The sequence below is a fragment of the Myxocyprinus asiaticus genome, chromosome 4, assembly GCF_019703515.2.
Source record: "Myxocyprinus asiaticus isolate MX2 ecotype Aquarium Trade chromosome 4, UBuf_Myxa_2, whole genome shotgun sequence".
NCBI classification, from domain to species: Eukaryota; Metazoa; Chordata; class Actinopteri; order Cypriniformes; family Catostomidae; genus Myxocyprinus; species Myxocyprinus asiaticus.
In genome coordinates, this window is record NC_059347.1 from 15,376,137 (window position 1) to 15,447,500 (window position 71,364).

At 38.9% G+C, this 71,364-nt stretch overlaps 3 protein-coding genes across 8 annotated transcripts in view; 2 read left to right on the forward strand and 1 right to left on the reverse strand.

Annotated features, from left to right (window-relative positions):
* Positions 1–8,463, forward strand: part of LOC127439901 (derlin-2) — a 9,114-nt gene extending 651 nt beyond the window's left edge. Inside the window, exons 3-7 of the mRNA XM_051696199.1 lie at positions 1–65; positions 478–571; positions 4,551–4,746; positions 4,985–5,075; positions 6,993–8,463. The exon at positions 1–65 is cut by the window's left edge and continues 9 nt beyond it. Coding sequence (XP_051552159.1) covers positions 1–65; positions 478–571; positions 4,551–4,746; positions 4,985–5,075; positions 6,993–7,098 — 552 coding nt within the window. The 3' untranslated portion in view covers positions 7,099–8,463. The remainder of the gene's footprint in view (positions 66–477; positions 572–4,550; positions 4,747–4,984; positions 5,076–6,992) is intronic.
* A 20,348-nt stretch (positions 8,464–28,811) lies between these two features.
* LOC127439844 (rab GTPase-binding effector protein 1-like) lies at positions 28,812–59,866 on the forward strand. 6 transcript variants are annotated; one of them, XM_051696090.1, is made up of 18 exons: positions 28,812–28,951; positions 31,448–31,576; positions 34,120–34,323; positions 36,007–36,167; positions 40,247–40,366; positions 41,959–42,094; positions 42,309–42,487; positions 42,570–42,680; positions 43,434–43,892; positions 44,524–44,628; positions 44,847–44,963; positions 46,599–46,697; positions 47,841–47,981; positions 50,860–51,049; positions 52,942–52,997; positions 55,430–55,528; positions 55,698–55,814; positions 59,327–59,866. In XM_051696090.1, the coding sequence occupies exons 1-18, from the start codon at positions 28,906–28,908 to the stop codon at positions 59,426–59,428; spliced, it is 2,571 nt and encodes an 856-aa protein (XP_051552050.1). In that variant the 5' UTR covers positions 28,812–28,905; the 3' UTR covers positions 59,429–59,866. The 6 variants fall into 6 exon arrangements, 5 of the variants coding, with proteins under 5 accessions (XP_051552050.1, XP_051552052.1, XP_051552053.1 ...); XM_051696091.1 differs by having other exon boundaries at positions 28,931–28,951; positions 31,459–31,576; XM_051696092.1 differs by lacking the exons at positions 50,860–51,049; positions 52,942–52,997; positions 55,430–55,528; positions 55,698–55,814; positions 59,327–59,866 and adding an exon at positions 48,985–49,649.
* Positions 59,867–66,948: 7,082 nt separating this feature from the next.
* Positions 66,949–71,364, reverse strand: part of LOC127439852 (nucleoporin 88) — a 19,530-nt gene continuing 15,114 nt past the window's right edge. The window contains exons 15-17 of the mRNA XM_051696111.1: positions 70,272–70,398; positions 69,285–69,403; positions 66,949–67,991 (exon numbers count right to left, since the gene is read on the reverse strand). Coding sequence (XP_051552071.1) covers positions 67,928–67,991; positions 69,285–69,403; positions 70,272–70,398 — 310 coding nt within the window. The 3' untranslated portion in view covers positions 66,949–67,927. The remainder of the gene's footprint in view (positions 67,992–69,284; positions 69,404–70,271; positions 70,399–71,364) is intronic.

Here is a 71,364-nt window from a genome sequence, read left to right on the forward strand (position 1 = left end):
CTAATAACCAACTTTTTGTTTTTTGGTCCAGTGGGTTTCAACTTCTTATTCAACATGATATTTTTGTATCCTTACTATAATAGCAATTTAGTCACAGCAAGTCATTTGGTTCTAAAGGTAGCAGTTCATGGGACAGTGTCTCAAGTTCTTGAATGTTAAAGGGAGAGGTTTTCCAAAAAATGTCATTATTTACTCACCCTTATGTTGTTCCAAGCCTGTATGACTTTCATTCTTCTGTGGAACACAAAAGGAGATGTTATGTAGATGTGAGCCTCAGTCACCACTCACTTTCATCTCTTTTTTTACGATTCAGTGCAATTGAATGGTGACTGAGGCTCACATCTACATAGCATCTCCTTTTGTGTTCCACGGAAGCATGAAAGTCCTTTGGGTCTGGAACAACGTGATGACAGCATATTCATTTTTGGGGGAACTATCCCTTTAAGGTTTATTCAGTCCTTAACCTGAGTCTCACAGGTACCGGTACTGTCGGATGCTGGAGGAGGGCTCCTTCAGAGGCAGAACTGCTGATTTTGTCTTTATGTTCCTCTTCGGTGGCGTTCTCATGACTGTATCCTTCACATTTGTTTTTAGAAGAGAAGTGTCCTAGTTGTAGACATGAGCAATGCAAAATGCTATACAGAGTCATTTTCAAACTGGGGTCTGTGAAAACTACAAATATCTCACTGAAAAAGCATAGAAACAACACAGAGTTCAGCAGTGACCACCCACTTTTCTTGGTCCCTGAAGTATTTTCCCTGTTCATTTTTTTTCTTTTAAAAAAATTCTTGAGCAAATTGTTCTAAGGTTTGAACCCATCCATCCAGTACCAGGATAAATCAGGGCCTGAATAAAATTTGTAATGCTAAAACATCAGAAATTTTGCAACAATCTCACCTAGAACTTTAAGTATACTGTTTACATTATACCTCTTCTCTTGAATAAATTGTTGCTTAATTAACAGGGAGAGTGACAAAGCAAGACGTGATGCAATCATATGCTGACTTGCATTTATGTTGTTATTATACCTTTAACAAATAGGCAGTTAAAGAGCAGTTCATTCATAATTGAAATTTCTGACATTATTCACCCTCACCTTCAAGCCTGTAGGAATTCCTCTCTACTGTTGAACTTAAAAGGAGATGTTGGGCAGAATGTTAGTCTCAGTCACCATTCACTTTTACTGCATTTTTTTTTCTATACTATGAAAGTGAATGGTGACTGAAACAAACATTCTCCCTAACACCAGTTACATTAAAAATTGCCGTTTAATGTTGACATAATGCTTTGAAAATGTTAACAGATGAAGTCCTGAGAGAGAACGTTGCTTATATAATATGTACAGTATATTAAAGATTGCTAGATAATGTATTTTCATGTTATGTATATTATTAATATTGTAGTATTTACATTATATTTTATTATTGTTTATGTATATTATTAGGATAGTTCACCCAAAAATGAAAATCCTCATTTACTCACCTTTATTCCATCCCAGATGTGTTTGACTTTTTTCTTCAGGTGAACACAAGCAAATATTTTTAGAAGAATATTTTCGCTCTGTTGGGCCATTCAATGCAAGTGAATGGTGACCAGAACTCAGAAGTCCCAAAAATAACACAAAGACAGCATAAAAGTAATACGACTCCAGCTGTTAAACCCATGTTTTCAGAAGTGATATGATAGGTGTCGGTGAGAAACAGATCAATAATTAAGTCCTTTTTTAAATAGCAATCTTCAACTTTTGACAAATCCTAACCAGTACGTGGCTGAATGTGAAAGTTAGTCATTTCAACACCAGCATGTGGAAGTGAAAGTGTACACTGGCAGACAAAAGTTTGGCATAATGTACAGATTTTGCTCTTATGGAAAGAAATTGGTGCTTTTATTCACCAAAGTGTCATTCAGTTGATCACAATGTATAGTCAACACATTAATAACCTGAAAAATTACTAATACAATTTGAAAAAATGTTCAGAACTTCTTAAACTTCTTCAAAGAGTTCTCATCAAAAAATCCTCCACGTGCAGCTTTAGCTTTGCAGATCCTTGTTATTCTAGCTGTCAGTTTGTCCAGATACTCAGGTGACATTTCACCCCACACCTCCTGTAGCACTTGCCATAGATGTGGCTGTTTTGTCGGGCACTTCTCACTCACCTTACAGTCTAGCTGATCCCACAAAAGCTCAATGGGGTTAAGATCCATAACACTCTTTTCCAATTATCTGTTGTCCAATGTCTGTGTTTCTTTGCCCACTCTAACCTTTTCTTTTTGTTTTTCTGTTTCAAAAGTGGCTTTTTCTTTGCAATTCTTCCCATAAGGCCTGCACCCCTGAGTCTTCTCTTTACTGTTGTACATGAAACTGGTGTTGAGCGGGTAGAATTCAATGAAGCTGTCAGCTGAGGACATGTGAGGCGTCTATTTCTCAGACTAGAGACTCTGATGTACTTATCCTCTTGTTTAGTTGTTCATCTGGGCTTCCACATCTCTTTCTGTCCTTGTTAGAGTCAGTTGTCCTTTGTCTTTGAAGACTGTAGTGTATACCTTTGTATGAAATCTTCTGTTTTTTGGCAATTTCAAGCATTGTATAGCCTTCATTCCTCAAAACAATGAATGACTGATGAGTTTCTAGAGAAAGCTGTTTCTTTTTTGCCATTTTTGTCCTGATATTGACCTTAAGACATGCCAGTCTATTGCATACTGTGGCAGCTCAAAAACAAACGCAAAGACAATGTTAAGCTTCATTTAATGAACCAAATAGCTTTCAACTGTGTTTGATATAATGACAAGTGATTTTCTAGTAACAAATTAGCAATTTAGCATGAATACTCAAGGATAAGGTGTTGGAGTGATGGCTGCTAGATTTATCAAAAAGGAATTTTTTCTAATAGTGATGGTGCTGTTTTTTACATCAGTAATGTCCTGACTATACTTTGTGATCAGTTGAATTCCACTTTGGTGAATTAAAGTACCAATTTCCTTCCGAAACTGCAAAATCTGTACATTATTCCAAACTTTTGGCTGCCAGTGTAGATTTACAGTTAAAAAAGGATTTAAATATTGATCTGTTTCTCACCCACACCTATCATACCTCTTCAGAAGACATGGGTTTAACAACTGGAGTCTTATGGATTAATTTTATACTGCCTTTTGGGCCTTCAAAGGTCTGGTCACCATTCACTCGCATTGTATGGACCTACAGAGCGGAGATATTCTTCTAAAAATCTTAATTTGTGTTCTGCAGAAGAAAGTCATACACATCTGGGATGGCTTGAGGATGAGTAATTGATGAGAGAATTTACTGATTTACAAGACACAGAAAATATGATGGAGCTCTACAGAAATGAGAACAGGTGTGTAAGCGTTTTTCTTAATTCTGCTGCTGAGTAGTTCTGGTAGCATTATGTAAAGCATTTGTGCATTTCTTGGTGCTGTATTATCTTGAGGGAACGGCACGATATGAAAGGCGGCAAAACTAGATTGCGAACGTGTGACGTTAGAGCATTGTTGTCAGCACTGTTGATTATAAACAGGAGCAGAGCCGCAGTAAACCAGCATTTGCATGTGAAATTAACAGGTTTATAGATCTGTAACATCTTAAGTTCAGTAAATGTGCGCTGAACTCAACAAGCGTTCAAATAGCTGCTGAAAGCTGCATGAGAGAGAGGACTCGGAAGAGCTGATTTATTTGTGCAGATTCTGGAATTACAGTTTGAAACAAAGACAAGATTATTTATTTGATTTGTTCATCTGTATGGATCGGTTAACCAGTTCTGAGCTACATGTTAAAGTGAATAAAAGTGTGCGGGAATTTCCCACATAATAAAATTGGAAGATGCGTGAATTATTAAAATTGTGTGCATTACCCGCAATCCTATGCTGAATTTCATGCCCTGTAAATCACAACATTTGACTGAAGCAAGAAGTATTTGAAAAATCCAAACAGAAGTTTGAGAAACTCTGGTTTAGATCATTTGTAAAAAAAAAATAATAATATTTTTTTTAAAACGTTGGAAACGTAAGTTCAGGCATGTGCAAATACAGGTATTTTCCCTACCGCTGCTACTGAAACCTGCACTTAAAAGATGAGTGATTGGTGGGCAAATATGTGACTGTGGAGTATGTGGGGCAGTTACCATGGGTAAAGGGAATACATCATGACTTGGGATGTGTTAGATAAGGCTTCTGGAAGCTGATTTCAACATTTCTTTTGAGAACATCACATAATGTAATACAGTGATTAAGTCTTGCGGTAAGGTGAGTACCGTGGGAAAATACCATGGGATGTATTCTGCAGGTCAGTTGAAAATATGACAGCAAAATGAGTCATCCCTCAATGCAACCTCACGTAGACCAATATAAAAGTAGGTCAATGAGAAGATGGTCTGTTTGGCCTCATTCTACCTTTTGTAAAATCAGGGGAAATTTCCTCTAGAAAAATAGCCAAAATTCCATTGAGATTGTGTTTCATGTTTTCAAGGCATCCAGACCAAAAAACATTGCCTTTCTGTTTACATGAAATTTTTCTTAATGTATGTATGTATGTACAGATATTTGGCATGTTTGTCAATCTTGTATTCTTAGGTCAGGCTTTCACCATTATGCTGGTGTACATCTGGAGCAGACGAAACCCAAACGTGCGCATGAATTTTTTCGGCCTTTTGAATTTCCAGGCGCCCTTCCTGCCGTGGGTGCTCATGGGATTCTCTCTGCTGCTGGGAAACTCCATCATTGTTGATCTTTTAGGTAGATATTTAACTGTGTGGATTCATGATGCTTTGTCAAATTCATGCTTGCGTGTTCATTTGTCCAGACACTTGAAGTGATAAGCATGTTGTTACAGAAACATTTCACTAAATAAATTACATTATTTACTTAAAGCTTTATGGATTTACAACCACAGTTAACAGACTAAAACCCCCCAAGTGCATCTATTCCTAATTTATATGACTAAGTTCATGTTTTCTCTTTTTTTCAATACAAGGCATTGTCGTAGGACACGTGTACTTCTTTCTGGAGGATGTGTTTCCCAACCAACCAGGTGGTGGCAGATGGCTGAGGACTCCCTCCATTCTGTGAGTGATAGTTGCTTGCAATGTTAAAGGTGCACTCAGCGATTCCTGAGAAACACTGTTGATATTTGAACTCGGCTGCAAAAACAAACACACCCCTCCCTTCAGTGCTCTTTTGGAAGCTTCTCCCCCCAAATTCATGCACGCGAAACGGTTTTACACACACCAGCTCCAGACACTCACAACTCTCCTGCTATTAAATCTAACATCACAACAACAGCATATATGGGTTCTTTGAAACAACAAAATGTATGTTACCCACCTATCGAGAAGAAAAAGAGCAACTTCTGCATCCGTCTTCAAGCCTTTTACCTCTCGGAGGTCTCTCCGCTGAAAAGCCTCGCCGATGTTGACGCGGCTTCTAGCCCTCGACTTATCGTAATCCTGTTTTAGTTTATATTCGTCTGACCTTTTTCTCTTTGTCTGTTTCTCAGACGTTTGTCCTCCTTGGAGTTTAGAAAGTTCGCGTCAGCCAGATTTGCCGTCACTATTCTCCTCTCGCTCTGCCCCCACCCCCCATCCTGTGCACGTGCAAGAACCATCCCCTGTTGCTGATTGGCTGGAATAGTGTTGTGTGGATCGGTCTGTTCCACTTTGTTTTTGTCCCATTTACAGAGCCAGGGCTGTGTACAAATACTAGATTTTTTTTTTTTCCAGTCCACCCACAGAACAGACAGCTAGCAGACTGTAAGGAGATATTTGCAGAATTTGACAAAAGTGTATTGGATTAGAATTACTGAGTGCACCTTTTAAGGATCTTTTTTTTTTTTAGCAGGTTTATATATATATATATATATATATATATATATATATATATATATATATATATATATATATATATATATATATATATATATATATATATCTCACAGTATATACACACAGTATATACTGTATATATTTATGAAATTTTCTTAAGGGATCATATTAATGGAATACTTCACCCAAAATTGAAAATTCCCTAATTATTTACTCACCCTCATGCAATCCAAGATGTATGACTTTCTTCAGCCGAACACAAAATAAGATTTTTTTTGAAGAACATCTCATCTCTGTAGGTCCATACAATGCAAGTGAATGGTGACCAAAATCTTGAAGCTTCAAAAAGCACATAAAGGCAGCATCAAAATAATCCATATGAGTCTAGTGGTTAAATCCATATTTTCAGAAGCGATATGAGAGGTGTGGGTGAGAAACAGATCAATGTTTGAGTCTTTTACTATAAATCTCCACTTTCACATTCTTCTTTTGTTTTTGGCAATTTGCATTATTTGTGCATATTGCCACCTACTGGGCAGAGATTAGAATTTATAGTAAATAAGGACTTAAATATTTATCTGTTTCTCACTCACACCTATCATATAGCTTCAGTAGACATGGATATAACAACTGGAGTCATATGGATTACTTTTCTGCTGCCTTTGTGCTTTATGGAGCTTCAAAGTTCCGACCACCATTCACTTGCATTGTGTTGACCTACAGAGCTGAAATATTCTTCTTAAAATCTTTTTTTGTGATCTGTAGAAGAAAGTCATACACATCTAGAATGGCATGAGTGTGAGTAAAGGATGAAAGCATTTTCATTTTTAGGTGAACTATCCCTTTAATTGATGGATAACATGGATTAGTACATTTTTAAAAAGCTCAAATGTGACCAAAATGATGAAAAATGAATGACAAAATTAAAATGTGTAAAATTATTATTCACATAAAATACTTAGTTAGATGGTCCCGTTTAACTGCATTGGGTGAGAGAGAATTTTTTTCATATAAAAGTAAAATGGACATTTTAACTGAATTATACCCATATAAATCTGAATCGAATCAGGAAATCTATGTCACTACCCAGCCCTATAGGTAATCTATTTTGTTGTTTCTTAAGTAAACCCCCCTTTTTTTTTTATTTTTTACCCTTTCCAGAAAAATGCTCTTTGACACACCAGAGGAAGATGCCAACTACAACCCTCTCCCTGAGGAGCGCCCAGGAGGCTTTGCCTGGGGTGAGGGTCAGAGACTCGGAGGCTAGTCTCAACACTCTGGTGCCTGTTACCTCATGGACATCTCTGAGAGCAAGGACAAACTTGTTTCTCTTGTGCTGTACTAAAGTACAGGAGCTCCACTCATTGAACTGAAGGGAGACTTGCAGTTTGTGTGCACGGAAATCATATGCCTCAAAATAGTAGCAAGACACATACTGCTTCTCTGACTGTGGATTTAACAAAGTAAGGAACTGACTTTTGATATGTTGCTGTTGCCATTTTTGTCCTGCGCAACAGTGATTCCAAATGGAGCAGCCGTGAAAGGAAAAATATCTATTGATTATCACCAGGACAGGTGTGATTTTACTTTTTCTTGATTTTTTTTTTTTTTTTTTTTTTTTTTTGGAGAATAAATGTATGTTAAAAACTGTTTTTAGTGCTGATTTTTTTAAAAAAAAAATTTTTAAGTATTTTATTTACTTTGTGTCCACAAACAAACATACAGCGATCAGCCACAACATTAAAACCACCTGCCTAATATTATGTAGGTTCCAACCAACGCCAGCCCGCTTCTCAGAATAGCATTTTGAGATTATATTCTCCTCACCACAATTGTACAGACGGGCTGGTTTGAGTATTTCTGTAACTGCTGATCTCTTGGGATTTTCACACACAACAGTCTCTAGAATTTACTCCGAATGGTGCAAAAAACATCCAGTGAGTGGCAGTTCTGTGGATGAAAACACCTTGTTGATGAGAGAGGTCAACAGAGAATGGCCAGACTGGTTCAAACTGACAAAGTCTACGGTAACTCAGATAACCACTCTGTACAGTTGTGGTGAGAAGAATATCATCTCAGAATGCTATTCTGAGATGCGGGTTGGTGCTGTTTTGGTGGCACGAGGGGGACCTACACAATATTAGGCAGGTGGGTTTTAATGTTGTGGCTGATCAGTGTACTGTACATTGCTCAAGTATAAGGCAAAGCACTGTAGTACATGAAAATTATCAGTGCAAATGATTTTTTCTTAATATACACATCAGGATCCAGGAATAAGATGCTGCTCTTGATCTTACAGTGTCTGACAAACATCTTTTGAACTTACACAATCATCTTCCAATAACAGTTCTTATGATACTAATTTCAACAGAAAATTATATTTTCAGATGACGTTTTCAAAAGGCATATTGCAGTTCTAACAGAGGGAAGTGAAAGAATGATTTACTTCAATGACAGTAAACATGCCTGTATAAGGTTATGTATATTAATATATAGTTATAGCTCAACTTGCTGTGATAGTGGAAACCAAATGGGTTATATACTGTATATAATTCAAGTGCTAAATACTGTCAGCGGTCAGAGGTTAGTCCATGGCATTGTTCATTCCAATCAGATTTCTGTGTTCACTCAAGTGTCCAGCTGAAGCTGACGGAAAGCCACTGTTGATTTTGTATCTTTTAGCCTACATCATCATAATCCTCACTGTCACCATAGTTAGGGATTTCAACATCGTCATAATCAGGTGTGCTCTCTAGGTCTTGACTTTTAGTCTGAACTGTGGCATAGTGTGGGGGGAAGGATTGTTGGGGTGCAGGAGAGGTGGAGCCCTCAACCACTACGTAGTCTGGCGTAGACTCCAAATCCTCATAACTCTGATTCACTGCAAATACAGATGTGATCACAAACTGGTGACATTGCTGTTGCATAGAGCAGTGGTTCTCAACTGGTTTTGCACCCCAATATTACATTGAACGTCAAGTGGTAACTCAACAGTTCTGAAATTGTTCATACAAAGTTCCTTAAAATCAAACTTTGAAATGTATTAATATTAGCACAAACAGCATAGGCCAAACAATATGCTGAATAGGAAAAACATTTAAAAGCATGAACAGCAGAAGTGTGATTTACCAGTCTAGCAGATGAAGAAAAAACACTGGGCTAAGTATGTGATAGTGTTAGCCGTATTACCAAGTGTCAGATAAATTTGTGTCAAAATACTGTATGCCGAGTCTTCAACGTCAACATCAAAAGATGTTGTTGCTAAAGCTGGTAAGGTTTTTCTTGCTATCATAACTATACACTGTTATGATGGCAAAAGGAAAAAAGTTAATTATATGATGTTTTATTATTTGCATTAGGCATTCTCCAGTCAAAACAGATTTGCCACCCATTTTGGGGTTCTGATCCACCAGTTGAAATCCACGTGCATAGGGTGGTTGCTGGGAGCAAATGGTTGGAAAGTAAGAGGTGACAATCTGTCTCAAAGATACAGTATGTACTTTTGTAACAGGAAGGCTTATTTTTGTCTTGTGACATGTGACTTTCATGAATGGAAAAAAAGAGCAGCTCAGTGAAGAGAATGAACTCGTATGAATATAAAACCAAAACTGACCAGAATTTGTAGATGTGAATTGGTCTCTAGGAGGTAAGGGTGGTTTCTCATTCTTAAAGTCACTGTGACAAACTTGCTCGTCCCTGTCATGGAAAAAGTCATTTACTTTTAAAATGTAAGCACATTTTTAGTTTATAGTAAGGATCAGCTCTTATCTAAGCTTGAAAGACTTACTCATTTTTTAATTTGGGGACACTATAATGATTTGACTTTGTTTGTGGTTGGAACCGAGCAGCTAGAAAAAGACAAAACCAAGAGAAAAGGACTTTAAAAAAAATCATAGTTAATTAGTTAAAAATGTATTAAACAAACAAACAAAAAATAGTGCATAGAATGATCACAGTTATTGGGGCATGTTGTAACAAAAGGTGTGTTAAATAAACATTAAGTGTTTATAGTGGAGTTTATTTTTTTTAGCCAAGACTGTAAGAAATGTGCTTACAGAAACTGACTTTCAAAAATAAAACTACCCTGAGAAATATTAACTTCAGTAAAAAGTGTGACAACTAGCTCCTTGATATAATGCTGATCATGGTAGCCTATATATACAAATTTTCCAACAGTGAAAAACTGGTAGTCAAATATCAATTCAAGTTAAAGGTGCTCTCAGTAATTTTTTTCCCTCATTTAAATGTTTTACTTCTAAAGAAATGAATAGTAATATTGAAACACAAGTATGAAATCATGACCACTCATGTGAGACGAAGAGTTCAGTCATATCAGTAACCTTATAAAAGCTCTTTTATTCTGCAAGGAGAGGGTCCCTTCATGGGGGCAGCCATGTTAGTGTCACATGACCAGCTGAACACTACTCTCTTGATCTCAGTAACTGCCTTGTTATTGGACACTTTCATTCATGGATTAATCCTGGCTGACTTTGCATAGTGAATTTCTACAATGACATTAGTAACTGAAAACTACCGTGTTTGACTAATGCAGCATCCAGGCCACTAGGTGTCACTCTTAGCCAAAGTAAGTCACTTAGACATACTTCAAAAAATGACTGAGTGCACCTTTAACACACATATTGTTTATGTCTTGTGGCTATATTTTTGAAAAAGTGAGTATTTTAACATTTACAGATTGGCCCCATTCACTTCCATTGTAAGTGCATCATTGTAAACTCGATTTTTGCTTTTTTTTTTTTTTTTTGAATGGTAATCAATATTATGCCACAAATGCTGTCGATTGAGCTAAACTTGTATAGGTGTCAGTGTAAGCCATACTTCTGTAACTGGTCCTGCTCGACTCCTTCCAGGCGGGTTTCGAATCGGTGTCAGCCGGCATGGGTGGCAGGCACGCTAACGAGGAGGCTAAAGGCAACAGCCTCTAGCGTCAGTCACTAGTGCGCCTCTTAAGGCCAGGGGAGTGAGGTTTACACATACCGCACAGCTATGACATAACAGCTGGCTCCCTTTACATTTCGATATACTTCCAAAAATTACTGAGTGCACCTTTAAGCATTTAGAGGGATTATCACCCAATTCTTAATTCTGAACACTTTGTATAATGGACAGGCTAAACACTCATTCAAGGAGCTCTCATTAAGGTGCACTCAGTAATGATTTATGTTCGTTATCTTGGATTTACACTGACACCTTGCGGCGTGGAGGCAGCATCATTCAAACACAAAAGTTGTCAGTTCCCAATTTCGTAGTTAAAAATTCACTATCAACAGTCAGCCATGGTTTATTTAATCCATTAGTGAGTGTCAAATAATAGGGCGGTTACTGAGATTAAGTGAGTAATATTCAACTTGTCAAGTGATCATAACATGGCTGCCCCCATGAGGGGACCCCTCCCCCATGTAGAATAAAACAGCTTTTATAAGGTTTCTATGACTGGAGTGTTCATCTCGTGTGAGTGCTCATGATTTTATACTTCTGTTTAAAAATTACTATTCATTTCTTAAGGAGTAAAACTTTTTTTAATGAGGAAAATATTACTGCCTGCACCTTTAAATGCTCTGTTTTCCATAGTTGTTGTGTTACTAAATGCATAACAGAGTCTCAATAGCGTTGACCAATATAATTTACCTCTTTTACTGATGCAAACATTGATGATAATGAAAATGATGACAATCACCAGAGACACCAGAATCATGGCCAGCAGTAATGCGGTCCAGAAGTATGGATGTAATGACTCCATCTACAAAATCAAACAAAGAAAATGCTTTCTTCTCAGTGTTTCTGTCATCATCTTAACTGACATTTTGTTTAATTTCATTTTTCATTTATTCTCTTTTTCAGGTCAGGCACATTGCTTGAGGTTGCTTTTTTTCCAGTCAGCCGTATTTCCTGGGTAGAGAATATTACTAAGAAAGCCGTTTTCGTTTGCTTCCTAATACTTCTAAGAACCATGTTAAAATGACACATCACCCTGTATACGTTTTATACATGCAACAACTAGTAAGGGTAAACAATTAGTAAAAAATTCCCTGGATATGAAGATAGTAATTTCCATATGCAGTATTTCAGATATAACTCACAACTTTGCCCTATCATGCAAACTGCACTCATCCTGGTCTGGCAGAAGTTTTACAGATGATTAACTAACTTCCTGCATAATTTTTTTCCCATGGCACTTGCTTATTATATATGTGACCAAGTGCTTTTTACTGCACTAATTCTGAAATTACTGAACTGAACTGAACGCTACGTATTTGAGATTTTAATTATTAACATTATCTTCAAAGAGCACAATTAGAAAATAGACAATTATTCATAATTTCAATGGTTCCTAAATGGTTGAGCACAAATTAATTATTATTTTTGTTTGTTTGTGTATACATGCAATGGTTTACAAGTCAAATTTTGCTCAAGTATTATACCAGCTTTGGGTATTAGGAGGCATATCTCAATATGACAGAATGCACTGACATTCTACGATCCGTTGTTTAACTATTAAAGAGTAAAAGATAAACACAAACTAAAATAACCTATAAAATATTGCCATATTGAATTTGTAATGTCAGATCAGTCTGATAAAAAATGATAAAATACTGTATTTATTCAAATTGGACTTGAGACCCATAATGGCTATTTAAATGTCTGTGACGATGAAAATATTTAAAATGTAATTACCTTTATCCTCAGCATAGATCCCAATCAGAGTGTCACAAACAACTGGGTCCTTTCATGGATGTTTAAATAAACAAGGATAAGTTCCTCATAACTTCCAGCTTCTCTCCCCACCCACCCTACTTCCTTCCACTTAAGCTGAGGGTCTGAGTAACTCAGTAAGTGCTAGTCAATTCTGCATCTGCTGCAGTTTTTAGAGTGATGTAGGAAGTTCAACTTCAGAGAGTGAGAGAGACAGAGAGGGCTGATGTAAAACCAGAGCAGCACTTCTGCTATTGTGCAGAGAACTGAATCCAGGCATTTATTATGCTCTCAAATCAAAGTGGACTGTTCTGGATCGGTACAGTCAGTGCATACGGCCTCTGGTTAGCATGCAGGAACCAATAATCCAATTAATAAAAATCAGAGGTGGGTAGAGTAGCCAAAAACTGTACTCATAAATGAATTACTCATGTAGAAGTAAAAGTACTAATGTTAATAATTTCTTGAGTAAGAAAGTATCGAATTAAAAAGGACCCAGTTGTTTGTCATTACTCAAGGAACGAGTAACTAGTTACATTGCAAATTACACTGCAAAGATCTGATTATTAATTTTAACACCTGGCATGCATGAATCGTGTGCCTTTGTCAATCTTTAATAGGGCTGCCCCTGACCAAAGATTTTCCTAGTCGACTAGTAGTCGTTAATTTAAGTCATTAGTTGACTAGTCGCACATTTATGATATTAATTTAATTACTTATATATTTTTTGGGAGGGGCATCAGAAAATGGTTTGAGTTCCAGGGCTGAGAAAGAATGTTATAAGTAACATTGCTAACACTTCTACATTACAGAGAAATACTAAACTGTAATAATGAGCCTTTAAAATATAAAGTTTACAAGCGCACGCATGAAGCGAGCCGCAGTGACACCGGCAAAAGCGGTAATGATTCTGAATGTGTCGGAAAAACCAGCAGGGTGATTGTCTGAACATTTTGTTCATTTATAGAGAGAAATGCACATTAGGGTTGTGCCGACAGACGATGATCTCGGGAATCGACGATGGTCACAGTGATCACCAATAGCTGATGCCTTTGATGATGTCAAGATGATATTTTGCTCGTTTTCCCATGTATTATATTATTATTATTAGGCTATTATTATTATTATCAAATTAATATTACAAATAATTTGCCTGTAGACACACAGACACGTGCTTGAAGAAACACTTTATTATATTATTAAGAACAGATGACAGAAAAGCGTCTATGCGCATGTATGACACGCTGTTTGTTCAGAGGCGTGCAGTCTCTGGAACACGCACATGTAAAAGGTTCTCACTCTTTGTTTCTGTCTTCTGATTTTTATTTTATTTTATTTGTTTTGCTCTGTGTTTAGAAGCATGTTTAGGCTTATTTTAGTTCAGAGCCTGTTCTCTGTTGACCTGAAGAAAAACACATCGCACGCATGTTTAAAGGCCCAAACATACTTTGCCCAAGAACGTGAACGCAGACACACAAATCTGCTGGGTACAGAGGGGTCGCTGCCGGCCGGCGAGAGCCAGAGGAGCCGCAGCCTTCTGCCGAAGAGTGGTTCCGTCCACCAGGGGCCGGAGGACTCGCTGCTGTCTGCCAGGGGAGGAGCAAGCTGGCGTCCGCCAGAGGGTGGAGGAGCAGTTGAGGACCGGCCGCGTCCGGGAGCCGGCGAGCAAGTTTGGGCCGGAAGGGCAACGCCCCCCCCTCCAGGAAGGGAGGGGAGTGCATCATGCTGGGGGTTTTCCCGACCTGAGTCAGGTGATGGAGGAGTGTGACGAGGAGGAGGGCGGGGCCGGGCCGTGAAGACACACGGGAGTGGGATAAAGATGAGCCGGAGGTGCTAGTTCGATAGAGTGAGACGCACGTGTCCCCATTGCATGTGTGTCTGTGTTTATGTTTGTTTTAAGTTAAGTTTGACATTAAAACTTTGTATACTGTTCAACCGGTTCCCGCCTCATCCTTGCCCATCCTTAAACTGTTACATAGAGATAAAAAAAAATCTAACATTTTAGAGAATGAAACATCACATCATGGTTGTTATTGTTTTTTTAATTCGTTCAATGCCATACGAACAAGAGGTATTTATACATAGTCACCATAATAATTTAAGTTACATTGCCAGACACAATATTTACATACATTTTAGTTCTTTTAAAACTTCACGTTTTCAGTGCTTTTTTGTTATTTGTTTCTCATCACGGTTGTTTAGGCCAATGAGCTGTGTCTTATGTAAGTTGTTTCCCATCATGCTTTCAGTTTGCCCAGCTGGAAAAATCCAATTGGGCTGCCTGGTTCTTACAACTGCACGCGCATCACTCTTACAAGACTTTTTTGGCATACGTCACATCACAGCAAGTCAGACAGATTTCTAATCACCGATGATTTGTGATTAGAATTAGAATTTATGATTTGTTCTGCGCAGAGCTTGCTCATCTCAAACAAGCCTTACATCAGATGTGAGCGGGGCGGCACGATGCGACAAAAACAAATTGCTCCCATTGTAATCAATGACGCTGTCTACAGTGGATGGGTCCACATGGCATTGCGACACGACATCGCTTGCGTCTGTTGTAGACAGTTTGTAACATGAATTTATATGCATTGATGTATTGCAGCAGAAAATGTATAATTAAAAACGGAGTTCAAAAGAGCCCATAGGTACAGAATCACGCTGAAACTGACCATTACCATAACAAACAAGCCCGCGTTATCATTATCACCACAACTTACTGCAACATGTTCTCTTAGCTGAATCCGTAATTCTGTATGCTGAAATTCCCGCTTGTTTTGGTGTTGAATGAAGGCATCTCAGAAATGTATCTCTTAATTTTCACTATGTGAAATAAAAAAAAGGTGTTTGCCTCGTGCTGTTGCTGCAGTGATGAACTTGAGTCGAGTGACAGAGCGCCGCTGTAAAGTTCCAGTCATAAAAGTCCCATTCAAAAATCTCTCAATAATCACGCATTTATTAACACTTACTGAATTAAAATCAATAATGTAGAGTAACGTCCCCCATTGTAATGAAGAGTAAATTTTTTCACTTGAGTAAGAGTAAAAAGTACCCACCATTAAATCTACTCTTAAAAGAGTAAATGTAGTGCGTTACAACCCACCTCTGACAAAAATGTAGACAGAAAATCCACGTTCAAAACCATGTCCTTGTCTTATCCAGATTCACTACGGAAAGCCACATATAATTATTTTTATTCAGAGCTGTCGGGTCAGATTTGCCGCAAAATCGCAGGCTTATGTCATTCGCCCTTGCATGTTTACGTCATGTCCTTAAGCTCAGAAAGAAGGTCCGGCTGTGTCACGTGAGTGTCAGCTGTGGGAAAGCTATGGCAGTTCAGTCAGCAGCGGCGAAAAATCCTAATGGATTTGAACTGTTTATAACTGTTTGGTGAAATTGTTAGCTTGCTATGATGCTTGGATATGTTTTCTGGTAGGGATGATAAAGCTCACATTGGTTGTCATGCTTTAATGAATCATGCAAACATTACTCGTTTTTATAATCACAATGTGTTTATTAGTTTAGCTTTTTCTGGTGAAGTTACTGTAACATATTTAATAATATCCATGGACATCGTTTAGATATAGTAAGTGGTTCTCAACCTTTCTGACTCCGAGCCTCAACCATTAAATTAAGTTATTGTATTTCAATATAACTTATTTTACACCATTTTAAAGGTGCATATATTTTCCTCAATAAAAAAAGTTTTACTCTCAAGAAAATTAATGAAATGAAATGCAATTTTGAAACAAATGTTTAAAAACACGAGCACTCACATTAGATAAAGACCAAAAGCGAGTAAAACTGTGTCGTAATCAGATGACAGAAGAATCAGAAGCTGAATATTAGATGGACGTACCACCCTAGCCTAAAGATTTTACCTAAACCTAACCCTTCACTTCACTTCACTTTTATTGTCACACAGCCATATACACAAGTGCAATAGTGTGTGAAATTCTTGGCTGCAGTTCCGATCAACATAGCAGTCATGACAGTGATGAGACATATACCAATTTACAATAAACAGATTTACACATCACAATTTACATATCTAATATACACATAATTACACACAACACAAATAATAATATACAATATACAGTAGACAATACACACAATATAGAATATTGTACAGTATACAATACATACAATATAGAATACACATTATACAATAAAAATAGTATATAAAGTATATATAAAATATACAGTAGGTTGTATTGTACTGTATTGACATTCAGGCTGTCGGTTGATAGTCAGTTGCCAGTGTGTTGTTAAGAGAGAATATAATTTAAGACAGTCTGGTGTGAGATATAAGAGTAAGAGTAATAAAGTGCAGTGCTGATGTATTTGATCGTGAGAGATCAAGAGTTCAAAAGTCTGATTGCTTGGGGGAAGAATCTGTCATGAAGTCGGCTGGTGCGGGTCCTGATGCTGCGATACCGCCTGCCTGATGGTAGCAGTGAGAGCAGCCCATGGCTCGGGTGGCTGGAGCCTCTGATGATCCTCCGAGCTTTTTTCACACACCGCCTGGTGTATATGTCCTGGAGGGAGGGAAGCTCACCTCTGATGATGTGTCTGGCAGTTCGCACCACACTTTGCAGGGCTTTGCGGTTGTGGGCGGTGCTATTGCCGTACCAGGCGGAGATGCAGCCAGTTAGGATGCTCTCTACAGTGCTGGTGTAGAACCGTGTGAGGATGTGGCGGTTCATTCCAAACTTCCTCATCCGTCTCAGGAAGAAGAGGCGCTGATGAGCCTTCTTCACAACGGCTTCAGTGTGGATGGACCATGTGAGTTCCTCAGTGATGTGGATACCGAGGAACTTGAAGCTGCTGACTCTCTCCACCGGTGCTCCATTGATGGTGATGGGACTGTGTTCTCTGTCTTTTCTCCTGAAGTCCACCACAAGCTCCTTTGTCTTACTGACGTTGAGGGAGAGGTTGTGCTCCTGACACCAGCGTGTCAGAGTGAGCACCTCCTCTCTGTAGGCTGTTTCATCATTGTCAGTGACCAATGATGAAGTTAATACATTTTGACCAACCAAGAGTGATTTAAAATAAAATGAGAGGTAGACACAAAACAGACATTCTTACGCTTAACCAACACCTTTACCAAAATGATAGTGTCCAAAAACAAAATGAGAAATGGAAAGCACATTTTCTAAAGCAAACTTATCATCTCATGCCACTTCAATGACACATTTGTCTCACATGTCAGCTTGTGTGCTTGACTGGTATTGAACCGCATACTTCAGTGTCCAAAGTCCAACACACTATCAAGCAAGCTACCACGGAAGCTGATCACATTGTAATAAGTGTGTAAATGTACATGGGTCTGTAATTCAATGGTTAAAATGTATCGTTTTTCAAATGATGCGTTTAAAGTGATTTAATGTAATAACATAGCAGTGTGTTAGTAACAGGGTGAAAAATATGTGTTTATAAAGTCACAATCAATCCTTGTAGTTGTGATTTCTGTGAAAGTGAATAAAATGCACAGTTGTTGTAGTGCCTCTAGTGTTCATTTCACCAGGAAACTGTGGCGAAATGTTGAATTTGGCACGTAAAAGTCAGTTTGCAAATATGTAGTTATAGTTACATTCATTTTATGAGACTAGGTTGGTTTTATTCTGCATGGAGAGGGACCCATCATAGGGGCTGCCATGTTATGATTACATAACCTGCCAAATGCAACTTGCTTAGTCGCAGTAACTGCTCTGTTATTGGACACTTTCACTCATGGATTAAATTAATTGTGTCTTACAGTGAATGGTAAACTTCTATGGCATCGGTAACTGAAACCTATTGTGTTTGAATGATGCTGCATCCAGGCCCATAGGGATCAGTGTAATTCAAGAGGACATATTCAAAAAATTACTGGGTGCACCTTTAAGTCATCTTGAGGCCCCCTTGTTAGTTTGCTAATAGTCCCCACATGGCCCCAGCCCACTGGTTGAGAACCACTGGCTTAGACAAAATCCAGTATAGTGATACATTTATATGGGGTTTTCAAAGGCCAATTCTTAAATGTTTTCATTTACAACATTAGGTCACTCCACAATGAATATTTGGTTACACTGTATTTGCCCTGTAATATTTGTGTATTTTAATACTTTATATTAGGGCTGTGAATCGATTTTTTTTAACGAATTAATCACACATTTTTCTGTGATTAATCACGATTAATCAGAATTAATAATAGTGCATGATGCATTACAACAAACATTAAAAAATATATAATCATAAACATATGTACTTTATATTTATACTTTAACTTGCAAGAACTTTGTTAGTCATCATTTATTGTAATTATTTAAATATGTACATGTTAAAAAAAAACATTTGTAGACAGAGTTTACATTTTATAGGTATAAATCTTTGATACAAATAAATGTATAAAATCAGTGGGCATGTTGTAATTTGGGCAAAATCTTCTGGTGTTTTACAGTGGACTTTTTTAATAATAGGATCAAATGGGCAGATTCAATTCATATCAAACTTATAAACTTAAATGTGCATTGCCAATGCATTATTAGACACTATAAATACAGATATAAAACATATTGAATGCTGAAGGTTAATTAGCTAAATTTTAAAATCTCATAACTATTATTTTCTCTGTCTGCCGTTCAGTCTCTACAAGTATACCTGTCTGCAGCTTGCTGAACAGCCAGGTCCTTCTAATGGGATGGGTCCACTGACATGTGGTGAGCGAGGCAAAGTGGGTGTTTTCAGCTTATTCCAATGAATGCACCTTGCGTGTGTGGCACTCGGCTCCCATTTAAATGAATTGAAAATGCTCACCTTGCTAAGCTCACTTAGTGGTCTTCATGGACCTTAAAATGAAACCTGAACCCGACCCGTACCCGAGACTGTGTGACCCTACCTGGCCCGAATGATACCGTCAGATTTTAAGCCCGACCCGAACCCGAAATCGCTTACTATCTCATTTCTTCTCCTAGCAAGTACTGTTGCAATAGGCTATATTTTAAGTAAGCATAAAGGCAACATTCTTAAGAGTACTGAAACAGTAAACACACAGTTTTAATAAGGCACAGCAGCCCCTTAGTACACTAGAGCAGAAGGGGAAAAAGAATTGCCTTACCGTTTATGCGCTGAAACTTCACTTGGTGCAGAACAATCTGGAATAATATGAAACAATGCAACAGTCCCCTCTATGCAGCCTGAACTTGTTTAGAATGTTGAATCTTTGTGACACCTGCGCTAAAAACAATCTAGATGCAGTGCAAAGAATGAAACAGAGCGCAGGTGTCTCAACATGTGTTTTTGAAAATTTGAAGTTCTTTTTAACTTGACGTGTTTAAAATGTGCCGGTCCTGCGCAAGATGCTGAAGAAAAAGTGAGACACAGTGCAAATCCAGCATGTGTTTATATAGGAAAACAATGGGTAAACAGAACAGATGTGCACAAAAACACGTTCAGTGTGAAGGGCTCCTAACTCGTCCGTTTGCGCGAGTGAGAGCGCGTGCGCGAAACAACTTCAGTAAGCCTGTTTATTTTTCATTCATTACAAACCCGAACCCGACCCGAACGCGAAGTCCTAATTGAGAAACTGGGTTGTAGACCTCTAAGCTCACCATGCGCCAGTGGACACGTAGACTACCGTCAGTTTCTGTCACGCACACGCTGCATCTCTCTTTCGCGGTTTCGCTTCTGACAATAGACCAGATGAAAGTGAGAGTGTTTTCAGGCAAAATACAGCAGCAAATGCCCGTATATCTCCCACGGATGGTTCACCACTTGCGGGTGAAGTCTCCATTCTACAGAAAATCCGTTCCTGTGTTTTTTATACCCGTGACATGTGTCGTGTGTAATGAATACGCGTGTACTGCTCCACACAATCAATTTCTGTATTACGATGTGCAGCCGAGCGTGTACCTCCTGAATTTGTATATATGTTATATGTATGTATATAGTGAAGTATCAGGAAGTGAAAAAAATGGATACTGCACTAAAAGTGCTGTAAGTGATTTTTTTCATGGAAAACTGCAAAAAATATTTCTACTCCCTTAAAGATAATAAAGAAATAAGTGTCTTGAGATATCTCACCAGTCTCTGTGACAGCTGTAGACTATGTAAGCAGCAAACAAAAGTGTGTCCACGGACCGCAGACATTGGCGCTTTTCACCTGTCAATAATTTTCCTCGATCTCATTTGAAGCATATCATTGAGACAATGATTCATACTGTTTGTCAGTTGAAGGCGCTATTGTGCCACTGTTGACTTTGACAGGCACAGGAACAAACAATGCTGCTCTTTTGCTTGGTTTTCATCTCAAAATTATCTTTGGAGAGCGGGGTTTTGGAATGAGGGGGCGTGGCTAACTCGGCTCTGTCATGTGAAAGCTTCAGAATGCTAAAATCGCTTACAGCACCTTTAATTGCGTTACTTGTTTTTTGTTATTAAAATTTTTTATTGATTCCATGCAGCAAATCAAATAGACAGAAAATGCAGAATCAAACCACATGAAATCACAACTTTTCCCCCCAAACATTAACCCCCCCCACCCCCATCCGACACAAACGAGCACCCCAGTGGTCAAAAGCCAACTGACAAAGACACACATATAGACAATAAAACAGCAGAAAATTTTTAGAAACATAAAAAAAACCCAAAAAAACACTAGTATCTCTCCACTGCCCCTCCCCGAGAGCCTTCCAAAAAGGCTAAATAGCTGCCCCATTTCCTGATGTAAATATCCAGGTTGCCTAGCCTTCTACATGCCATCTCCTCAAATGCTGCTACCCTGCCCATCTCGGTAGACCACTCATGAAATGAGGGCGCATCAGTTGACTTCCATCCCCTGAGAATTACCTGTCTGCCAATCATCACATTGGTTAGGACCCAGCTTTTTATATATTTATCAACTATATTCAGGACCGCCCCATCACCCAAAATACACAGTCTGGGGCAAAACGAAAATTGAGTGTCCACAACATCACACACAAAGCTCTGAACCCTCAACCAAAACTCCTGGATCCCAACACATCTATCTAGAGGGGGTCCAATAAAATCGATGCAAAATCTTAAATTGCATCAGACACACCCTTGCATTTCTAGATGCAGACTTGACGTTTTTTAGGATCCTAGCCCACACCCCTTCCCCCAATGTCAAGTTTAGATCTTTCTCCCATAATCTTTTGAGAGAATTCAAAGTTCTGTCCCCCAGACTCTGAATTAGCAGGGTGTAATACACTGATGCCTCATGACTCTTCCCAAAAGCAGCAATCACCACTCCCAGAGTATCCGCTGCTTTAGGGGGGTGCGTGCCACTCCCAAAAACAGTGCAGAGTAGGTGGCGAAGCTGTAAATACTTCTAAAACTGAGATCTGGGAATGCCAAAATGTTGAACCAAATTTTCAAAAGGTCTCAATACTCCACCCTCATATAGGTCACCGAGTGCATTAACCCCCCCTCACAATCCAATCTGACCAACAAAAAGGGGACTTATTAATACATAGTTTAGGGTTCAGCCATATGCTCGAGGCTGCATTTAAATAAATATCCAAATTAAACACTCTGGACACTTTTGTCCATATCGAGTGCAAATGCAAAATAACAGGGTGCGACTTAACCTCTCCAGCTAGTTTGATCGAAAGGCTTTGCAATGGCAAGATAGGGGCAAGAACTTCCTTTTCAATACAAAACCAGGGAGGGGCTCTCTCAGGTGGAAGTGACCAATAAGCCAAATGTCTAAGACCGAACGCATAATAATAAAACAAAATCTTGGGTAGGCCTAACCCACCATTGTCAATCGGCCTATGTAACTTATTGAAATTTAACCTGGGGCGCTTACTATTCCAAATAAAGGACTTTGCTATGCTATCAAATTGCTTGAAATAAGAGAGGGGGACATCTACAGGGAGAGACTGTAGCAGGTAGTTGAATTTTGGAATACAATTCATTATAATAACATTAACCTTCCCAATCATCGATAAATGTAATGAAGCCTACCTGCCCACATCGCTCGAAAATCTTTTTATTAAAGGATCAAAATTAACACTAATTAAATCAGACAAATTTGCTGGGAATAAAATCCTCAAATACTTAATGCCCTGTTTGGGCCACTGGAAGGCACCCGGCTGGAAAGCCGTTACTGGACAGTACACTGTCAGAGCCAAAGCTTCGGATTTAGACCAGTTGACTTTGTATCCTGAGAACTTGGAAAAGGAATTAATAATTCTGTGGAGGCAAGGCATAGATCTAGTAGGGTCAGAGACAAATAATAAAATATCATCTGCGTAAAGCAGAAGCTTATGCGCCACACCTCCCACAACCACCCCTGGAAAATCATCCTCCTTTCTTATCACAGCTGATAATGGTTCCAGGGAAAGACAGAACAATAATGGGCAAAAGAGGGCAACCCTGCCGGGTGCCCCTATCCAGAGGAAGATAATCTGAAATTAATCCATTTGTTTGTACCACTGCAACAGGGTGTTTATAAAGTAACTTAATCCAAACAATAAATGTACCCCTGAACCCATACATTTCCAAAATCTTATAAAGATAATCCCATTCTACCATATCAAACGCCTTTTCAGCGTCAAGTGAGATGGCAGCGACAGGAGATTGATCATTCGCTACTGAACACATGATATTGATGAAACGCCTGATGTTATCAGAAGAGCTGCTGCCCCGAATAAACCCCACCTGATCTATATGTATAAGAGATGTCATAACCTTACTTAATCGGTTAGCCAAAATGTTTGACAATATTTTTACATCTAGTTGGACCAGGGAGATTGGATGGTAACTTTTACACTCGCTTGGATCTTTGTCCTTTTTAAGAATCAGACTGATCCGGGCTTGTGTCATGGTTGGAGGAAGCTTTCCATTCTTTAATGATTCAGTATAAACTTCTGACAAAAGTGGAGCCAGTTCTGTAGCATAAGATCTCACAAATTCTGCGGCAAAACCATCTGTCCCCGGGGCCTTGCCTGTAGGTAGGGACTTAAGTGAGTTTTTTTACTCAATCGTCAGTTTAGGAAGATCTAATGGTTCCACAAATTTCACCACCAGCAGATTTCACTGAGGGAATGGTAGAAAAAGACTCTCTCTGCTTTATATATCTAGCCAAAAGCTTCCCTGCTTTGTCACCTGACTCAAAGTATGACTGTCTTGCCCTGAATAACAAAAACTCCATTTTCCGCAACAAAATAGTATTATATCTGTATTTCAATCGGGTCAATTCTCTGAGGCCATCAGCTGACATACGGCGCTTCAGCTCTGTCTCTGCACTTTTAATATTTCCTTCCAACTCCACGAGTTCTCATGCTTTGGATTTTTTGATGAATGAGGCATACTGTATGATCTGACCCCTAAGAACCGCCTTAAGTGCCTCCCAAGCCACGCCCACAGAGGATACTGAGGACCAGTTGGTCTCCATATAACACTGATTTCAGTCTTTAACATTTGTTGGAAAATCAGGATTTTGCAAAATGGGCACATTAAGGCGTCAACTATATGATTTATTTTTCTCTATATATGGCATCACCTCTAAACTCACCAGGGCATGATCCGAGACTAAGATATTTCCAACTGAGCAATCAACAACAGATGAAATGAGGGATTTGGATATAAAAAAATAAATAATCTATTCTAGAATAAATCTTATGGACTGATGAAAAATATGTATAGTCCCTACCAGATGGGTTCAAAAGTCTCCAAATATCCAGAAGACCAAGATTTTTACACATCCTGTGAAGTGTCAATGTTGCTCTAGGGGGCTTACACACTTTTGCTTCACTGTGATCAAGGACTGAATCCATCAAAAGATTAAAGTCTCCTCCCAATATTATATCATGAGGGGTGCCAGCGGTTTGCAACATCCCTTCAAGATCTATAAAAAAGCCCTGATCATCAGCATTAGGTGCATAAATATTAGCCAAAATCAAACTTTGCCCTTGAATTTCAGCTAAAACAATAATAACTCTCCCTAATTTATCTTTAATCTGTTTGAGACATTTGAATTGTAGATGTTTATTAATCAATATAATGACTCCCTTGCTCCCTTGCACTTGAGCCAGCACTAAAAAAAAACATGTCCACCCCATATCTTCCCAAATTTTTCAGCTTCCTGCGGGGAGTGATGTGTTTCTTGAAGAAACACAATATCATATTTCTTACGTTTAAGAAAAGTAATAACCTTCCTTCTTTTTATGGGGTGCCCCAACCCATTTACATTCCATGTGGAGAGAGATAGTGCACTCATATTAACATCTGGCATTTTGATATAGTAGAAAAAATAAATTGTGTGTCAAAAACAAAATTATACAGACCACATTCTCCATTAGTGAAACAATCAAACCCTGAACTTCCCCCCGAACAAAACAAACAGAAAAAAGAAAAACATGCGCATTAACCCCGCGCACAAGAGCGCCAACCGGCGACAATCCCTCTAAACTCAAAAGGTCCATGAACGCCCATGAGCCCCCACGACAACTTTGCCATCGGATTGCATAATTTTGCCTTACAAATTTGTGAGGAAAAATTACATAACAGAAAATACTTTGTAAAATAAACCCAGTCAATAGGAAGAATGAACACAAAGAATGTGTAGATTCATTCACAGAACTGTCTCAAAGGTGTGATCTTCCACAAAACAAATTTCAGCTGATATAAAACGTTCAGATATGTTCAGTGAGCTGGCTGTTATGAGTTCAACGAATGACGTAATCATTCCAATGTCCCGTAAAAAAAACCTAAACAAAACAAACTACAGCCAGCAGGAGGAATAAGCACGAAGAACGAACAGATTAATCCACAGCTGTTCCAAAGGAATGTTATTCAATAGAACAAGCTCCAGCCGCTAGGTGGAACCAGTACAAAAAGAAACAAAACCGGCATCCCGGTTCCCCGGATGGTCGAGTCATTTCACTCGGAGGCCGCATAAACATATATACCATGACTTACACAATCCGTCAACTTTATACAAGACATCCTTTGTGTGAGCATGTAGATATTTTGCGGTCATTCGTAGTTTCCACTCTCAAACTGTCCGGGAACTTCAATGCAAAAGTAATCTTTCGTCAATGCAAAAGTTTCTTTAAGGAAAAGTGTTATTCACAAAACAAACTCGAGCCGCTCGGCGGAGCCAACGCAAAAAGAAAAAAGAAACCAAAATGACGCCTCAAAAGCCAGAGTAAGTATAGCGAGTCGACCCACTCACATGACAAACACCCAATGTTTTACTCACTCAATGATTCAATAAAATGTTTTGCCTGATTGGGACATGTAAATACTTTGCGACCGTCCTTTGTTTCTATTCTCAGTTTGGCCAGAAACATCAGAGCAAAAGTGATCTTTCGCTGATGTAAAAGTTTCTCACATTCCTTGAACCGATCGCGTTCCTCTTGTCGAACTCGCAAAGTACGGGAACAAAAAAATATTATGGTTCTTCCAAGAAAGCTTCCCTTTGCTCCTCGCCTGGCGCAACACAAGATCGGATGATCTTTATTTTTATCGGATGATCTCAGAAATCTGGCCAGAATCGATCGGGGCCTGTCTCCCTCAGCAAATCTGTGAGCTGGGACTCTGTGAGCTCGCTCGATTTCCAGCTTGTGGCCTGTTATGTCGAACAGACTCGGGAAAAGCTCATCTAGGAATTTCACCATATCTCTGCCCTCCTCATGCTCAGGAATTCCAACAATTCAAACGTTATTCCTGCGGCTTCTATTCTCAAGATCTTCAAGCTTTTCAAGGAGATGTTCCAAATCAACTTTAGTTGCGGGCGGATTAGCGGTTAATTCCCTCTCTGAAGATTCCAAAAAATTGATTCGTCTCTCAACATCAGTCACTCTTGTAACTAGCTCAGAGAATTTTGTTTCCATCGCCGTAATCGATCGACGTATTACAAGTCAGCAAGAGATCCTCCAAGTCAGCAAGAATCTTCGTCAACATCACCGACATGTTGGACAACTGATGCTGGATCTCCTCTAATGCCTCGCCATCCAAATCAAGTCTGTAGGCCTGTCGGGGCTTTCATCCTGAACACGTAAGTGTCTTATAATGTCTCCAAAGCCCAAGGATTTTGACTTCTTTGCCAAGTTTTGCCTCAAAGAGCAATTGTGTAACTGGGTGTATCAAAATTTACCAGATTATAACATGAAAATAATTGAAAATTTAGCAAAGTGCGCAGAGCTCCTCACTCACACGTCTGCTTCTTGCATGGCGTCACGTGACCCTCGCATTACTTGTTTTTAACGTGCTAAACAGAAATCTCAGAAATTAACGCATTAATTTCTCAGCTCTACTTTCTCCATTTCCAGTATGTTTAGTGATAGAAAAATGACAACATCCACAAAACTATATAAACTTTACATGTTTCTGTTTCAAAATGGAACAGTGGGCCTTATGCTGCGTTCCATTCAAGTCGGATGTGGGATATTCCTACTTGATATCTCCGATCTTCGACCATTAAGGCATTCCATTGCCAGATGCTCGAAAGATGACATTAAAGGAAACAAAACTGCAATGCTCCCATTGAGACTTATATCTCTGCAGAACAAAAATGTACTTTTCCCAATCAGTGGGCATTTTCAAACCATTGAGATTCACTACTTTCATTGGTTAGTTTAGAAACGCCCATCCCGGTTTGGAAACACCCACTGATTTCCACACTGAGATTCCCTACTTTCATTGGTTAGTTTAGAAACACCCATCCCGGTTTGGAAACGCCCACTGATTTCCACACTGAGATTGCCTACTTTCATTGGTTAGTTTAGAAACGCTCATCCCAGTTTGGAAATGCCCACTGATTTCCACACTGAGATTCACTACTTTCATTGGTTAGTTTAGAAACACCCATCCCGGTTTGGAAACGCCCACTGATTTCCACACTGAGATTGCCTACTTTCATTGGTTAGTTTAGAAATGCCCATCCCGGTTTAGAAACGCCCACTGATTTCTACGCTGAGATTCCATACTTTCACTGGTTAGTTTAGAAACGCCCATCCCGGTTTGGAAACGCCCACTGATTTCCACACTGAGATTCCCTACTTTCATCGATTAGTTTAGAAACGCCCATCCCGGTTTAGAAACGGCCACTGATTTCTACACTGAGATTCCATACTTTCATTGGTTAGTTTAGAAACGCCCATCCCGGTTTGAAAACGGCCACTGATTTCTACACTGAGATTCCCGGTTTGAAAACGCCCACTGATTTCCACACTGAGATTCCCAACTTTCATCGATTAGTTTAGAAACGCCCATCCCGGTTTAGAAACGCCCACTGATTTCTACACTGAGTTTCCATACTTTCATTGGTTAGTTTAGAAACGCCCATCCCGGTTTGAAAACGGCCACTGATTTCTACACTGAGATTCTCGGTTTGAAAACGGCCACTAATTTCTACACTGAGATTCCCGGTTTGAAAACGCCCACTGATTTCCACACTGAGATTCCCAACTTTCATTGATTAGTTTAGAAACGCCCATCCCGGTTTGAAAACACCCACTGATTTCCACACTGAGATTCTCAACTTTCATTGATTAGTTTAGAAACACCCATCCCAGTTTGGAAACGCCCACTGATTTCCACACTGAGGTTCCCTACTTTCATTGGTTAGATTAGAAATGCCCATCCCGGTTTGGAAACGCCCACTTATTTCTACACTGAGATTCCGTACTTTCATTGGTTAGTTTAGAAACGCCCATCCCAGTTTGGAAACGCCCACTTATTTCTACACTGAGATTCCGTACTTTCATTGGTTAGTTTAGAAACGCCCATCCCAGTTTGGAAACGCCCACTGATTTCTACACTGAGATTCCCTGTTTGAAAACACCCTCTGATTTCCACACTGAGATTCCCAACTTTCATTGATTAGTTTAGAAACGCCCATCCCAGTTTGGAAACGCCCACTGATTTCTACACTGAGATTCCGTACTTTCATTGGTTAGATTAGAAACGCCCATCCCGGTTTGAAAACGCCCACTGATGTCCACACTGAGATTCCCTACTTTCATTGGTTAGTTTAGAAACACCCATCCCGGTTTGAAAACGCCCACTGATGTCCACACTGAGATTCCCTACTTTCATTGGTTAGTTTAGAAACACCCATCCCGGTTTGAAAACGCCCACTGATTTCTACACTGAGAATCCCTACTTTCACCTTTCATTGTTTCTCTGTCATTATAATGACTGATAACAGTTTATAGTCCCATTTTTATCCATGTAATAATTAATCTATCAGTTAAAGAATACGGCTCCGCCCATTCGGTCCGCGCATGCGCAGTGCGTATTATTCCTGCAATGACGTTGCTCAGCCTGTAGTAAGCAGTTCTGCAGGGCGCTCCTCGGTTACCTACAGAGAGCCTCTTTTCTAAACTCTGCCCGGGAAACCATGGCCGAGCAGGCCTCGGGACCCTCCCGGCCGCCTCAACATGACGGTAAGGGTCTGTCTGCAGCATGCGAGGGTTCTTGTGTGAATGTAACTGTGCTGCGGCCTGCGGCCTGTGCGTCCACGGATTAGCCAGCAAACAGTCACCCAGCTGTCCGAGACACCTCTATCTATCTATCGATCTATCTGTCTGTTTATAAAACACGCGCTCATATTAGGCTTTAATGCAAAAGCTATGTCATTAAGATTCTGCTAATTCTTCAAATGCACAAAGCGTCGGTTATGTTAATCTGTAGGAACTGCTAAATGGGTGTTTATATGGTCAATATGATGATGCATCCAGTGTGTGGTCGGCATATGACAGCTGGATTGACAGTTAGCCTCAGAAAGAGTGACTCTTATCACTATTGTGTGCCTGTTTATTTGTGAATCCTTTTGCATCGTTTGTAATAAAGTGTTCTAAGACTATCGAAAGCCCTAACAGGGGATATTTGTGTTGTGGGTTCTGTGACCAAGATCTTATTTCAAGTGATTCATAGATTATTATGTCTTCAGGTACTTGCATGTTATGACTGCTCAGATGAGGGCATGTTTTGCATGCATATGCTTCCTTAAAATGCTTTTCTTTTGATTGTTATTGGTTGTGTATTGAGACAAATGCCACATATGCATGACTTTTGGTCATGTACCACAGTATTACCATCTAATACCATCGCTGCACCTTGGTACAGCCTCAGTACTTTTTTGTAAGGGTGGTCTTCCCCATACATTTGGCCTATTTTATTATGTTGTACCTTTTATAACAACACACTGATAATGCAGTAGACTTGGTTTAATAAATCAAATTTGAAAGCATGACAATTCTTGCCCAAACAAAATCAGATACCCAGTCCATGATTAGATAGATTGATGTATAATAGCCCTGTGATGTCATTTATTTATAACATATGACCTCACCTTTTTGTTTTTAGTGTACTGTATGCTCCTGGCCACAGACACTTTGGCACTTTAATAAATTTAATGTCTTGCATGATTTCAACGTGTGATTCAAATGGGATTTCAATTTATTTTATTTTGTCTATGACATTAAAATGAATTACATAATGTTTTCATGTCTATAGTTGCAGGCTATGCATGTTTTATGGCACTGGTTTCATCCCGTTGAGCTACATTTTTGGTGAAGCCTTAGTGCAGATAACACAGCCGTCTTGAATCCCTGAAGGTTCATGGTTGCTTTGGGCTTAGTCAAGTTTTGCATCTCTGACAAAGACTTTTGCTGCATTTTACTGGTGTGCATTTGTAGGAATACTCGTATTGAGGCCTAATCAGCAGAAAAACCAAGACTAGAGATAAATGATCCTTTGGATATGGCTTTGCTAGACATGGCACTAGCTTCTATGCTGTGTTTCCTCTAGAATGATTGGTTGATTGATAATGGTTCAAATGAATTGGTCAACTTGCATAATGGCTAGTATTCAGACTAAAGCTACGTCCACATCTTCTGTGACTCTGATTCAATCAAACATTGGTAGAAGTCACACAACTGTGCTACTGCAATAAAGATCAGGCAGCATGCTGAATATTTATTTTAATTACAGTAATCGGCCTGGCGGAAATATCAGTCTTTTTTTACCAGGCTCTCTGGAATACTCGATTCTGATTGGTCAATGGCGCCATCCGATCTGATATTTCTGAGTAACAACCGCACACCCAGGGATGAATCGTCATGTCACAATTAACGTAATTCCGAGATACTGACTTGTAAAACGCATTCACATCTTCGTAGGACACGTAATTACAAGTTGTAACTCGGAATTCTATGAAACCTCCTATTTGATGGTCGTGACATCATGTAAAAGAGCCAATATGATAGCGGTCTCAACAGTTGAAGGTAGTGGACATTTAAATTTAAACGCAAATCATTCTTTATGTCCATTTATTTACTTATTTGGTTAGTAGCTGTGTAATAAGCAGGATAATGTACAGTCAGTCTGATGTTATCGCAAAATAAACCCTGACGCGTCAGGGACCCGATCACCCTGTCGGTGTTTATTTTGCAATAACAACTGGCTGACTGTACATTATTCCTTACATATTAGTTGAACAACTTTCTGTACTTAACTATTTAATTGCTAAATGATTTCATCATTAGGAGTTTATACCCTGTTTCAAACAAGAAATTGAGTCCATCACTTTTAAAGCCCTGTTGTCACTCAAAATCAAAGCAGTATGTGTGGAAAAGTCCAAAGATCAAAAGACGGCTGTGAGGTGATGTTTGAGTTGTGAAAGTGTTTGAGACTCAAAGATCTTTAAAATAAATCTCCATGTCAAATCCAAAGAAGTTCAACACTCTTTTCTCTCTTAAAACTTTGTTGCCTCATTCTCTTTGTTGTTGGAATATCCAGTCTCAGTTCGTTCATTATTTACTCACATTGTGCCCGCATGAGTAAAGAGCTGAAGTGCTCTTCAGGAGTTGTAGTCAATGATGTGGTGTAGATGTGGGTGAATGACTGTGTGACGCTGATGTGATGTGATCTTCCGTCAGGGGTTCTACAGCAGCGTGAGTTCGAGCAGGAGCAGGACCGAGCCGACTTCCTGAAGCTTAAACAGCAGCTGGAGATGGAGTTCAACCAGAAGAGGGCCAAGTTTAAGGAGCTCTATCTGTCTAAAGAAGGTGACATGTCATACACAGTGTGTTGATAGACCAGTTACGATTTCTTTACCAATGTCACAAGCTATGTCAATATATAGCCTGTTTCTAGAAAGTCATTTCTGCTTAGTGTGTGGGTTTAAAGTGAAAATAAATACTTGGTGTTTGTTATGCCTGGATGTGCAGATACAGAATACTGAACAACAATCGATGCAGCCACATCGCATTTGTTATTTCAACGTTTGTGACCTGATGCACCTTGGACAGTATTGGAGGACCACCTATTCACATAACACATTATAATTGCCTAAGGGCTGTCAACAAGGTTGAGAAACTAAATTCCATTTTTCTTTTTGACCTTAAATATTACCAGAATTCTAAATAAATTTGGATTTTAAATGGAGGTGATTTTTAAATCGATGTTGTTTCCTTAATCCAAACAAGAAGGGCCAGCAAAGACAAATAAACTGTGACAGCACCATGTTATTTATTACAAAGAACATTCCTGGCTGTCAGTAAAGAGCATTCCATTTTAAATTTAAGTGCATAAAATTAATGAATAAATTAAAAGATTTAGTCGTTTACATTCTCAAATGTTAAGTCAAAAGTTAAAGGAATGGGGGAAAACGCTTCAATAAGCAGTTCATTAACATGCTGTTGCACTGGTGCCACAGTACTATCTCAGACTCAAGCTTCATAATTACCGCGATTCCACAGTGTTTTTTATTCATTACAGTTGTATGTACTGTAGCACTATTCCCAGATAGCAGTGCGATTCGTCTGAACTCTGTGGTGAAGCGGCTCAGCCTATGAGCGCAGGGACCATTCAAACAGACGTAGCACAACAGAATGAAATAGAACGGATCTCGAGACACACATTTCCCAATTGAACCCCTTTCCTGACAAAGCGTTTTAAAATCCGTTGATTTATCTGAGAAACGCTGATAAGAGAGCAAGACACAACGGCCAAAGACCTCCACCTAAGGGGCTGTTCACACCGAACACTTTTGCAACCATCCAGTCTACCATTTGTTTTTCAATGTAAACGTGCCTTAGATGAACGTCTTTGATTGTTTCGTTGCGTATCATTGTTTATTCAGCATCACATGCAGAAGGGCTGTATTTTTCTAGATGCTGTGTCAAGTTTATAAGAACTTCAGCCTTTATAAACACGTCTTGAGACAGCTGCGTTCTGTTCAGTTCTATTTGTTGCACTGCATTTAGCCTTTTTTAGCGTAAGAATGGGCTAAAGTCATTGTCAGTGTTTGGCACACATCCAAAATTCGAAAGCACAGTTTTAGCGTTCGAATGTACATTTTAATCTAAAATTCGAATTTAGAATTTTAATTTGACAGTCTTAAATTGCATCAAAACATGGGTTATAAACTTTGCTGGCCTGGAATGGCTTCAATAGAAGACAATCATCAACAAATGCTAAATATATGTAAAAACTTTGGAATCACGAAGACATTAAATTGATCAAAAATTCTGCTAAAATGTAATATTAATATTTAATAAGTAATACTGCAAATGTAAAAAAAATAAAAAAATACATTTGGCAATTTGGCAAAGCTCCATTTTAAGCAGTCATACTGCAGCCTAATAAGAAAACACTGTGCCACCTAAAGCTTAAGGAATTATTCTAATGTGCTAATTTGGCACTTAAGAATCTTCTCTAATGATTAGAACATCAGAGTCTCTAGTTTCAGAAACAGACCCCTCGCAGGTCATAAATTGGCATTTTCAATGACCAGTACATACACGCTAAACACCAGTTTAATCTGCAATAGTGAAGAGAAGACTAAGACGTTGGCATTTTGCGCAGACTTCCAAAGAAAAGGCCACCTTTGACCCTTGCAAATAAGGGAAAAAGGGTAGAATGGGCAAAAGAACTTAAAGATTGGATGGTAAAGGGTTAGAGATGAGTATCATGGATGGATGAGTCTATGTTTGAGGTGTTGAGTTGTCTTGGAGAAAAAAGAAAAAAAAAACAACAACAAGCCAAGTGCACTTTTGGGAAGTGCTACAGATAGCATGGGATGAAACTTCACCTGAACGTGTTAATAAACTGACTAATAGAATGCCCAAAGGCATCATTGCTGCAAGTAGAGGATTGCTGATGAATCAGTATTTCTTTTTAACAGAAATAGTCATTTGTACATTATAAATGGCTTTACTGTAATTCTTGATCAATTTAAAGCATTGTTAGTGAATAAAAGTATAATTTTACCAGTCAAAAGAATAGACACACCTTTTAATCTAAAGGCTTGTACTATGATTTAAAATTAGTTTTGTAGACAAACATAAATAGTCTATGAAATACTGTATTTCTTTACAAAACTAATATTTAAATGAGGTTTTTAATGGATGAGAACTCCTTCAATATTGTTTAAAAAGCATTTCAGGTGTATACTTTAACCAAACTGAAATATAAGGTACTTTTGAATTTTTTGTCACTACATAATTCACAAACTTTACTATTATTCTAAAATGTAGAAAAAGAGTAATAATTCAGACCTGAACCTCTCAATTACTTCACATCAACATCTGTACTTGTGTTCTCTCAGAGGAGCTGAAGAAGCAGGCCGCTACTCTGGAGAAGGCCCAGGCAGAGCTGAGCAGGGTGCAGGCCCAGTTGGACGAGGCTAAAGCCGAGATGGAGACCATCAAAGCGGTGGCCACTGTCTCTGAGAACACCAAGCAGGAGGCCATTGACCAGGTCAAACAACAATGGCAGGAGGAGGTGGCGTCACTGCAGGCTATAATGAAAGGTAGAATAATTTCTCCATGCATACTGTGCATGCTAAGTGTTAGAAGGTAAATAAAGTTTTTTTCAAGAGGCAGGGTTGTGTATATCTTCATAATGATGAGGGCATTTAATTCTCTTAGTTATGAGTAGGGATGTGCGAGACTAGTCGACTAAACGGTTCTGATGCTGCTAGTCAACACTGGAATTACTAGTCGGTTAATATTTTTCCCCATTAAACTATTCCAAATTTTTACACATTTACGTTTGGCTTTATATTTTTACAGAGGCTGCACTTAAATTACTGTCATATTAATGTTACACATTTGAAATTTAGTTAATTATAAAATATTATTGAAAAAAGAGGATACCTGGAGCAGATACAAAGTTTCATTTCACCTCAGGCTGCGCATGCTGCTTCCCTCTCTCACTCGCGGCACACGCAGGAAAATGTCCTCTCGCTAGACAAGCAAACTCAGCAAAGAAGCTATATAAATCACTTCGGTAGTGGTGCATGAAGTGGATTTCCGAAACGTTGGCTTGAAAGTGGGATGTTTTCACATTTGTGTCTTCTTTAAATCTGTGCATGCTTGTAAGTTTTTTTTTTCCTGCCATGCAGGATAGCCGCCTCAGGTGAGTCAAGTCCCGTCTTTCACCGGACCATGTCGATGTGTTAATTTTGCTCATCAAAAAACTATGCTTTTGAGTAAGTAGCCTAGAAAATGACTGTTTTAGGCAAGGAATGCCATTTTTTTTAAGGAAGTTATTTTCAACGAGGTGCCAACTGCTTAACGTGTTAAACTATCTTTTATTCTGTGTGCACGTCATGTTTAGAATACATTAGGTTTATTGTAGGCTACATCACAGGCATATTTTTTTCTGTCCTATAGCTATTTTATTTTATTTTTTTACATTGTAACTGTCATTGGTTAACGTTCTTTACAGAACAGCTGTCATATTAGATCAGTGGCTAATGCACGACTGCACATCTCTTAGATTTGACTTAGCCTACCTGTTAATTATTTTCAACAATGTCCTGTCTGTTTTAATATGTTAAGTAACTTTTGCTTGGTTAATTCAGTTTAGAACAGGCTATTAGGATTGCTCTATTGGTCCTGCACTATTCATTCAATTGTTTTGAATAAATCTGTTTTCGCTAAAGTTGAATGCGTGTCACGTCCTGTATTTAATGTACAATGAAGATAATGCAAGGCGAGGGCGTCGCAAATAAATGCCCTTTTTCAGCGGAATTTAGTGTCAGATGTAGAATAGATTAAGCATTTTAAATGGGTAACATAACACAATTGTTTTGACTGTTTTCCGAAGATAGTTTTTTTTTAGACTAGTCACGTCAGTGAAATTAGTCATTCCACACATTCCTGTATTTCATTTTCACGTCATTAACCGTATTTAGAATGGACCCTTTTCATAGCAGTGTCAATCTAACAAACATTTTTAACTATAAGTGGAGTAACAGTAAATTTGGCATCTTTCTCTTGACTTCTGTAATCCACCTTTTGTATTTTTTCCTCTTTTTTTGCAAGTCGTGGAAGCGTAATAGTGGAAAAAATTATATTTGCTTTGCTTACCTATTCGCTGCTTTAGAGGTTTATTGCACTAAAGTTTACTTGCATGTTCTAAAACCAGAAATGTGGAAAGGGTCCATAGTATGCTTTAGCAAATTGTTTATCCTGGGTTGCATTATCAGATGCAGACCGTGAGGTGAAGGTGCAGTTCCATCAGAAGTTGGAGCAGGAGCGTGCTCAGTGGGCTCAGTACCGTGAGGCGATGGAGCGAGAGGTGGCCGAACTCCGCCGCCGTCTCTCTGAGGGACAGGAGGAGGAGAATTTAGAGAACGAGATGAAAAAAGTATGGGTTTTTTTTTCATTGTGATACATACAACCCATTTCTTAGTCCTAGGTTTGGCCCGCTCAGACCAACATTAAGTCCTGACCTAAATTCAGATGCATTTAAATGAAAGAGTCAACCTCTGTCGTTTAATTTCTTTTAAGGTTTTATTTTATGTTTTTCTTTTTCATATCATTTTAGTTAATGTTTCTAGCACCATAACAGTCATAACTGAGTTTTTCATGACCCTTTATCGTCCTCTCTGACCCTTAGAATTAAATGAGCTGGTTTTTGCCAATTTATCATGTGTTGTTTTATATGGATTGGCACGATTATAACAACATATACATTGTAATTAACAGCAATATGTATCTACATTATATTTTACTAAAACATTTTAATATATGCCAAAAAATGCCACACGGACAGCTTTTTTAACAGTTTTTGTCACTCATTGAACCAGAGTTTTGAATAGAATTATTGAAACTTAAATCCCGGAAATGAACTGAACTTAACAGCAGGGTTTCTGCGGGTCCTTAAAAAGTCTTAAGTTTACTTTTTAAAATTTAAGGCCATAAAAAGTCTTAAATAAATTACAAGACATCTTAAATTTTGTTTGCTGAGGTCTTAAATTTTGGGGCGTGAATAGAGGAGACGCTTAAAACAGCAGAACCAAAAAAATCTCTCTCTCGTGCATCCGTTATTTAGCAGCTGACGCTTGAGTTTAGTGTGAGCATGCACAGGGAAGCGCATTTTCACTGAACTTACGATGTTACACATGTGTAAACCTCTATAAACCCGTTAATCAGAAATGCAAATGCCGTTATTTTGTATCTCTGTAAGCGAGCGATGCGCTAACACTGTCATTCCTGTTTATAATCGACAAAGCTGTCAACATTGCAGTTTGCAAGCACTCAAGGTTGGAGCGTCTTTTGATGCCTTTCAAATCGTGGCGCTTCCTTATTTCACATTACCTTTGACAAGAATTGTAAAGCTAATAGAACTACTCCGCTGCAGAGTTACACCTGTTATATCTCTCATCCCCATCTCTAGATCTGACATATACAGGTATTTTCTCTGCCATCTGAATCAGTCAATTAAAAAAAAAAAAAAAGTAATAATATACAAAACAATAATAATATAATTATATAAATATTATAATATTAATAATATACATAATATGAAAATATATTTAATATTTAGTATATAATCAATATACATCATAACTAATTATGCAGCACAGTTCTCTTTCATAATTTAATCTGTTAATTTTTTCAGTACATATTGTCAACTTTAAACAGCCATTTTTAAGGTAACTGACGAGTTTTTACTTGAGACATTTCACACAAAAATGAAAATTGTCATCACTTATCTTCATGCTGTTGCAAACCTGTATGACTTTCTTATTTCAGTGGATATCAAAAGGAGATATTAGGGAGTTTCAGTCACCATTCACTAACATTGAATGATAAAAAGATGTAGTGACAGTGAATGAGAATAAACGTTTTGCTTAACATCTCCTTTTTTGTTCCACGGCAGAGAAACATTCAGACAGACTCGAGGGTGAGCAGTGATGACAGATTTTTAAATGAACTGCCCTTTAACTACCTGTTAAAGTATTTATTAATGGTATCTGCCAAGAAAAAAATATATAACACATGCTACACATTATTCACAGCAGCGCCATATTTAATTTGACGAGAATGACAACGAGGCTGTGAGGGATACACGTACAGTCTCTTCAATGGGCTGTAGTTTAAAGTGTTTTTGGATCGTTCCACAGACAAAACATTGGAAAAATATCTTTTCAAGGACACTCCATAGACAACAAACTCCAGACAACATGAGTTGTGGAAAATCAGATGGGATATTGGAGTTTTTTACAGATTTATACCATTCGTGCCATTGAAGAGACTGTAAGTCTATCCTTCACAGCTTCATTTTCATTCCCATTAAAAATCAAACATGGCGCTACTGTGCATAAGGTCTATAGACCAGTCCTCTTGTTTACAAAAATGTCAGCGCATGCGCAGTAAGTGGTGGCAGAAAGCCCACTGACCGTTGCATTAGATTTGACCGATTAGGCGATTAAACGAAAGTATGACACACAACCATCATAAATACAAACATATTCTTAGCGATACAATTACTATAATGAAATGAGCTCATAACAAACATGTAATCATGTTCGCTATACATTTTTGCTGCAAAGTTGTGAGTTGAAATGATCTCAGTCCAGTCAGCTCTGTTGATGGCTTGAAGCCACAGCAGTCAACGAGAGCCCTCGGAATCATTTTTCAACAACGTAATCTGATAAAAGTTTACTATTTACGCATGTTTTGCCACTACTTCCGTGTTTTACTTAAGCGGTGACGTTGCCAAAGCATTGGTCTATTGGCAAGTGACTAAAGAGAAGGGTCACAATATAGGCTACTTACTTTAGGCTACATGCATTCTTAATGAATTCATTTAGAGTTTTAATGTTGTATTAACTTATTTAAAAAAAGGAAACACATAAATGCAATAAAATATATAAAAACATGTCCAGAGACATCCAAGTAGTCTCAGTGGTTTTGTATTTACCAGCTAAAGAATTATTGAATGTGTTTTTTTTATTTGTATTATTATTGCAAAAGGGGTCTTAAATTTTTCTTTTATTTGGACTTAAAAAGTCTTACATTTCATTCCTTCGAACCTGCAGAAACCCTGTACCAACTTTAACACCGTTTTTGCTATTTCAGTTAAAATCATAGAAACTTTTAAAATATCACTTTCTCATACTCATCAGTTGGGCTGTCACAATTATGACATTTTGGCTGACGATTAATTGTCAAAGCAATAATTGTGATTATGACTATTAATTGTCTGTTTTAGGGCTGTGATGATTAAGTTTCTCTTTTAGGGCTTTAACGATTAACTGTCATAAATTGTCATATTTCTTAAGGTGCATGTGTGCTTCATACACCTTAAAAAGTCATTTTTACATATTTAACTTTAAATATATAAATCAAATAATAGAGATATATGATTTCCTTTTAAGCCTTTAAAAACTTATGAATGACATGAAAAATAATGTTTTAAATATCAAAATATTTCTAAATACTTATATGATGCCTTTTTTTGGTCAACTTTAGTGTTGTTGTTTTGGAACTGATATATTTTATTTTATTTTTTTTAAATAAAAAATAACAATATATATATATATTTTTTTTTTGTAAAATATTAAGTAAAATATTTCTGTCCTAATTTCTCCACTTTCACATGTTATTGTGAACATGTGTTTAATGCTCTTTGATTAAACCCACCAGCCCGATATTCCCATGAAGCAAAACCTGAGGTTTAATGTCATCATTTTATCACTCCACAGAAATAGAGTAAGCGTGCGTCTCCTCTTCTGTGTCACTGTATGTCATTAATACTGCTTATAAGAACCTGTTATGACCAGGAATATTTGCCATTACACGATCCTTTAAAGTGAAGCCTGAGTGCATTGCATTGAAAATCAAAGTTTATATTTGTTTGTTTATATTTTCGCGGGAGTTTGGTGCGAACGTCAGCTGACGGCGAGTACATCAGAGCACTTGAGAAGCGCTACATGCTCTCTTCCGGACAGCAGCTGCTCTGGTTGATGTCCGCAGTGCGGCTCAGTGACACTCGGAGTTCAACTGAATGACACAAACACGCCGTTGATGGCATTTATACAGAATATTCGCTTAAATGTCCCTTATTTGGGCATTAAAATGTGATTGCAATTTGAAGTGCACAATAATCGTGGTTATCTCAAATAACCGCAATCAGATGATTATTTAATAATCGCGACAGGCCTACTCATCAGTCAAGGAGGTAATACGAAACTTGAGTAATGATGCCACATCTTTAGGAAACTTAATGGCCAAATGACGAGTGTATTAATCATATATTTTCTGCCAAATTATCACAATATATATCATAAATAATATTTTCCCCAGCCCTAGTAGAGATTATGATTTGTTTTAGTGCTGCAAACTCTATGTTTTCTGAAAGTGCCTTAAAGCTAGAGTGTTTCGATCATGTTGGTAGTGGTTCTTTTAACAAACTTTCTATTTATTGTGTTAATCCAGGCTCAGGAGGATGCAGAGAAGCTACGTTCAGTAGTGATGCCAATGGAGAGTGAGATTGCAGCTCTGAAGGCCAGACTGTCAAGCTCAGAAGACAGAGTTAAGGAACTGGAGGCAGCGAAGGTTAGACAATTCAAAAAGCAGAACTGAGAGCCAGACTGTTCTTTTATTATTAGATATGACACATTTATGTCTCATTTTTTTGCTTGAATATGTCAAAGTAGTTGAAAACTAGTCAAATTAACCCTTGGACAAATTAATCAAGATTACGTCTGTATTAAAGCTAGTGGTCGACCGATAACTAAGGTGGTGGAAAAGGCTGATAACCGATTATTCGGCTGTTAGTTTTAAAAATCTATTTATTAAAAAGTTTATAAATTTTTTCTTAGTCTAGTCTTTCCTTACTGTCACGGGCACATTATCAGCAGTCGCTTGTGTTTTGTCCGGTATACTATATTTTTTTCCTTTTCTCTATAGACACTGTCAGTCAAAATCAATGGGTGCTTCTTATTTCTTATATTGTGCATCCTCGTTTCCTTTCCTTGCTTCCTTTCCTCGTTTCATTGCTCCACCCTCTTAGGAAATGAGGAAAGGTTGGAAGGAAAGGAAACGAGGATGCACAATTTAAGAAATAAGAAGCATCCATTGATTTTGACTGAGGACGGAGGAATCGAAGCAAGATGTATTTGTAAAATGGAATATCCTGCTCACTCCAGCGTGACTTCAGAGCACATTTTTGGGCAGCTGCAGTACCTCGGCGTGCATAGGATGCATCTGTGCTTTCTCGCTCAAGCATCCTCTGTAAGCTTCCTCTGTCCTCACCTCCACGTGGTGCATTTAGAGAATTGATACGTCCTTGATGATGGCGGACTTTCATCGGTTTCTGGGTCACGGTCTCGAGGACAGAGGAGAGAGGAAACAAGAATGCACAATTTAGGAAATGAGAAGCACCCAACATGAACTTAACAATCAATAAAGGTTATATAAATAAACATTCTATAATGTCTATGCTTCATATGTCTTTTTTTTTTTTTTTATAACATTTTGCATTAATAATCGTGAATTAGTCGATAAACAGTTATGGTAACGGAGACTTGGCTCCATTACAATGCTTTATTTGTAAATATTCACCAAGTTATGCATTTTATAGCCTATACAGTATATTCACCAGATGAAGGGTTTTTAGGCATAGAAAAACAGGGAGGAATAAAAAAAATATCAGCACCAATGAATTGGTAAAATTGATATTTCGCTCAACCTCTAATTACAATCTGTAATGACCCCACAGAATCTGCCCCAACACATGCCCCTTCCGTGTTTGTTTATTAAATATTTTGTATAATTTGATTATGCTTTTACCTACCAGAAAGAGTACCGTAGCCTCAGCTCCATTTAACATATCTTACCATGTTCAAATCCACTCTGCTGTATTTCACTTCAATTAAATGTGACTTAAGTCTATTGTAAAAGTAAAATATAATGGTTTGTGCAATTCGATGAACCTGTGGCTATCTCTGCCATAAAGTTGAAAGGTTGGTTTCTGTAGATGAGTCTGCCAATATTTACTTTAAAACGTAACATGTTCATTTTTAATCAGCATTGTAAAGGTAGTAAAGTATAACGGTTGCATGAAAGCCTCTGTTTATGGTGCTTCTGAAACTTTGTGTTTTTTATTTTAGAGAATCAGATTTGGAACATGTTTGATTATTTCTCAGGTGAAGGAGCTCAATCACGTCCTAGAGGCTGAGAAATCATGCAGAACAGACTTAGAGATGTATGTTGCCGTCCTGAACACCCAGAAATCTGTCCTTCAAGAGGATGCTGAAAAACTTCGGAAAGAGCTCCATGATGGTGCGTCACCAAAATCTTGCTTTGTGATGCAAACGTTTCTGAGAACCTTTATAACTTCATAGAGCTTGCTTTAGTTGATCGTTTTATGTGGGTTGTCTCATATGGAACTTGCTGTGTATTTGTTTACAGGTCTAATGAGTTTGCATTCAAGTAAAATATCAGTTGATTTCAGTTGTTTGACCTGCAGTTTGAATTATTTGGCATTTTTTTTCAGTGGTTCACATGCTGGAATTGGAGCGACAGCAGCACAATCAGCTGAAACACACATGGCAGCGTGCCAACGATCAGTTCCTGGAGTCACAGCGGCTGCTGATGCGAGACATGCAGTGCATTGAGAGTGTGCTGTCCTCTGAACAGCTGCGACAGGTGGAGGAAATGAAAAAGAGGGACCAGGTACTTCATCAGGTTTACTGATGTTACAAAATTGGACCTGTTGTAATGTTTACATTGATGCCAGCATTGTATATGTGTTTAGGAGGAGGATGAGAAGGAGATATTGAGTCAGGCTAAAGAGGCTAGTGAGGACGAGGGAATAGACCAGGCTGAGGCAGTGGAGGACTCACTGCTCGGGCTCTCCATAGAAGAGGTATCAGTATCTCACCCATTACTCATTAGAGTTACAACTGAACTCCATCAATACATCCAATCCATTCCTATCCCATCCCTCCATCCATCCATCCATCCAGAATAACTGGTTAATTAGAAGCTTTCAAACAGGTTTCCAAAACACTCACTTGTCTTCCATTGTTCAGAAAAAAGATAGCTCACGCCATTGGTTGTGCCAGTATTGCTGTGTCTGGCTGGTTGGGATGCTCAAACAAACAGCAATGTTTTAATAGCCCTACAATGTTTACACCTTTTTTTTTTTTTTATCCTAAACATGGGTTACTTATAGTTGATAGTTGTCTCTGTATATTAATCTGGGATAGAGAAAATGATTTTAACATTGAAACAATGAAGCATTTCTGATCCAACAGCGAAAACTGATCAAAATGTTTGCTGTCCCCTTTCGTTTGGTTGGCATGCATGTTTGCTCTATCGGGTATTGAAGTTTTATGGCAACGGCAACACTAAATGTATCGCTTTCTTTCTGTCAGGACAGACTATTTGGCAAAATGGAAATTCACACATTGCTTTGAATTTATGAAACTGAGAGATAAGTTATGCCTAGTGAAACCTTTCAATGACATTGAACAATACAAGCACTCTGTGGGGGCATTAGACACAGAAACATGCTCACATGAAACAAATAAAAGTTATCTTGAAACGTATTAAAATATCTTTCAGCATATTCTGATTTGAGGCATTTTTTGTTTCATATTTCACTCTTTGTCTGCAGTCCCATCTCAGCCACAGCATCCACAGTTCCTTGCACTCTCTGGATGCAGACACCCCGGGCCGCCCAGATAGCTCTGACCTTTTTAAGGACGGCCTTCGGAGGGTGCAGTCCACAGACAGCCTTGGGTCTTCAGGAGGTGCTCTACAGCCTCACGGTCTGGGCGGACACAACAACAAGGCCAAATCAGCCAGTCAGCTGGACGAGTCAGACTTTGGTCCTCTCGTGGGGGCGGACTGTGGGGGCTTTGACAGCATGGACACCTACTCCATATCTTCCCTGCAACCAGGACACTTTCTCCTCACCAAGGACCAGGAGAAGGCCATTAAGGCCATGACCCCAGAGCAGGAGGAGACAGCATCACTCTTGTCCAGCATCTCTCATACGGCTGACACGGCTTACCAGCCTCCATCCGGCTATCGATTGGTCAGCGAGAGCGAGTGGAATCTGCTGCAGCAAGAGGTCAGAAAGATGCTTTGAATCTATTGTTAAAGTATTTTGGGGTAACAAATATGGAAATGGCCTTTATTGGTTGACTCAACCGTCTTCATTCTGTAAGTGGTCTGGACTGCTGAACCAGATTAAGTAGATTTGTCAAAACAAATGGTGTTGTGTGTTAAGATTTAAGAAGAGTTAATGAAAGTGTTAAGGGGGTTGCACACCAGATAAGAAAAAAACACAATTTAATGTAAACACAATGTGAGTTTTGCTTAGTGGCGTGGCAGAATTATAAATAGCCCCCAAAGTCGTAACTGGGCACCGGCAATAGACGTCGAATGGCAGCGGTGGTGTGCGTATGTTCATAAAAAACAGTAGTTTTGAATTTTAGGATGCTGTATGTCGTGCGCCTGCCTGGTCCAGTGTGTTGACTGTTTGAAACTGCAGTAGTTTTCGTAGCATAATGAGTACTGTTTCACATACTATGTGGATTGTACAGTATATACTACACAGTACGCAGTAAACTAGTATTACATTCTGACCATTGTATTCAGATTCATCTCTTTTCCCATTTGAATCAGCAGTGTGGGGATTTCTCACACGTGGCTTATGTGTCTTCATAGCTTTCATAACACTTTTTATGGTTTCTCCCCAGATGAAGAATGCTGGAAAAAAGCTGGGTCGGCGATGTGATATGTGCTCTAATTATGAGAAACAGCTGCAGGTCATTCAGGGACAGGAGGCCGAGACTCGAGACCAGGTGTGTCTATTATACCGGTAAAATCAAGACGATACAAGACACCTAATAAAAAGATTGTGCTCAGACCAATGAACCTAGCTTTGATTCTTTCAAAAGTAAAATCTCTAATAATACATAATGTGTTCTTGATTAAAATATGGCTGATAATCTGTTGGACATAGTGTCTGGATCATAATTATGACAAATAACTTTGTTTACTCCTCCTTTGATGACTGTAGGTAAAGAAACTGCAGGTGATGTTGCGACAAGCAAATGATCAGCTGGAGAGGACGATGAATGAAAAGCAGGAGTTAGAGGACTCAGTCAAACAGGCCAATGAGGAAACCACCTTAAAGGTACAGCCGTTCTCTTTGACAGATTTTGTGAAGCGCAGCCAATATTGCATCTTTACAATGTTTCATCCTCGAAGACAGATTCTGTTTATATAAGATCTTGGAGAAAAGTCAAACACTGGCTATTTTCCAAAGCTTAGTGAGCTGCCTTGTCATCTACAGTCTATTTAAGCAGCTACCTTCCAAGGCAGCATCCTAACTTGAATGGAACCTCATATAAGTCACTGTTAAAAGAGTTGCCCATAACAACAGTTCCAATTCAGTCACTAACACGCACCACAGAAAAAGCCCATGAAAGACAAGCTCACAGTTTGATGTTAGTATGTTGCTAAACTAGAAAGTGTATACACTTATGCACAACACATACAAATAATTTAAAGGTAAAGTGTGTCATTTCTGCGCTACTAGTGGCACCAACGGAATTACAGAAATAAAGTATGTTTTCAAACAACCTTTGCCAACACCTCTCAGACTCATCACGCCCTTTTGCACTCTCTGATTCCCTATGAACAAATAGGCCATGCTAAATAAAAGTTGATAAACGTTTAACATCATAATGAACAAGACCACTATAACAAACACACCAGACAGAAAGCATTGCAGAGGAATCGGCTCATCCAAGAACATCAACGGATTGAATGGCAGCTGGTGTGCGGGGGGATCTAGCACAAGAGGTAGGACAGTTCTTGGTAACTAGTAAGCGTAACGATATATATTCCGAGTATCTTACTAATTTATCTGAAACTCGACAGTAATGAGCTAACTTGTGTGGCAGTACCAGAGTGTAGCTTACTTGTAGAGAAGCAACACGGCAAGAATTGAACCTCAAAAATTCTCTCAAAGTCCTCCTCCTTGTAAATGTTCACTCTGGTTTTTCTCTGTTTTCTGTCTCCATGTCTTTAAGCAAGTCTTCGAATTTTGGCGAAGCTACTGTAAGTTTAGTTTCCTCTGTAACACGTCTGCCGTGGACGTTCATATTCTCCCGGTTGAACAGTTTACTTCAAGTAGCCACGCCCCAAACTCATGCTATAGGTTGAGCTAGAACTGGATGGGTGGAGCTGAGCGAGCCGCTCGAAATATAAACATCAATGTTTTGATAGTGCCTGGGAGGCTCAGTGTTTATACATTTGGGGGAGGCAAACTCACGAATGGCTTACTTATAGTTGTCAGTGAACAATAAATTGGGATATTAGAATGTATTTTGAAATTAAAAGTTACACACTTCACCTTTAAATGACTACAATAAAATGAAATAGTTTGTTTTTATTAGATGGACCAATTTTCTATCGATTGTTATAATCAAAACTCTTGCATCGCTCTTGGATTGCCTTGCCCTCACAGGATGCATCTGATGCTGCCTTATTTTTGTCCTGTTTTTGGCCTAAACAATATACCTTATAAGGCAACATAATTTTAATGCCTAACATGTTTTAAATTTTAAGGCCTAAAAGGTTTGGAATAAACTTCACATAAGTCACATGTACCAATGATGCATAAAATGACTGCATACATAGGCAGCTCGCAAGGCTGTAGAACAGCCAAGGTGTTTAAATGCAAAGTATGCATTGACTGCTCTTAATGTTACTAGTTTTCCTAGTCAAACATATTCAGTAATATTAATTTTGTCTGATTGTACAGATCACAGAGTTGCAGCAGAAAGTTCAGGAGTCTGAATCTCTGGTCAGTGCTCTTCAGCAGGCCTTCAGCCAGGCCAAGAGGAACACCCATGACCAGATGGTATGACCAAACACACTTAAAGGGATAGTTCACCCAAAAATGAAAATTCTCTCATCATTTACTCACCTTCATGCCATCCCAGATGTGTATGACTGACTTTCTTCAGCAGAACACAAATGATTATTTTTAGAAGAATTTTTCAGCTCTGTAGGTCCATACAGTGCAAGTGAATGGTGATCAGGCCTTTGAATCTCCAAAAATCACATAAAGGAAACATAGAAGTAATCCATATGAATCACAATGTCTTCTGAAGCAAAATTATAGGTGTGGGTGAGAAACGTATCAAAATGTAAGTTATTTTTTTAACTCTAAATCTCCACATTACCTTTCACTTTTGATCTGAAAGTCACATGTGGTGCCTGTTTAGTTTTACTTTCACATCTGAAAGTGAAAGTGGAAATTTAGAGTAAAAAATTACTTAAATATTGCTCTGTTTCTCACCTACACCTATTATATCACTTCTGAAGACATCGATTAAACCAGTGGAGTCATATGGATTACTTTTATGTTTCCTTTAGGTGATTTTTGGAGCAACAAAGTTCTGGCCACCATTCACTTGCACTGAATGCACCTACAGAGCTGAAATATTCTTCTAAAAATCTTCATTTTTGTTCTGCAGAAGAAAGAAAGTCATACACATCTGGGATGGCATGAGGGTGAGTAAATTATGAGATAATTTTGAACTATCCCACACACAGTCATATACAACAAAATCTAGAATCTTGACTTATAGCTTTGTTTTCTTTTGAAAACCATTTGGCAAGCATATTTGTTTAGATCATGTCCCGTTTTGAATTGCTACTTCAAATCTTTTTACTAATCAGACCATAAAATAGAAGTTGTTGGCACTGAGACTTGGCAGGAAGAAATTCAGTCTCCATGCTTGCTTGAAGCACATCTGTTTGAAATCTGAAGTTGAACCATTTAAGTGATAAAGTTCGAACTGGTGTGACAAGATCCCTAGAATAAAATGCTCTGGAAAGAGTTCTGACAGTTTTTACCCAAAGAATGCTAGGTGAATCTCCTATTATTGCTTTCATCGGCCAAGTTCTTTAAAAGCTCTACTTTATAACATTTCTTTAGAAAACATTTTTGCCTTGTAGTTGAATTCATTGAGTGGTATGTGTATGTGTGTGTGTCCAGGCTGTGTTGCTGCAGTCCAGAGAGCAGGTGACTGAAGAGCTGAACCGTTTGCAGAGAGATAATGAGAGTCTTCAGGGTAAACACAGACTTCATGTGACACTGCAACAGCAAGAGGACTTTCACATGCCAACCACTGTACAGGTACTACAACACCCAGTCTCATATGATCGATGTTAACATGCTAAAAAAAACATATACCAGTTTGTGCAGACATGCTTTTACAAATGTACACTCTGATACAGTCAATCTGATTTGTGTGCAGCTTAGTAAGAAAGTATTTCAAATCAGTAAAGATAAGTAAACAAGAAACAAAATCCCACACACAGCTGTTGCTTGCGAATAAACAATTTAATGATTTAATACAACGTTTCAGTCATGCGGGGGCCTGGGTAGCTCAGCGAGTATTGACGCTGACTACCACCCCTGGAGTCACGAGTTCAAATCCAGGGCATGCTGAGTGACTCCAGCCAGGTCTCCTAAGCAACCAAATTGGGCTGGTTGCTAGGGAGGGTAGAGTCACATGGGGTAACCTCCTTGTAGTTGCTTTAATGTGGTTCTAGCTGTCAGTGGGGCATGTGGTGAGTTGTGCGTGGATGCCGCGGAGAATAGCATGGGCCTCCACACGTGCCATGTCTCTGCGGTAACGCGCTCAACAAGCCACGTGATAAGATGAGCGGATTGATGGTCTCGGACACGGAGGCAACTGAGATTCGTCCTCCACTACCTGGATTGCGGCGAGTCACTACGCCACCACGAGGACTTTGGCATTGGGAATTGGGCATTCCAAATTGGGGAGAAAAGGGGAGGAAAAAAAAAACGTTTCAGTCATGCGAAAAAGATATTTATATTTTTTCAAATACCTGATGAAGGTCACATGACAGAAACATTGTATTAATTCATTAAATAGTTTATTCAGAAGCAACAGCAGTGAACGGGATTTTGTTTCTTAAGTATCTCAGTTGTTTTTCCTACACACCTGCTGATAATTTATCATGCGTGCTCTGATTTGTTTTTCTTCTTTTTTGTAAATCAATAAAGATACAATAGTTATTAATGTATAGTTGGTAAATCCCACGGTGGCTTTTTGCTTTTATAAAACTGCGCCAACAACAGTATGATAAAAAAATATGATTGTGGACTTTAGGAGGAACCCCCCAACACTGACCCCCCTCACCATTCTAAACAGCACTGTGGCAGCAGTGGAGTCATTCAGGTTCCTGGGCTCTACCATCTCACAGGACCTGAAGTGGGAGACACACATTGACTCCACTGTGAAAAAGGCCCAGCAGAGGTTGTACTTCCTTCGCCAGCTGAGGAAGTTCAACCTGCCACAGGCGCTGCTGAAGCAGTTTTACTCAGCAGTCATTGAGTCTGTCCTCTGCACTTCAATATCTGTCTGGTTTGGTTCAGCTACGAAATCAGATATCAGAAGACTACAAAGGACAGTTCGGACTGCTGAGAGGATTATTGGTTGCCCCCTGCCCCCCCTTCAAGAACTATACACTTCCAGAGTGAGGAAAAAGGCTGGAAAAATCACTCTGGACCCCACTCACCCTGCCCATTACCTTTTTTAACTGATGCCTTCTGGCCGACGCTTCAGAGCTCTGAGCACCAGAACTGTCAGGCACAGGAACATTTTTTTCCCTCAGGCTATCCATCTCATGAACAGTTAAAACTGCCCCATTGAGCAATAATTAATGTGCAATACACAGTTTAGTCTTTTTATATTATCCAACACATCCAACATCTTCTGCCATTACATTCCCTTGCACTGTATGTAACCAATTTGTATTTAGATTTGCACTACGTATGTGTATGTGTGTATGTATATTCATATATGTGTATGTATGTATGTGTTTGTGTATGTATGTGTGTATGTTTATAAATATATATATATATATATATATATATATATATATATATATTGTCTATTGTGTATTTTATATATATATATATATATATACTTTTTTCTTTTCAATATTTATCTATTTTTTTTTTTCAATTTTAATTTTTTTTTTTTAAAGTCTTGTTGCTGTTTTTTGTATAGTTGTGAACTGGAAGCTCCTGTAACTAAGACAAATTCCTTGTTATGTGTAAGCATACTTGGCAATAAAGCTGTTTCTCATAAAAAACATTAATGTTCATTAAAATAATTATTAGTAATAATCTGTTAAATTCTGACAAGTTTATATATATTATATATAGGTGAATACATTTATAGATTTATCAGCTAGCCATTGCTCTTTGAGTGCAATCTCTAAAAAAAAATAAAAAAAACAAAAAAAAACATCCTAAAATCTTTGTTAAAAATGACTGGAAAAGTCATTAACCATCTGATTTGCAGTCAAAGGTGTGTGGATATCGGCTTTTTTACAATGGGTTCAAATGTGACTCATCCAATCAGATTTCAGAGCTGATTTTACAAACAGGTCTGTTTTATAAATTAACAATATCACACTTGCAAATATGCTATTGTTCTGAATGCAGGGCTGTGATTCTGCCACATGTAATCACAGCCATGATGATACAGTGTGCAGTACAACAGCATGATTTTACAACAGTTCAGCAAACAAATAACTTGTGTTTCAGACAAAAATTGTCCAGTTATTTCATGCATTTTTTCATGCGTTGCCAGTGAAAATAGTTCTAAAAAGAAGCCAAAGCATCAAACACGTACTCTGGTTTTGAAATAGTGGTGTTTCAATCGTGAATAAATCTGTGTTTTGGAATGAATCGGTAACACTTTACAATAAGGTTCCATTTGTTAACATTAGTTAACTACATTAGTTAACATAAACTAGCAATGAACAATACTTTTACAGCATTTATTAAGCTTAGTTATATGTTAATTTCACCATATACTAATAAATTTTTAAAATCAAGAACTGTCAAACAGAGTGATACACATAGAGAAGCGTCCCAGTGCTGTTATACTAAATATTAGCACTCTTGAAACACAGCCCGGCCAATCAAATTCGAGGACTGGAACTAACTGTTGTATACTTTGTTTTCCACCCAGGAACTCCAGCAGCTGGTGTTGCAGTACAGAGAGGACATTGTTTCAGTCAGAACGGCGGCAGAACATCTGGAGGAGAAGCTGAAGGCAGAAATATTGTTCCTGAAGGAGCAGATTCAGGCAGAGCAGTGTCTGAAAGAGAACCTGGAGGACACATTACAGGTGGAGATTGAGGGCTGTAAAGAAGAGATCGGTGAGTGCGGTATAAAGATAAATACCATGCAAGAGTAAAAATTTGCCAGCTAGTAAATACCATTTATACCATCGTATATCTGCAGCACAATATAAACGATGGCAAGCAGAAAACCTACTCTGCAGACTGAGAAGAGACAGACTAAATTTGAAATGCTTATATCTGCTAAAAGTACATTTTGTTTGTCAACATTTAGGGTTCAACTAGCATATAGATCAACTAAGCTAACAGATATGAACTAAAAGCCACAAAACTACCAAATGTTTTTAACTCATGGGGTCTTTAATTCATTGGATTATCACAAATATATGCATTACTTCATTGTCATGTAAAAAATAAAACATTTTGGGTCGGTTAACTACATCTTGATGATGTATACTGATTCTGTGATATACTGTATATCTACTCATACATGATATAAGACTGTGGTTATACAGCTCACTTTTCGCTTGAATGATTAAAAGCTTCTCTCAGCAGCAGAGAATGTTTGCACTGGCATTACATTGAGGCTTTAAAATGTGAATCTTTAAAGGTTTGGCAAATGCAATGAAATTGCATCTTTTCTTTAAAAGGAATTAAGCTTTCACCCTGTTTTGTATTTAACTTGCATGAAAACTGATAAAAGTAATTGAAGGAGGTTAGGAAACCCAGTGGAATACATAACGCAGCCCATTTATCTACTTCCTCTCATGTATGGCATTTCAATACTGTCTTTTTTTCCTCCACTCCTGCATTGGTGACTTGTGTTCAGACATCCTGGAAGGTATGAATCCTGCCTGACTGTAGTGTTTGTCTAGGTTGTGTCTGTCTATAGTGGCACCACCAATAACTCATGCCCTAAACCCATCAGCACTGTGTGTGCCTGCTCTTCTATCACATCCACGTCACCATGTACTACTTCATTTAACTGTGTACTAATATAACTACACATGACCTTGGGTCAAGATCTGTATTTAAAGAGAAATTAAATGTATGTGTTATGCCCTTTAAATGTCCATTTTTCAACCCAACTTCAACCCACATTTGAAATGTTGTGTGCAAGCTCAATATCAGCATTGGGAAAGCTACAAGCATGTCTAGCCACATACTATTCACTTTATTTATGTTACCCCACTGTTAAACCAGCCAGCACAACAACCTAACATTTCTGTGTGCACCTTTAAATATACAATGATATGATTTATTTTTATGCAAAATTTGTCAAAATAATGGACCCTTTTTTACACTTCCGGGTTTTGGAAAGCGGAAGTAAACGAATGCTGGGTAAACTTCGATAGTGGTGAAAGGGAGACCATGACAAATATAATTTTTGCCTACCCATACATTTTTGCCTATCCAACAAAAAAAAGAAATCGCCACTATTAAAAATGGAAATGCATCATCACAGTCTATGAAAAGGGTGAATTATTACCTTTGATTGCTCCTTTGGAAAGCTGTGTGTGCAAACATATGTTGGAAAAAGTAGCTTGTTACTTCACTGTTGTGAACTGCTGTCATGCTACTGGAATAATATAGTGGCATCGCTACACTGTACTTTTAGTTTACTTCCCAACGCTGCTTTGTGGCAACCTTAATATTGCTGATAAGTGCTATTTAGGTGACTTGTGTAGATTCAGTTGACCAAGCCTTAGGTGAGGAGATGCTGTTCAGTTGCTTTGGCTTAAGTATTCATGCCAATTGCACCCTCACACACACCCTTTTCTTGTAATGCGCAACAGTCTTAATGAATTCAGTGTCAAGTCACAGTTTTTCTATGATCATTCTGACTCAGTCAGCACTAGCGCACAAATCTTTGAACAAATTAATCCTCTTGTTACTCATGCACTGAGTACATGTATCTGACTAATCCATGTGATGTGACACTGCATTTGTTTCCTCCTCCCATCCTGTAGCGTCTTTTTCCAGCTTGAAAATGGAACTGGAAAGAGTGAAGTGTGAAAAAGAACAGGTAGGGCACAAGTTCAACTAATCACTTCTAGGATTGGGAATCAGGAACTGGTTCGTGTTAAGAAATAGTTAACCTAAACACAATTTTTTCATCATTTACTCGCCCGTATGCCATCTCAAACTCGTATGGCTTGCTTTCTTCTGCAGAACACAAAAGATATTTTGAAGGATACATTATGTCTGTTTGTCCATACAGTGCAAGTCAATTGTTTCCAAAACATTCAAGCTACAAAAAGGACATAATAAAGGTAATCAGCATAAAGGTTTAAAGAGCGAGAAGTGCAATCAGGCTTCAAATCATAATTGTGACAATGAGACTGCAGATGGCAATATTTATTTTTTTATCATGAAAAATTAGTTACATTTTGGTCTGTTTCTCACCCAAAACTTATCGTATTTCTTCAGAAGACATGGATTAAACCACTTGAGTTGTATGGATTAACTTTATGCTACCTTTATGTCCTTTTTGGAGCTTGAACGTTTTGGACCCCATTGACTTGCACTGTATGGACAAACAGACATCATAAACTCAGCAAAAAAAGAAACATCCTCTCAATTTCAGCTGCTTTTATTTTCAGCAAACTTAACATGTAAATATTTGTATAAACATAAAAAGATTCAACAACTAAGACATAAACTGAAGAAGTTTCACAGACATGTGACTAACAGAAATTGAATAATGTGTCACTGAACAAAGGGGGGGGGGGGGGGGCAGAATCAAAAGTAACAGTCAGTATCTGGTGTGGCCACCAGCTGCATTAAGTACTGCAGTGCATCATCTCCTCATGGACTGTGCCAGATTTGCCAGTTCATGCTGTGAGATGTTACCACACTCTTCCACCAAGGCACTTGCAAGTTCCCGGACATTTCTGGGGGGAATGGCCCTAGCCCTCACCCTCCGATCCAACAGGTCCCTACGTGCTCAATGGGATTGAGATCTGGGCTCTTCACTGGCCATGGCAGAACACTGACATTCCTGTCTTGCAGGAAATCACGCACAGACCGAGCAGTATGGCTGGTGGCATTGTCATGCTGGAGGGTCATGTCAGGATGAGCCTGCAGGAAGGGTACCACCTGAGGGAGGAGGATGTCTTCCCTGTAACGCACAGCGTTGAGATTGCCTGCAATGACAACAAGCTCAGTCCGATGATGCTGTGACACACCGCCACAGACCATGACGGACCCTCCACCTCCAAATTGATCCCGCTCCAGTGTACAGGCCTCGCTGTAACGGTCATTCCTTCGACGATAAACGCGAGTCTGACCATCACCCCTGATGAGACAAAACCGCGACTCGTCAGTGAAGAGCACTTTTTGCCAGTCCTGTCTGGTCCAGCGAAGGTGGGTTTGTGCCCATAGGCGATGTTGTTGCCGGTGATATCTGGTAAGGACCTGCCTTAAAACAGGCCTACAGCCTCTCTCTGTCCCTATTGCGGACAGCCTGAGCACTGATGGAGGGATTGTGCATGTCTGGTGTATCTCGGACAGTTGTTGTTGCCATCCTGTACCTGTCCCACAGGTGTGATATTCGGATGTACCAATCCTGTGCAGGTGTTTTTACACGTGGTCTGCCACTGCGAGGACAATCAGCTGTCCTTCCTGTCTCCCTGTAGCGCTGTCTCACAGTACGGACATTGCAATTTATTGCCCTGGCCACATCTGCAGTCCTCATGCCTCCACGTTGCATGTCTAAGGCACATTCACGCAGATGAGCAGGGACCCTGGGCATCTTTCTTTTGGTGTTTTTCAGAGTCAGTAGAAAGGTCTCTTTAGTGTCCTACATTTTTATAACTGTGACCTAAATTGCCTACCATCTGTAAGCTGTTAGTGTCTTAACGACCGTTCCACAGGTGCGTGTTCATTAATTGTTTATGGTTCATTAAACAAGCATGGTAAACATTGTTTAAACCCTTGACAATAAAGATCTGTAAAGTTATTTGGATTTTTACAAAATTATCTTTAAAATACAGTGTCCTGAAAAAGGGACGTTTCTTTTTTTGCTGAGTTTATATCCTTCAAAATATCTTTGTTCGTGTTTCACAGAAGAAAGAGGGTCATGAGTTTGAGACGGCGGCATAAGTGTGAGTAAATAATGAGAATTACCATTTTTGGGTGAACTGTTCCTTTAAGGACCTTTTTTAAAAAAAAAAATACTTGAACCCAGTTATTTTCATTATGTGAAATGTCCTTGCTGGTTGCATGCAACAACAAAAATATAGTACAACCTGGTCTGACCAATTATGCGGAACCAATTATGCAGAGGATGTTTTCTCAGAAGTACTAAAAGAATCCTTAATGCACTCTTTCTGGAATCTGAAACGGAGTCAATATATTCCTTTGCCTAATCACTGCTGCTTATTATTGGCTTTGGGCTGAAATGGACTGAGCCATTTTTGTGCCTGTTGACTGATCCTTTGGTTTTTTTCGGAACAGCTGGAGAGCAGCTTGGCAGAGAAAAGCCTGACTTTGGAAAGTGTACAGGGTCTAAAGAACAGTCTGGAGGAACAGCTGAAAGATGCTCTCAGCAACAAGGTCTGAACAATCATGAGCTTTGTACTGTTGGAGACTTCCTGTGTGCTGATCATTGAGGGATCAAAGAAAATGATTACTTTTAATTGCACGTTCATTTTCATTCAAATAAACAAGTATTATAAAGCAATCTGAAACCTTTTAGGTCAAAGGTTGTGTTCATGTGTTGTAGGGTGCTTTGGAGAGTCAAGTGTTTGAAGAGAAAGATAAGGCACAGCGGCTGCAGACAGAGCTGGATGTCAGTGAGCAGGTCCAGAGAGACTTCGTCAAGCTGTCCCAAACTCTTCAGGTAAACACATTTCACACGCTGAGCATGAAGTGGTTAATGAAGCATTACACTGTCTATACTGCAAGTGGGAGGAGCGACAAAACAAGACATCAACATTGCTTACTTTGTTGAAGTCTCACATAGCCACATCTTTTATTAAATGGTAAAGGTCAGGAATCTATTACAGTTTAAACTGGACAAAAAGTGCACACAGACAAAAGAGCCATAAAACTGACTTGTAAATCGATCAATCAAAGATGTTTTTTTTCATTACGTGCTGTTTAGGGGTGGGGTTATCTGAGATGTATAATAACAAATGAAAGATGTGGGTAAAAATAATTTATATAATGGTGTGACAGTCTCTGTGAGTGTTTGTATAGAAAGTAGTGGAAAATGTGTAGAGAGACAAACCTAAGACTATTTCACAGTACGGAGTACCAATGTTTTCTGCAGCTATAGTAACACAAGAACTCAAAATTGACTTTACTTTCTTAATGGGGTCTTTGTGGTCTTATTGTGCACAGTTCATCAGAGTATGACATAAAAAATTTTTTATTTCATTAAAATTTAATTAAAATAAAAGTTAATTAATGAAATGCTGATTAATTGATCACAATTAATTGCAGATAGGTATTTGTTAAGAGAGCACCTCAAATAACAATAATTCAATGTATAATGATAAAATAATTATAGTTATGTTAAATTATATTATAAAAATAATTCAGATAATTAAAATACATTATTGTGTAAGACAAGTAAAGCATTGATAAGGCAATTCAAAGAGTGGCATTAGAAGGCAATATGTTGTTTATTTCCATATTATTGATCACAAGCCTTTTATTGGCCTACTGTCCACAGCAATCCATTTAGCAATTGAATTTGTCAATCTGTCCAATATAGATTTATTAAAACGGCTTCAGCATCAGAAGGACGCTTTTGGAGCATCTCACTTTTGTTGCGTCGTGTCATAAACACAGCGTTTTTATAGGCATTCGGAATTGCGTCCTGTGTAGCTGTATTTGAACGCAAGAGCACATCCTCATCTTGTGCTGTTGCTAGTGTCAAGCAAGCCTGAGTGTTGTTTTTTGTCTGTTCAGCTGCACATTGCCTGTACAGCTGTTTTGCTTACTGCCCCCTGCTGAAAACAGGTGGTACTTCAATCTTGAAATGCTCCGATGGTATTATATTCCTTTTTACGGTCCAAGGACATGATTAATTGCATAATTTTTAATGCATAATTTTTATATAATTAATCAAACTTAGTGTTAAATCAAAAGCTCTAGTAATAACTTGCTCTGCCTCTGAAACAACTTTCCTTTTTTGGCTGATGTCATGAATCCCTATTACTTTTCCATACCTTCCAACTGCCTTGCTCCATTCTGCTATGTATGCCCAAATTTCACCATACAATTAATTTCCGATGGATAGAATCAAGTCCTGGTCTACCTTTTTTCTCATTGAATATCCCGTTAAGTTTACTTAAGCATTCATGTCTGTGTTTGTGTACCTGCATAGAGGATGTTTATGGTCTATCACCTTATCTACACTGGAAGTGATCAGTTGGATGCAACAAAACAAGACACTAAAATTCTTACTGTGTAGACAGCTTTGTTGATCTTAACGGAGCATTGTACTTTGATGCTTTAAGTAGCTCGCTTGCAGTATACAGTGGCAAGAAAAAGTATGTAAACCTTTGGAATTACCTGGGTTTTTGTATGAATTTGTCTTAAAATCTGGTTTGATCTTCATCCAAGTTACAATAATGAACAAACATAATCTGTTTCAACTAATAACACAAATGATTGGATTGTTCTTGTACATATTGAATACATCATTCAAACATTCACAGTGTAGGTTGGAAAAAGACTGAACTCCTAGGCAAATTATGTTAACAAAAGCTAATTAGAGTCAGGAGTTGGGAAACCTGCCATCCATTTAATGAAATGAGATTGGAGGTTTGGGTTAGAGCTGCTTTGACTTGTAAGAAGCACTCAAACATTTTGAGTTTGCTATTACAAGAAGCATCTGCTGACGTGGACCATGTCTCGCAAAGAAGAGATCTCAGAAGACCTACGGACAAGAATTGTTGCTTTGCATAAAGCCAGAAAGGGTTACAAAGTTATCTCGAAGAGCTTCGTTATTCTTCTGTCCACAGTTAGATAAATTGTCTATAAATGAAGATGATTTAGTACTGTGGCTACTCTCCCTAGAAATAGCCATCCAGCAAAGATGACTCAAAGGGCACACCACAGAATGCTCGGTGGAATAAAGAAGAACCAGCTAAAGAGTGACAGCTAAAGATTTGAAGGAATCATTGGAACTGGTTAACATTTCTGTTCATGAGTCTACTATATGGAAAATATTAAACTGCCATGGTGTCCATGGCAGGACACCACAAAGGAAGCCATTGCTTTCCAACAAAAACATTGCTGCATGCCTGAAGTTTGCCAAAGACCACCTTGACACTCCACAATGGAAAGTGGGAAAATATTTTGTGGACTGATGACACTAAGGTTGAATTATTTGGGAAGAACATGCAGCACTATGTATGGCGTAAAAAGGGCACCACATATCACCATGAAAACATCATCCCAACGGTGAAGTACGGTGGAGGGAGCATCATGATTTGGGGCTGCTTTGAGGCCTGGACCGCTTGCCATCATCAAGAGAAAAATTAATTCCCAAGTTTATCAAGATATCCTACAGGATAATGTCAGGGTGGCTGTGCACCAGCTGAAGCTCCGGAGAAGATTTTTGATGCAGCAGGACAATGACCCTAAACATCGAAGTAAATCCACTACAGAATGGCTTCAAAAAAACGAAACTCCACTCAGACCAGCCCAGACCTTAACCTAATAGAGATGCTGTGGAATGACCTCAAGAGAGCTGTTGACACCAGATATCCTAAAAATATGGCTGAGCTGAAGCAGTTCTGTAAGGAAGAATGGTCCAAAATTCCTTTTGAACGTTGTACAGATCTAATCCGCAGCTACCGGAAACACAGTTAAGGTTATTGTTGCCAAAGGATCGACCTGTTATTAAATCCAAGGGTTCACTTACTTTTTACACAGCACTGTGAATGTTTAATGGGATGTTCAGTAAAGACATGAAAGATTATATTTGTTTGTGTGTTGTTAGCTCAAGCATATTTGTGTTTGTCTATACTTGTGACTTTGATGAAGATGAGATCACATTTTATGACCAACTAATGCAGAAAACCAGCTAATTCCAAAGGGTTCACATACTACTTGCCACTGCAAACTCGTTGTAAGGGGTAAAAATCTCGATGCAGCGAAACATAACACACATGCAAACATCTTGTGACGTGGTCTTAAAAGTTGCCTTTCTTTATTGCCTGATTCAGCATCTAAAAAATTGCGGCGCTTCTGTGCAAGACTTAACAGTTGGACTGGTTGCAACAGTCAAAGACGGCCATCTAGCATGTTTACAGAGAGCACAGATGGGCACAAAACCGCATCTGGTGTGGATGGCCCCTAATGGTATAGCTGAAGATGCATTGTTCTTGTTCTCAGGTGCAGTTGGAGCGGATCCGGCAGGCAGACTCATTACAGCGGATCCGGGTCATCCTCAACGATACCAACTTCACAGACATCAGCCAGCTTCCAGAGACATGATGTCACTTCCTTGTTCCCACTCTCACATATAAACACACATACTCGCATACACACTTCACCTATACTGCACATCTTTAGCCCAACTTCATCACTGGCTCCCACAAGAACTCCTCTAGCCAATCAGAACAGGCACTGGGGAGTCTGGGGTGGGCTGGGGTTTTTATAAAAATCTGTAGTTAAAGATGAAACTAACTGAGTGAGGAAGACTGAGACAAACTGCAATTCTTGGAGAACACTACTGCTATTGAAATGCTTGTAAATACATTTGCAAGGCGGTCAAAAAAGACTGAAGACCTAGCTCCAGTGAAGGTTTGTGTCTCATAATGCAGTTCTCCACTGTGGATCCGGAAAAAGCATTTCAATAAGTCCACTTCTTTCAATTCAGGAAATGAGAGAAAATGTGTCCATGATAAACAACCATTCCCTGACCCTACCAAAGTTCTAGTCTCTTCTGCCTTGTTTTTCTGTTGCATTTCCACTCTCTTCTCTACTAATACTCTTCAACAACCTGTCTACTTTTATCATCTCTCCATTTACTCTGCTGAAAGCTGTGATTTATGAAGGAAACAGAAACACCTATATTGTTTTGTACATACCTGTATACAGATTATATGTGTATATTGCATTAGTTATATTAATAAGACTGTGATTTCCCTGACTTGCCACACCCTCTACAGTTTCACAAGCCAATGCTGTGTTTCTCCTCATCCACCAATCATTTCACTGGGATGCAGGACTGTCACTTAAATTCCTGGGGCCCAAGGAAAGAAATGTATGGGTGGGTCCCAGTCCCCACTAGGCCTGGGATAATGTTGACAGTTGTCCCCTCTGGCAACAGCCCTGCTGGGATATAATTACTGTCTGTTTCGTACTGCTGTTTTGCCTCTCCATTCGTCTTCTGAGACACTTCTTAAAGGAATATTCTGAGTTCAGTACAAGTTAAGCTGAATCAACAGCATTTGTGGTATAATATTGATTACCACAAAAATGTATTTTGCTTATGATCACATGCATATGATTTACAGCCATTGTGATGCTCTACATGACTTTGTATCTTTGTGTTCCACAGTAAGTGGTATCTTAAACTGTCTGTCTTTATGGCCCATGTGTAGCGGAGATAATATTAAAACTCTCGTATGGGGTCTGGAGAACCAAAGATTACATACTGGGAGCACATTGGGATAGTTTAAATCAAATAGGAAAGATGGAAAACATGGAAAATGTTGGGTATGAAAATATGAAACAGTGCTAAAAGTTTTAGATCATTTTTGGGCTGCTTTTTTAAACCGTGTACTCCAAGAGATTTAAATCAACTCCAGGAATTCTGAAACAAGAAGTGTGTGCAATTTATATTCAGTTGTAAGACTAAACAGCACATAATTTGATTTCTTACAAGCCTAATCAAAACAGCATGAGATTGTGGCATTTTGGTCTTTTAAAAAAAAGTTGCAACACATGACTTTGTTGCGTACTTTAGTTCAGGCTGCAGAATGTTCTAAAAAAAATTTTTTTTGCATTGTATTTGGGAGTCTGGTCATGAAAACGTCTCCGGTTACACATGTAACCTCGGTTCCCTGAGATGAAGGGAATGAGCCATTGCTGTAAGCACAATGGAAAGTGTCCTTCTATATGGCCTTGTCGAAACCCTTATATAATCATGCCAATCCTCTGATTGGCAATGGTGTCTGAGCCCCGCCCCTGTAGGTGTGCAGTCGGCCTATATAAGCAGGTGCTCATTCACCATTTCTTCAGAATTTTTTGACTGAGGGACAAGAGTGAGTCATTCGTATTATGAAACTCTGAAGAAGTAGTGTGGCCAGCTTTCGCAATGTCTTGTTCCCTTCATCACAGGGAACCGAGGTTACATGTGCATTTCGCCGACCATTTATGAGCCAGTGCATCCACGCCCAGCAGGGCTTGGGACGTGGAGTACCAATGGGGACAGTAAGCATTCTCCGCAGAGGCGAATAGGTCGACTTCCGCTTTGCCGAATATTTCCTCATTGTCTGAGGATGAAGTCTCCATTCCCCTGGTAATTCTCCCATGCGTGACAACAGATCCGCTCCAAAATTCAGAAGGCCATGTGTCGCACGCAATGAGAGGAGATGATGCCCGCTCCATTGGAGGAGGTGTTGTGTCATGTTGTGCTGATCGGAGTCCGCCCTGGCGATTTATGTATGCCACTACTGTTGTGTTGTCCGAACGAATCAGAACGTGGTGATTCACAATGTCGGAATGAAAAGCTCTCAAAGCTAGAAAGACAGTCAGTGGTCCTAGGCGGTTGATGTGCCATGCCCATTTCGCACCTGTCCAGGTGCTGAAAGTCGGGCGTCCATCACACACCGCGCCCCAACCTGTGTTGGATGCATCTGCGGTCACCACTTTTCTTCTGAAAATTTGACCCAGCATAACACCCTGTTGGTATAAGGTCGGCGCTGTCCATGGTGCAAGAGCAGCCACACAGCGTCGAGTCACCGTGATGCACATGCACCCAACGCTCCAGGCACGATGTTGAATGTGTCGCTTGAGAGGTGGATGCTGCTGCCATAAAACCCAGCATTCTCTGAAATAACTTCAGTGGTAATGTTTTCCCCAGTTTGAACTGAAACTGACACCAAAGAATGGTCTGTACACGCTCGTTCGTGAGGTGTGTGCGCATGCTTACAGAGTCGAGACGAACTCATAAAAAATAAATTTGCTAACTGGGGAAAAGTGTGCTTTTCGCCCAGTTGACATTCAGACCCAGATTTTTCAGATGGCAAAGCAGCAAGACTCTGTGTTCGCTCAGTAGTGCCTCTGATTGGGCTAGTAATAACCAGTCGTCGAGGTAATTCAAAACCATTCATTTTCAATGGCGTGAGCGCCGCAACGTTACATTTCGTGAACATGCGGGGAGCCAGAGACAGACCGAAAGAGAGGACTTCGAATTAATTCACAGTTCCCTCGAACGCAAAATTCAAAAACCGCCTGTGACGTGGTGCAATTGGTACACGAAAGTACGCATCCTTCAGATCTATTGACGCAAGCCAGTCCTGAGGACAGATATGCGATAAGACCTGTTTCTGAGTTAACATTTTGAATGGCTGCTTTGCAAGCATGCAATTCAAGCGTCTCAGATCTAGTATGGGCCGAAGCCTGCCATTTTTCTTTGGAACGAGAAAATAACAGCTGAAAACCTCGCTGTGTGTCGTAATCTGGGACCGTCTCCATCGTGTTTTCTTGCGAGGAGACTGTGAAATTCTGCGCGCAACAAAGCGAGGTGGTCGGCGTACAAAATGAATCATATAACCATGCTTGATCGTTTTTAGCACCCAGTGTGACATGCCAGTGAGGGCTCGCCACCCGTTTTCACAGTGGGACAGCAGGCTTATTGATTTACTTGCTATAGTACATGGAGCGCTGCTCACCATAGGGAAGCAGTTGAGCATAATGTGTGGTGTGTATGGTAGTGAAAAGGAAATGGCACTTTTTCTGAGAATGTGTGAGCGTTCTGTGTTTGTACAATGGGTGCTTTTTCTCTTTTGTGAGAACAATCTTTGTTTAACTAATACACACAGAAGCAACATTTTGAACAATGTCTCATTCCCGATGAACAGTATTGGGGAAGAGGGGAGAAACACTGTGCCTCGAATCGAGCCTTCTTCAGCTCTGGGCCGTGAATAACGGTGAGTTCTGGGCTCCTCTTCACGGGGCTGGGCATGTCTGGAATGTTTCTGCTGCCCGGCTGGGGTTTTTCTGTCTGCATGTTTTTCACACTGAGATGGCGGGTGCTTATGCTTGGGCCATGGTTTGCATGGCTTCACAGACGGCTCAGTAGTAGCTTTCAGCTGCACTGGGGTAGTAAGAGATGGATTCTTTGCCTGGCGCTGACCGGAATGAAATCAGGAGCGTACCGGGAAAGGGGAAGTGCTACTTCTCTTTGGCAGAAAGTGTTTCATCGCTTGAGACTGCTTTTGCGCCACGATGAAGCACTCTGAAAAGCCTTCCACGGCGTTGCCAAAGAGACCGTCGGGTGACACTGGGATGTTGAGGAGGGCGGCTTTCTCTGCCTCACGCATCTCTGTTTGAGTTAGACAAATATGCCGGTCCAGAACCACCAGGTTGCTCATCGTTTTGCCGACGGCCTAAGCGGTAGCGTTCATGGTTTGCAGTGCCAAATCTTTAGCGCTGTGGAGCTCTTTGAACAGCTCTGGATCGGAGCCTTGCTTATCCATTTGTTTAAGGAGCTTAGCTTGAAAAACCTGGAGCACTGACATGCTGTGGTGTGCTGAACCAGCTTAGCCTGCTGCTGTATAAGCTCTTCCAGCCAGTGTGGACGTCAGTCGACACGGCTTGGAAGAATGGGCGAGGTGGGATTTCCATCCCATGGCAGTATTATGGCAGAGGTGAGCTGCGAACACCTGTTCCACCGGGGGAAGATTTGAGTAGCCTTTTTCCTCACCGTGGTCCACTTTAGTGAGGAAGGTAGCACCTCCAACCTGAATGCACGAAGAGTATGATGAGTACGATGGCCGGTTTGCAAAAACCATTCATCCAGGCGAGACTTTTCTGGAGGGGACAACTCAAGACCGAGCTCTTCAACCGCTCTTGCGAGGACGTGAGGAAATTCCTTGTCCATGGCATGTACGTTCTTCACCCTCACTGGGGGAAGGGGTGGCAACATCCTCCGTGGACCACTCGCCTGAAGTTGCGAGTGACAGCATTATCCCCATCGTCAGAGCTGCCAAATGTAATGAGGCTGTGTGCTCCAATGGAGGGCCAGAGCTCATCACGTGCATAATGCACAGGTAAGGACGTTAGATCGGGAGTTCGGGGTCTCGCAGGGCTTGTGCCGGCATGAGATCCCCATCTAATTCTTCCAGCTCAACCTCACTGCCCCGCCATGCCTCCTCATGTGGTCCCTCGAGTCTTAACACAGAAGAGGCAGGTTGGAGGGCACAAGAGGCTGGAACTTCCCTCAGAACGAGGTCAATCCTAGAGCGCAATGTCCGGAGATTCATGCCCTCGCAGTGAGGGCAGACTATCTCCATGAGCTGCTTGTGTGTGAGCGCCCCAGGCAGTGAACACAGCTCTCGTGATCATCAGGCAGCGGGATGTGCAGTTTGCATAGGGAACACTTGCAGAACGACATCTTTAAAAAGACACGTATCACGCAAGTGGCTCTTTAGTTAATATTATATATATAAGGATACAGTAACTACAGCCGGTGCACTGTGGGAAGCAGGTAGGAGTTTCGCTGAAGCGCCGCATTGATCAATGTCGATTATCTGAAGCGAAGAACCCGTTCACCGAGAGCGTCTTCGACAGCGATGTGGAGATCTCTTCACTGGAACACACGGATGCGGAAAGCCTCTCGGTGCAGGTGCTGGGCACAGGCGATGAGTTGTCCTGTTCGTGTCTTGCTGAGAAGTTCTGTCTGCTGTAAGTGTATATCGATGGTGAAGCAGAAAGGGTTCCAAGATGAAGATGAAGTTCGCAGTCATGAAGGAAGAAAAGGTGACTGAGCACCCACTTATATAGCAGCTCTTCTGTGTGAATGTGCATTATATTGTACAACCATGTGTGTTGTGGTGTTCATTTTATTACCTGTACATTGCACTATATAACGCTCACATGTCCTGTGCTGTCTTCACATCACGAACACAGATAAGCTTCACGTATGGCAACAAAAGCGTTTCACGTTAGCGTGGACAAATATCACGTCCAAATATTTTAGTTACTACAATTTTCAAGACTAGCAGACACTGATGAAACTCTAATAACTAGGATTTTGACAAGAGACTACCGTTTTAATGAAAATTATAAGAAGACTTCTCCAGTCGGCATAATTTATCATGTCAGTCATTTCTATTGCGTCTCTGAAGATTGATTCAGAGTCTTTCACAAAAACAACAGTTATATTTCTGTTCGCATGCTGTGTTGCAAATGCAGAAGCCTTTGCAGATTTATATACTGTACTTTGTACATATCCCTGTATATATCTATATAATAAAACAAACTGAAACTGAAGGTCTTTGATTTATATGTAAGTTTTTTGTTTTATCTTGTCAGGAGCTAAAAATAAATTCCTCTAAAGAAATGCTCCAGGTTGAATCAAAGTCTTTCTAGCAAGTCAGTCCACTGTCGGTCATCTTTGGAACGCTCTTGGGAGACTGTTTCCTGTCATGACAGTGCAGCTCCTATCTACTTGAATGGGAGAAGAGCAAAATCTCAAAAACTGTTGGACAAGATTATGATCAAAGAACATTTTTCAAAACAGCAGTAAAATCTGACAACAATGGTATCATAAATGGTGCTTCTTTACCTCAGATTACGCTGAAAACTCAGTTTTCCCAGCGTGTGTAGCTTATTCGCATGCACGTTGGCTGTGTCTCGTTTGGAAGGATGCGTCCTCCGGAGGTCGCATTTGTCTGCCGCAGACGTCATCGAGGCTGTCTCGTTTCAGAAAAGCGAGTAGGACACTTCAAATACAGCCTTCAAATGCGACCTTTTTTCACTGAAATTTGGAGGATGCATGAGGCGTATCCTTAGTAGGCTCTCACAACCCACAATTCTTTGCTTCAACGGAAATGTCTAAAAAAAAATAACGCCAATTTACCCGTAAATATGATGTTCAAACGCAAGTAATGTTAATTCCCAAGTTGAAGTACCTCAGTAGATGGGTGCAGAGTATATAATCTGTATAATTATATTAATATATAATTAAAATAAAGTATTAGACTAAAACTACACCTGTAAAATCTATTTTCTTTTCTCTTTACATCATTATAACTCTCTTAAAATGTACCTCATGCATTCCCTTCAAAAGGAACTCGCGCTTGTTAAAGAGTGGCGTGCTGTCATAGCAACCATGTTACGTTCCGTTTCCCCTACGAAGGCCGTTTCGTTTAAACGAGACTTGTTTAGAGGACACTCGGTATACTGCAGCCTTCAAAGGACGCGTCCTACCTAGCATGCAGCCTTCAAAACGAGACACAGAGATAATTGACAGGTGATTCTGTATCTAAAGGTGATCGGCTCTTTTAACTGTAAGTCGGGACTTCCTTTCTACGTCCGTTGAGCGCTAGAGCTCCTTGGCTGAGCGTCACAATTTCTCCCATTCATTTTAATAGAAGTGGCCCGTCTTTACTAAATACTCTCTGGTTCAATACAAGTTCTATTGACATGCTGTCAGTTAACACCCCCAGTAAATTTGACTTATTCCTCTGTTCGTTTCCGCCACATGAAAAAATAAAATATAAAAGTGCAATGGTAAGCCATAACATTAATTAAAATTTTATTGTCTTTAAAACCCATAATTATGACTTACCATTGCATAATTTTTTACATTTTATATCATAATGACATCTCAAAATTATGTCTGAATCTAATTATTATAATTAATTAGACTTTGCCTCATATGACAGTATTTTATGACCAGTTATATCATAATTTTGATGAGATACTGTCATAATTGCCATTAAAAGTCATAAGAAAAAAATATTTTTAAGTCATTGAGATTTTAAAAAAAATTAAAATTATTAGTAAGTCAATTATGTGATTAGAAAGTGACACAAATGTCTTTGAAGCTCATAATTATGATTTATCATAGCACATTTTTTTTTAAAATTGTGGCAAAGCAGTCCAGAGGGTCGCAGCACCATGCAGCTTCTGTTTTGCTAAAGTGATTATATTAATATTATATAATTATATTATATTAATTCTACAAAAAATCTGTACAGTTGTCCAAAACGTACTTTTAGCGGCAGGATTACAGTTCTAAGTCGATTAACTTTAATGTAAACAGTTCCTTTTTGGTATCCTTGCATGTATTTTGTGAATTTGATCAAACTCTAGTTGCATGATAACGTTTATATTTTTTTTATGTCTTGTGGCTGACGTTTATTCCAATGCAGTGCCTTGCCCCATAGAATTATAAGCGCATTACAATAAACAATCTTTCCACGTTTTTACAAACTGAAGGACGAGTCAAAATTATGTTCTGTAGTAATCAACAGCAAGTCTCCAATACTGTTGAGGCTCAACTTGTAATGAACTCATCTTAAAGGCATATACAGTACACCCTTTTCCCCCCACTACAATACATGCACATGTGACATGAATATCTCTTTCACATTCCATCTTGTGAGTGGACAGGAAGAAGAGAGAACAGAGAGTAAAGTCTTCATACACATAACTTCTTCAGATAAGCCATTGTCTCAGTTCAGGAAATGACTAACACTAGTGTCCAACACTTCTGTCTCAGAGCTGATAAATTCCCATAGCAACACACATACAGGAAACAGTCACAATTCAATGTTCAAAACACTTTATTGTCAGGGTGTTGACTATATGTACCACAAAATAGTTTATACAAAGTCAACTAAATGTCCTTTTATAAAGACCTTTAGAATCTGGGAGGTTTGGGTGAAACTCAACTCTGAGGTGCAAGATTTGGCGACGTGCTATTAAACAAGAATATAACTGGTTTGGCCTTTGAGGACTGTTGATTGCTGTTGCTCAGAAACTGAAATGGTTCTTGATGTCCTTGATCTGTTTCATCATGCCAGCGATGTGTTCCCCCCTGCAGGACAGAAGCAAACAAGTCCAACACAACAGTCAGATATTAGTGGCCTAAATAATGTACACAAAGGACACATGAGTTCTTGAGTCCCATCTCCACAACTGGTTTTTTTATTGCTTTGTGAACACATGCATCAGATGGACTGATTTTGTGCCACTGCAACTTTTCTCGCTTTTTCCAGCAATCTGTATTAGAGAGTTGCATTTATAGGATAGCATGTCAAGTTAAAACAGTTCAACTTTAGCTGTGCAGTTTAAGATGTGGCACAGCTAAAGTTAGTGAGAAACTTGGGTGTTCCTAAGTTCCTTTTGTCATTAATTTAGATTTTAGATTCAGATTTTACTTTTAATGATTGGGTGAATCTCACCAAGAAAGGTCATATTTTCACAAAAAAATACAATAAAACAATAATAATAATAAACTGTTTTATATAATGAAAATAAAACCCATTTTTATGTCCATTAAGATTTTCTTATTCGCACTGCGACATATTCATTTAAATTAAGCGCAAATTCTCATTACTGTAAGGCGAGAATATCCCATTACTGTAATGTGAATTATTTTTATTTTTTTTTAAATAAATCCTCCAGACCTAATGATTTTTTTAATTAAAATGAAATTAACTGCAGTGCAACAAATGTTACAATAACACTTTACAATAAGGTTCTATTGGTAAGCATTAATGCATTCGGTATCATAAATTAACTATGAACAATAACTATTTAAAGCATTAATCTTGGTTATGTTTATTAATATAAATACAACTGTTCATTGTTAGTTCATACTGCATTAACTAATGTTAACGTACATAACTTTCAATTTAAAAAATGTATATGTAGAAATCAACATTAAACCAGATTAAAAAAAGTGTTGAAAAAGTTGTCATTGTTAGTTCATGTTAACAAATGCAATCTTATTGTTCTTTACAATAGTACTATATCAATTTTTTTGTTTTGTTTTTTGCATTAGATCAAGACATATATTATGAAATATCACGATAATGTTTATTTTTTTTTACAATTATCCTAAATAATAGGCTTCATTTTATGCTAAAAAACAATTAATAATGTTTTTTGTTTGATTTTGGGTTGAAATATGACATGGATTGACCATGCTTGGCAACATAATAAGAGATCAACACAAAAGGGCTTCTGCCTTTAAAAAAAAAAAATCTGCAATACTTCTTTTGATACATTCTTATCACTTTACAGTAGTAATTGTGCATACTAGCATCTACACTTGGGTCTTTGGTCTATGTGTGAAAATGAAAGCATCTTGTTTCTCTGTACATACTGTTCTTTCAGGACTCCCTGGACACACGTCCTCTGGTGGGCGTTGAGTGCGAGGCTGGAGCGAGCTTGAGATGCTCCTGTACTCATTTGCTGCTTCTGATACTCTTTCTTCATGTTCACCTGATAATCCATCAACACACACAATCACACTGAGGACACATGTAATGGAGGAATGCAGCCAAAATAAATTATTCGAGTTTCTGCTGTCTTCAACACACATTTAGTTTTAGAGGGTTAGTTCACCCAATAATAGAAAATTCTCTTATCATTTATTCACCCTCATGTCATCCCAGATGTGTATGACTTTCTTTCTACTGCTGAACTCAAATGAAAATTTTTAGAAGAATATTTCAGCTCCATAGGTCCATACAATGCAAGTGAATGGTGACCAGAACTTTGAAGCTCCAAAAAGCACATTAAGGCAGCATAAAAGTAATCTATAAGACTCCAGTGGTTTAATCCATGTCTTCAGAAGCCTTATGATAGGTGTGAGTGAGAGACAGATCATTATTTAAGTCCTTTTTTTTTTCTTACTGTAAATTGTCCAACCTACCCCGTATTTGGCAATATGCATGAAGAATGTGAATTGCCAAAAACAAAAGAAAGTGAAAGTGGAGATTTATATTTAAAAAAAAACAAAAAAAAAGTGTCTTAAATATTGATCTGTTTCTCACCCACACTTATCATATTGCTTCACAAGCCATGGATTACTTTTATGCTGACTTTGTTATTTTTGAGCTTCAAAGTTCTGGCCACCATTCACTCTCATTGTATGGACCTACAGAACTGAAATATTCTTCTAAAAATCTTCATTTGTGTTCAGCAGAAGAAAAAGTCATACACATCTAAGATGTCATGAGTGTGAGTAAATGATGAGAGAATTTTCATTTTTGGGTGAACTATCCCTTTAAGAAGGATAAACTGTGTGAAGCAGATTCAATATGAGACTAGGGACAAGCAAAGAGACGGAAATGGATGAGAAATTAACCTGTTTAATGCCATTGTCTAGGTGACGGAGCTGGTCGTGAATGGTTTGCAGTTCCTTCCTCATGTCCTTCTCACTGTCTGACAGCACAGGAAGTTGACTGCGCAGACTTCCCAAAACCTGTTTTACTCTATATATATATATATATATATTTACACACACACACACACACACAAAACAACACAAACAGTGGCATTACTCTGAAGAGTTTATTCAGACCAAACAACAGTTAATTAATTCACTGCCAATTAGCATAACCATGTTTTCTGGACACTACCATGATGGTAATACCACGGTATTCTTTGAACTTCCATGTAATTACCATGGTACTGTATATGAATATGGCAGTTACGGTACTATGTTATATATCAAAGGTATTAAAAAAACAATCAAAAAGTGTTTTCTGCACCATTGCTGAATCTACAGCACCATGGTAAAAGTAATTGTTTTAGTCGAGTTGTGAATTTGCAGTTTATTTGAAAGTGATGAGAGATTAAAGGGATAGTTCCACCAAAAATGAAAATTCTCTCATGATTTACTCACCCTCATGCCATCCCAGATGTGTATGACTTTCTTTCTTCTGCAGAACACAAACGAAGATTTTTAGAAGAATATTTCAGCTCTGTAGGTCCATACAATGCAAGTGAATGGGTGACCAAAACTTTGAAGCTCCAAAAAAGGACAAAGGCCACATAAAAAGTAATCCATATGACTCCAGTGATTTAATTTGTGTCTTAAGAAGAGATATGATAGGTGTGGCTGAGAAACAGAACAATATATAAGTCCTTTTTTAATTATAAATCTCCACTTTCAGAGATTTATAATTACTTTTTTAATTATTTTAAATCACTTTTTTTTTGGTGATTCACATTCTTTGTGCATATCACCACCTACTGGGCAGGGATGAGAAATTATAGTAAAAAAGGACTTAAATATAGACTTTTATGCTTCCTTGAAGTGTTTTTTGGAGCTTCAAATTTCTGGTCACCATTCACTTTCATTGTATGGACCTAAAGAGCTGAGATATTCTTCTAAAAATCTTCATTTGTGTTCAGCAGAAGAAAGTCATACACATCTGGGATGGCATGAGGGTGAG

Bases quoted from the DNA above. Each gene is read 5' to 3' on its own strand.
- LOC127439844 (XM_051696090.1), top strand. From the start codon at position 28,906: ATGGCCGAGCAGGCCTCGGGACCCTCCCGGCCGCCTCAACATGACG. The intron at 28,952-31,447 runs GTAAGGGTCTGT...ATCTTCCGTCAG, and splicing joins CCGGCCGCCTCAACATGACG to GGGTTCTACAGCAGCGTGAG. The intron at 44,629-44,846 runs GTGTGTCTATTA...TGATGACTGTAG, and splicing joins AGGCCGAGACTCGAGACCAG to GTAAAGAAACTGCAGGTGAT.